The sequence below is a fragment of the Apteryx rowi genome, unplaced genomic scaffold (genome assembly GCF_003343035.1).
Source record: "Apteryx rowi isolate R43461 unplaced genomic scaffold, aptRow1 scaffold_3, whole genome shotgun sequence".
NCBI lineage: Eukaryota > Metazoa > Chordata > Aves > Apterygiformes > Apterygidae > Apteryx > Apteryx rowi.
Window position 1 is genome coordinate 107,512 of NW_020449418.1, and position 72,089 is coordinate 179,600.

The window sequence follows — 72,089 nt, forward strand, 5'->3', positions numbered from 1 at the left end:
TATATTTTAAACAAAGTTGTAGTTGTGTGGATAGTTAATTGAAAAACCCTATCCAGAAAGTATCATAAGCTGTCAGCTTGTATTTTGTTCTACGCTCCATAAAATTCCTTGCTTTTATTAGCAACTGGAATAGAAAGGATATTTATAGGATTTGAGAAGACACCAGGTCAGTAGGAATTGCAACTGTGTATGGGGACAGGATTAAGAAATAAGTTGACAAATTGGAGAAATGGTGCAAAATCAGTAAGAGTGCTTTGTACTTCACCCACTATTCATAGCAACTTCTAGGTTGAGTGGTATTGTTATGAAATGATCCTCTGAGGTCCCTTCTGGCTATGAATTTTGACAATATTGTTGCTTCTGTTAATGGTCAGTCCATGTCCTCAGCCTCCAATACCCAACTGGCAGTCCATACCTGTGTGATGGACTTCCCACACCTAGAAACCTGTCTCTTGTCTGCAGAAGTACGAGGCAATAGTTATAAATCTGCAGTGATTTTTGTAATCACGCTCATTCCTAAGCAACAACTTGCCTCAGGGTTTATATTGTTTTTACCACAAATAAAGACATGGATTGAGCAAATCCTTCTCACTCACTTCACTTATGAACGTGGTTCATTTTGCCTGAAGTTTTTCCTCAAGGTGCAGAGCTACATATTTGAGTTGCTGACATTTTGAAAATAAGTGGTCATTTCCCCCTTCTTATCAGTACAAGTAGCATGAGAGAAATTGGCTAGAAATAGAGAAAATAGACAATTTATAGGAATGTATTATGAATGCATAATAAGGAAACTCACAAGGATAGGATCTCCATATGGTACATACCTTACACATGTCTGACAGCCAGTTTTCTTCTCCTTTGTCTATAAATCCATGTGTAATAAATCTGGTTATCCTGCTTGCATTAAAATTTGATTGCTCGATTGTTGAGGCATCAATTGCAGAGATCTCCTGTTGTGGATATTGAATTATTAAATATTTAAATCTGTTTTTTGTAAAGAGCTTATTAAAATTGTGATGGAACTAGAAAACACTTGTTGTTATTGAAGACCAGAACTGCGTTCATTTGTATAGGCATTTAAATATTATGTAACACTAAGCTTATCTGCAAGTATTCACATGACTTAAGGTTTGCATTTCCATTCAAACCAAGGCAAGCTTTGTCACATATCTTGGGGCAACCAGGAATTTACTTTTAATATGTTTTCCTCATATGTGGAAACATTTACTCAACAACTTTATAGATGTGCAGTTTCCTAGTACTTCTCAGTGGTCTTACAGAAAAGTGGGTGTGTGTTGCTTCATGAGGGCTGGTGGAGAATTTCTTTGCTGTAGCAAAAGAGCTGTCAGTGAGAATTCTGCCCCACAGACTTTTCCAAGAAGCTGGAAAAGGTTGTCTCTTGAATAAACTGGAGCGATGGCCATTTCTAACATTTTCCAGGAACACTGTTAGCTTGAGTCTGTGTTTATGTGTTCTTTTTGCATGTGATCTAAGAAGGTTTAAACCACAACAGTTCTTACTTGAAAGTTATCAGGATTTTCTCTTGTGTATAGGAGGAAGCGGGTGTCTATCTTTTCTGGATTCCAGGGTAACTTATAGACGGGTCTTTCCACAGTCCCAGACCATGGTATATCATCTGAGAAACATCCAAGCCGTTCATAGCAAACTTCTTTGCCTGTAGCGCACAGATCAGATCATTAACATGTGAATGAGCAAAGAAGTCAAGCAGTCTAGTAATAATACATAGCTTCTTCCCTCTAGCAGTCTCTTGGTCTGTTGAAACTCCTACAGTTAAAATAAGGCAAAGACCAACAGTTGGTCTCTCAGCTCTGTAAAGGCTGCAGTATACCCCAAGGAAAGTAGCCACCCTATTGCCTGTAAATAGAGAAGGTATTCAATGGAGTTTCTGTACCCTGCCTTGGGTATTTTTCCTCTGCTGTCTTTTGCCTAACACAAAGACAGCTGATCAATTTTTCCTAATACCGAGCCAAGATGTTGCAAATAATCAGCAGTAACCTGAAACTGTGCTGAGCAGCTGACTACATTGTACATGAGAAATTTTATACCAGCCAGTGCCTTCTGCTGAGTATGAAGCTATATGCCCATTGGGCTGTCCCCTCCTTGCATTTTCTGCCTTTCCAGCACTAAAGAAGAGTACAAAGAATTGTTTCCTTACACCTTGGTCCAATAGAGAAAACAAGTGCAATGGGTTTGCTTTGAGATAGAAAAAACTCATGCTTCTAATTGCATGGCCCTAGGGTGGGTTTTCCAGAGTGGAGAAGAGAGAGGACAACCCCTCCGCCCCTCCACCCCCAACACACACACACACACACACACACACACACACACACACACTCATCTCGCTGTTCTTGTTCGTGAATGAGTACAATGTAACCCCAGTCAGTTAGTGTAGAGACACTGTAGCGTAGAATACTATCATCTCATGAAATATAGCAATGTAGAAAGTCTGTATTAAAACTAAACCCACATTCTTACCTCTGGCTGTGCTGACCAGAAACAGAGCAAGTATCCAAATTCCAAGCATCTACAACAGTGAAAAAAGAAACAGCTAGGACTTGCTAACCTGCCTGATTGGCAAGCTAGCTTTGGTGTGCTGAATTTTTCTCGTGGTGAAAAGGACCCTTTGTCTTCTCTGCAACTTGTATCTGTGCCTGTTTCATGTGTGAGACGTGTATGAGTCAGTTTTATAATAGCTAGCTGCAGTGGTGATTGCGAGGCTGCAAAATCTATTAAAGGCTCATAGCCTAAGTCCAGAGTGACTTTTCTCCAGTCAGGGCTACACTGCTATTGGGATGCATTCGAGCTACTTTAAAAGTAGCATAAAGATGTCAATATGAGGGGCAGCCCCCCTTTGAACTGCTGTCTTAGGAAGGCATCTACCTGACAAAGTAATAAAAAAATGAACCCAACTACTTACAGTGCAGCCTTGAAACTCCATGCACTAGCTAACAAACTTTGCATGCACTTTTATAATATGCTTTATCCTTGGAAACATTCCCAGAAAGATAGGAAAATTTGTTTATTTCAGATTATAGTTTATAGTTAAGTTGGAGAACCTCTTTAACTGGTGATTGCTATAACAACTCCAAAATCCATGGACATAGATTTCTTGAACTGGTGTGCTGGAGTCCAGAATAGGATTGGAGATCTAAAAGTAGGGTAATTTGAGATAGTGGGTTCCCAAGAAGCAACATGTTGTTGATGGGACATTAGAAAGAATTATGTGGGTCGGGGTAGCAGTACATTTAGGGCATTGTTTTAGTAAGGATGCCTTTTTCTTTTAGGAGTGTTGTGTGGTTGGGATATAGGGTCAACTAGGGATTTATTGGGGGACCACATAGGCTTTAAATTCCCTTTCCTACCCTCTCTCAAGTGAATTTGTTTGTGAAATGCTCCTATGCTTCTGGGTCCTTGGTGGCCATTTCCTGATATCAGCTCAGTTCAGAGAAGCCTTATCCCTTTAGGGAAATTTCTTTGTGGGACTGGTACATCTTTTCATAGTGAAAGAGGCTGATCTCCTGGTGTCCCTTTCATTTGCTCATTGAAATACTGGGATATAAAAGGTCAGTTGTCTGTCCCTTTGAACTCTTTCTATACTCCCCATGTAAACCAAGTTTTGAGAAGATCCTTGTCCTGAGAAAATCCTGAGTGATGACCTGAGAGCAAACATGCTGGAAATACACAGCAAGAAAATACAAAATTCCCCCAGCCATTGCAAAATGGCTGCTTTGCATCGTGAAGTTTTGTAACAGGACTGCAGAACTCAGTAGGCCATTCTATAAAAGACTTCAGCTAAAAGATGTAACACAGTTCTGTGCAAATGAACTATGTCTAGGAACCCCTTGGTCTTATTCATTCCTAGGAGAAGAGCATAAGTGGACTCAAGAAGAAAAGTGACCTCAGTTAACTCTGCATCTGAAAAGCTTTGTCAACCTAGCTATGCTTTTTGGCTATGGCCACATACCTTTACAGAGCTAATGTTTCCTAATCTCCACCTGTGCGAAGGACCAAATGGATATCAGCTGTGTACATATGTATCTCACTGCTATCATGCATAGTATTTTTTAAATAGTGGTAAAGATCTTTAATTTTTTTAAAACATCACTTTTGAGCTGAGTTGTCCCATCCTCAATTGAAGTAGCATTACAGTTTGAAAATAAGTCCATATCAATGGTTCAGGAGAATCTGCAGATGTCCTAATACAATGATGAGTTTTATTAAATACTTGTTCAAACTGAGGATGGAACAGCCTTTCCCATGTATTTTATGAGCTGGTGAAAAAGATTTGAGGTAGGTTTCTTCTGGAACATGGCGTAGTGCTTCCTGGCATTGTTAGCACTTCCTTTACCACCTGTAAAATCTCCAAGTTTATGATCGCACATCTTTCTTGCCTGATCCCCAGACTAGTGTTTAATTACATTTTTAATTTTGTACAGCCTTGGTTTATAGTAAACTTGGTACAGTTTACTATAGAGTATACAAGAATACTATGCTGGCTGTTGTTCTTTTTGTTAATTATTTTATTCAAATCTTTATACTCATTAGAAATATATTTTTAATACTGTATTTCTATTGATATCTATTGGAAGTTAATTTTTATACCCAAATGCTTGTTCATTATTTCTCAGACACAGGGAAGTGGGAAAAAGTAAAAGATTAACTCATTTTCCATTTTCTTCCTGCTCATTGACTTAGAGTTTGTTATTTATACTTGAAAGAATATCCAATGCCTCAGTCTCTCAGACCTTCAAGTGACTCACATATGTCATGCTTTGCAGAGCAGTAGCGTTCATTTTAATGTAAAATAGTCAATCCCAGTATTCATAAACCCTGGAGTTATTCAAAGTCTTTTTAGAAAACCATTTTAAACACACTTCTTAGGACTGGGTACTTTTCTGGAGGAAATGGTTTAGTCAAACCATTAGTTACTGTGCTGGATATAGAAATATCTGGATGAAATTGCATATTCTCTCTCTCTCTCTCTCTTTCTCTCTCCATAAATACATAAATAAATAAATACACACACACACACACACACACACACACACACATTTATATAAAATGTGTGTGTGTATATGCACACACACACACACACACATGTGTATATATATATATGTATATGTACACACACATTCAGGAGGTTGAACTAGGTGGTCTATGATTTCCATACATTTATCCATGAAACAATGAAATATAAAGAATGGATACTACACTTCACAAAATTACAGAATGGTTGAGGTTGGAAGGGTCCTATAGAGATCATCTAGACTGAGCCCCCTGCTCAAGCAGGGTCACCTAGACCAGGTTGCCCAGCACTTCATCCTGATGGTTTTTGATTATCTCCAAGGATGGAGACTCCACAACCTCTCTGGGCAGCCTGTTCCACTGGTCAGTCACCCTCACAGTAAAAGTTTTTTCTCGTATTCAAATGGAACTTTCTGTGTTTCAGTTTGTGCCCATTGCCTCTCTCCCTGTCACTGGTCACCACTGAAAACAGTTTGGTTCTGTCTTCTTTACACCCTCATTTCAGATATTTATACACATTCATAAGATCCCCCCTCAGTTTTCTCTTCTCCAGGCTGAACAGGCCCAGCTGTCTCAGCCTTTCCTCATATGAGAGATGCTCCAGTCCCTTAATCATTTTCATAGCCCTTCACTGGACTCGCTCCAGTAGGTCTATGTCTCTCCTTTATTGGGAAGCCTAGCACTGGACACAGTACTCCAGATGTGACCTCACCAGTGCTGAGTAGAGGGGAAGGATCATCTCCCTTGACCTGTTGACAACGCTCTTCCTAATCAGTCCAGGGTACCATTGGCCACCTTTGCCACATGGGCACATTGCCATCTTATGGTCAAGTTGGTGTCCACCAGAACCCATAGGTCCTTCTCTGCAAAGCTGCTCTCCAGCAGATTGCTCCCCTGAATGTACTGGTGCTGGGGTTATTCCTCCCTCGATGAAGGACCCTGCACTCACCTTTATTGAACTTTATGAGATTCCTCTCTGCCCAGCTCTCCAGCCTATCAAAGTCCCTCTGTATGGCAGCACAACAATCTGGTGTATCAGCCATCCTCCCAGTTTTGTATCATCAGCAAACTTGCTGAGAATATGCTCTGCCCCATCATCCAGGTCATTAATAAATAAGCTGAACAGTACTGGACCCAGTATTGACCCTTGGGGTACACCGCTACTTATTGGCCTCCAGCTAGGCTTTGTGCCACTGATCACAACCCTCTGAGCTCAGCTGTTCAGCAGTTTCCAGTCCCCCTCGCTGTCTGCTCATCCAGCCTGTACTTCATCAGCTTGCCTATGAGGGTGTTATGGGAGACAGTGTCAAAATCCTTACTGAAGTCAAGGTAGACAACATCCACTGCTCTCACCTTCTTCACTTATCTACCAAGCCAGTCATTTTGTCATAGAAGGCTATAAGGTTGATTACGTATGATTCCCCCTTTGTGAATCCATGCTGAATACCCCCAGTCACCTTCTTGTCCTTCATGTGCCTGGAAATGTTACCCAGGATTAGTTACTCCATCACCTTCCCAGGAAGTTAGGTGAGGCTGACTGGCCTGTAGTTCCCTGGATCCTCTTTCTTGCCATTTTTGAAAATTGGAGTGACATTTGCTTTCTTCTAGTCCTCAGGCACCTATCCCAATCACCATGACCTGTCAAAGGTGATTGGGGGTAGTCTTGCAATGACATAGGCCAGCTCCCTCAGCACTCGTGAGTGCATCCCATCAGGGCGCCTGAACTTGTCCAGTTTGCTTAGGTGATGGCTAATCTGATCCTCCTTCACCAAGGGAAAGTCTTTCTTTCTCCAAACTTTCCCCTGGTCTCCAGGACTAGGGATTTCTGAAGGCCGGTCTCACCAGTAAAGACTGAGGCAAAGAAAGCATTCAGTACCTCAGCCTTTTCTATCTATATCTCCTTTGTCTTCAGGGCCTCCATCCCATTTAGCAGTGTGACCGTATTTTCCCTAGTCTTCCTTTTACTACTGATGTACTTTCTTGTCTTTGATATCCCTCATCAGATTAAACTCCAAATGGGTTTTGGCTTTTCTAGCCCCATCCCTGCATGCTCCAATGATATCCCTATATTCCTCCCAGAATATTCCTCTCTCTGCAAGTGTGTTCTTCATGTGTGAAAGTCTAGACATGTGGATGGCTGCATAGTGGGTAAGCAGAGAGAAGGACTACTTGCATCAGTTTTAAAAAAAGTGTGGGTATATGAAGAGGTAGACCTGCTCCTTAGTATTTGCAAGGCTGGGATTTAAGTGAAGATGCACTGTGAGTTCCAGAAAAGGGAATTAATTTTTGAGTGTTGTGAGGTTCTTAAAATAGCCAAGTAGCTTCTGCTGTTACCATCTTTAGGGTTCACATTTTTTTTGGGGGGGGGAAGAGAAATAGAAAATTGTGTCTTTTTGTGTACCATTCTTGTTAGTCATGGCAAAAAATATGAATTGCAACTGGAAGAAGGTATAGAAAAAGGCTAGTAGAATAATCAGAGGAACTGAAGGCCTGTTTTACAGAAGGGAATAGAGTTGCTTCCATCATTATGAGTGTGATAAACTTGAAACAGTCACTTCACATGTAAAAAACATTGCCAAATGTGTTTGCACAGAATTGAAAAAACAAAGGAAGCTACAGCCAGTTTAAGAATGAGTTTTCCTTTAATAGCCACATGTACAAGCATTCCCGTAGAGAGGACTGATTGTTTACCCAGCTGCAGTATAGAGAACAGTTGTACCTAATGACTTCTAGCAAGGTGTAAGTAACTGGGGAGCTCCATATGTCACAGTTTCATGGCCACAAAAAGTTGATCTGGGAAGGAAAACAAGTTGAATCAATATTGTTCTTTTTTTTTAAACAAAAACAAAGAAAAGAGAAAATGTGTCAGCTGTTACCTTGAAGGTGGTCAGTTTGATCTATAAACCTATTTAAGCCTTCCTGAAAGCCTAATGTAGGGCATATTACAGTTTGCATAGTAGCAGTAACAATGTGAATTTCCTTCTTTTGGGGACAAGCTGTAAATTTTGGTTCTTGATACATGAATAAAATTCATTTGTAGATTCACAGAAATAGAGCTCTAGATAACCCATCAGGAGACCATCTTGTTAAGCTCCCTTTATTGAGACCAGCTGTTTAACTAGACTGTCCCTACCAAAGCTTTGCAGCTTTCTTTAGGAGTTCACAGTGAAGGGGATTTCATCAGCTTTTCTAAATAACCCATGCCAATATCTAATTATAAGAAAGTTTTCCTAATATCTAACCTGTATCTCATCTGTTGTAAAATACATCAATTAATTCTTGGCCTAAACTCGGTGGATATGTGGAACAGTTGACTGTGGCCCTCCACAGCTAGCTTATACATCAGTGAAGACTGTTTTTATGCCTCTCTTTAAACTTCTCTTTATTTGACTAAATAAACATTTCCTTCAGCTGCTCCACATACATCATGTTTTCTAAATCTTTCACTCTTGTTAGTTTCCTGGACTTCAATCTGTCTACGTCTTTCCTGAAGTATATTGTACAAACTTGAAAATGGCTCTCCTCCTGGTTACAGTCTTACCACAGTTAATTAATTAGAATAATTACTTCCTGGATCTTCTGTACAACACTCCTGGTAGTACACCTGAGAATGAGATTTGCTTTATCTTGAACAGCACTGTAGTGTTGGTTTGTACTCATTTTGTTGTGGCACCATATACTACCCAAATCATCTTCTGCTGTATTCCTTTCCAGACAGTTATTCCTTGTTTTGTATTTGAACATTTGATTTTCGGTGCAAAGTGTAATACTTTGTCATTGTCATTACTGAATTACTTTTCATTCATTGTTGATTCTAAACCATGTGTCCAATTTATCAAGACTGTTTTTTAGTCATGTGTTCCAGAGTTGCTGCACTCTTTTCCCATTCCTTCTGATACTGATGTTTTCTGTAAAAGGTATATACTTACCTATGTCCATCTCCTCCATGAATTATATTGACTGTATCTGCTCCCAGTCTTGACCAAAGTGGGGTGAATGGAGTTTTAATCCAGAGAAATTCAACTTTTTTAATAAGTTTAGGGTTAATTTCAACATCAAGGTATTTTGTATAAATTTGGTCTTGAGAGAGGACTCCACTGCAAATAGAATGAAGACAGCAATGCTAACTGAAATAACTTAGAGGTTACTAAGCTAAGTCATGTTCTCCAGAACACTTGGGTTGTTCACTTTGTTATGACAGAAATTTGCACTTTTACTATTATTTGCAGCAGCACAGGTCACTGAACCAGACCTCTGTTGTGTTATGCTCTGAACAGGAGAGGATGAAAAGAAACACAGAAACTTCTAATTTATATGTGGTAGGAGAATATCAGGAAACAATAAGGGTAACAGGTTTGTCATTGGGGTTCTGAGCTCCTCAGCAGCCTGAGAGTGTTGAGTTTTTATCACGGCAAGAGAACTTCAGGTAAGTTTTTTTTAGAGAAGACTGTAGAGAAGAGTTGTGAATTTCTGTGGGGTTTTGGTCTGTGCACACACAAAGAGGATCATGGGCGATACATGGAAATGCTTGTTTCAGAACAAGTAAAAAAGACAGTAGGAGTTGCTATTTTGATAGTAAACAAGAGATGATACGATAGGCTGTGAATGATTCATTGGTCAGACCTATATGTGCCATTTATATAGGAGTGATGTCTTTTAGTGTAGCGTAGGGAAGAAGGACCTATCTGCTTTGCAAATTTGATAAATTCAGATACAAGACTGCCTTGCATGAGATCATACAGCAAGTCACCAGCAGAGCACAGAGTCTTGTCAGCATGCAGAGTGAATACACTAATGAGTTTGGTGTTATGCTAGAGTGGGAGCAGTTGTGCTAACGTGTGTATGAAGCTGATGCGCACGGTAAGAGTTATGTGCATTCTAGAGGGGTAAGTCTTTTTTTAAGAGCAACTCAAAGAAACAGTGTCTATTCTGTCAAACTGGGCTACTAACTTATTGTTGAAGTCCCAGAACACATGAAAAGGAAGTGGCTTCCATTCTCATGCTGTAAGCATCCGTCAGCCCTCATAGGCCTTATCTATGTGACAACTTTTGTCCATATCTGATGTTAACTAGAATGACTGCAACAAAGAATATATGTTTGCACTGCTTAAATATGTGAAAGATGTGTAGATTAAGGACAGCAACATTAAATGCTATAGTGAAATATTAATTTAATTTAACTTACCTGGTAATTTGATATTCTTTTGTGTTTCCCTCTGTGTCATGGAAAACTAGGTTTATGTCCCCCCTTGTTCTCTTTACACCAGACAGTTTGATAAATACTCTTTGTCTCCAGCCTACATAAAAAAAAGAAAGTAAAACTAGATTGTCATTGATACATGAGATCTAAAAATGCCAGTAAATGGGAAGGTTCTTTTTTTCTAAAGGGGATTTGTTCATGTTAGCAAAGGAAAGACTCAGGGAGCTTGAATTCTGATGATTAATTCAGCACTTTTTCTCAACAATCTTAGCAGATGTTTATGGTAGCAACAAAAGTGTGTGGCTATAAATTATGTCAAAGCAATCACTTTTCAAACGTGTCTGGCTGTTACAGACCTTCTCCACTTACTAGTAAAAGGTGGGTCTGCTGCTGTATTTAAAAAATACTTTTGATTTATTCTCTTCAATTTAGCAGGAAATCTGTCAGCATAGTGTCCCATCATTGGGCATCCTTCCTGGGGACATGGGAAACAGTCCCCCTAGGAAAAATAAGAACATCAGTTAATGAGGAGTATTTTTTTCATCCCAACTCTGACAAAATTAAGGCTCAAGACACTGTTCCAATCTTGCAAAACTGTAGCAGTGCTTTGTATTGTTTTATCTTACCCAAGTGGGTGTGGAATGAGCAGATTCGATACCTGTGTGGATGATGATCTGAAACTCCCTGTTTCAGATATTTTTCAGCTGGAGTCTGGGACAAAATATAAGCCAAATATACCCTTCCAGTGAAAAAGAACCTGCCTGCATCCATGTTGCAACACAATATAAGGGGAAAAAAGTAGCATGTGTATTTTAAGCATCATTTATAGATGCATTTACTTATAGGCAAATTAGAGCATTTCATAGGTGCTCTAATCAGTGCCCACTGTAAATTAGAGAATGTTTAGGGCTTTTGGAAGCTTCACATGTCTCTTCTTACAGCCAGGAGTTACTAGGGTAGATATAGCTAATTTATATGGTCTTTGCATAAAGGTTTAGGGTGAGGATTGCATGGGGTTTAGGTTTTTTCCTATTCTGGTGGTATCATCCATGCTTCAAGATTCCTTCTCCAGAACACAGGGGAATAGGTGATGGAGCCACTGTATCCTGTGCCTCACTTCATACTTCTTGCTACCAGCCAGCACTGGTTCCATGGTGACTGAGTTGATTTCTTATCTCAGTTCTGCTGCTATTTGGATAATGTGAAAGCAGAACTATCATAGCATTCAAGTGCTCGTGTATATAGCATCATCTATCATGAATGCAGAGACCTTGATTATTTTCTTTACAGCTTGTCCATTCCTGAGCTGATATACTTACTGACTCAAAGGACTTGTACGTTTCACAGGGATACCCAATGAATCCGGTGGGATAGAGGATACTTTCAAAGTAAAACTCATGGCTGCGTGAGTGATGGCACCCTCCGATGACTGTAGCATCTGTTGGAACAAATTTTATGGGCATCTGTGAAATAATCTCCTGTTATCTTGTACAAGAGTTGTACTTGCCCCTCTATGAAAATAGCTAACCCAGAGTAAAACAGTAGCAGGGTCTTGTATTACATTTTTGTGTGAATTTACACATTTCTAGTTGCAGTAGAAGCCAGTGTTTTGACTTATCTGAAGAACTGTGTGCCAGTTTGCCCAAGATTTCAAGGGAGATGTGTTGGTCTGTTATCGGCTTTAGTCCCTTTTAAGAAGACAGCCATACATATATAATGTTACAGCAGGCGGCAAAGTGCAGTTTAAAAAGGCTTAATAGAACAAGGAGAATCCACCAGCCTTCTACTGACAATTCCAAACCCTGTGAAGAGAGAGAAGTCTCTAGTGGAGACTTCCCTGAAGACACTATGTGCTTTTGCCTAATTCATGCCTTGTGGGTGTTGGATACTCCTTGAAGTCTCTGCAAGAAACCAAACATGGTCATGTCATGCTGCAGGTCTAGTCATGATGCTGGTCTCTCTCCACCTAGAAAACTTCCTTTTGGGCTTTTTGGGGTGGTGGACTTGTGCACGCCCTCTTCCCTGCCTTTTTGTCTTCTGCACTTTGACTTTCAAATTCCAGAAGCAAAGCCTAGGCCTGTATTATATTTCTGATCATTCCTTTCTCTACAGTGTTCCCTGGGTAACACTGCTCTAAACTAGCCTTTATTGTTTCATATTTCCTTTTTTAACTTATGACTAAATAGGAAAAAAAACAGTTTTGTTTTGTTGTTTTTATTTCCCAAACTGATAGTTACTTTCACAGTTCATGTTTCAGAAAATATTTTGAATGTTGGAAATGTGTATTTACCTGCAATGAGAGCCTCAAAATCGCTTCGTTTCATCTGTGGAATTAAATCATTGCATCCAGGCATTACAGTTCCTCCATTTGGGTAAAAGTCAAGGTGACCAGTGGTGTTATACATTCCAAGCCCTGAGATACATATGTGATGAGGTTGGTGTTTTAAGATACCCCTCTGACATGCCCATCTCTGCAGATATTTGCTTGCACATGAACACTTACCTACAGCAGGTAAGTGGGCAGCATTACTGTGAATAACATCAACAAATCTTGCATCTGAAGGGTCCAGTCTCACCTCAGGAGGAGTACCTTCAAAAAAAGGCCCAGCAGGGTCCAAACCTAAACAAAAACATTTATTGATTGGGGGAGGGATGGAAAAGTTAAACATACTAATATATGTCTTTTTCCAACTTACAATGTCAGGCATAAATAATGCACTAGATATGTTGAAAAATAATGTGAATTCTAAGATGGACTGAATCAAATGTGCTGTAATATGGTTTTGTGAACCTTCCTGCAAACTCATTCCAACAGAAGCAAAACATTTTCCAACAGAATCTAAAATGGCATCGTATTACTATGAAGGATAGATTTTGTTACCGGTGATCTCATTAGTGGTCTGACAAGTGTTATGAATAGGAAAACTAAGGATTCTTGATGTGTTGCTTTGCCTTAGTGTAGTGTTTAATGCAGTTCGGTGAATGACAGTGAAGTTACAAATATATTAACAGAGTCCTTTAGAGGACTCTCTTAGTCCTTAGAGTTAAAGGACTTTAAGGAGTTTTAACCTAACATGAGATGGAAGATATAATAGTTACCCCTGTTTTTGAGAAGCATAGAGTTTGCCTACTCTCATGCAAGGTGCCTGCAGGAGAGTCTGTAATTTAATTCCAGTCTCTTAGCCTAGTGGTCTACAACTGTATGACTTTCTGTCATTAATACCAATAACGAATCATACTGTACACTAAAGTAATTAATGGTAATGCATCTGGAGAAGAAACATGAAAAAAATAACGGAAGTGGATCTGTACGTTGTTGACTCATCTTTTTGCCAGCATGCACCCACAAGCCATAACCGATCCTATTTAAAAAAGTATATTATAGGAGAAACTTAAGTTACTGCTTTTCAGCTGGACTGTATTCATGAGGAACAGTGAAGAAAAAAAAATGATAACATTAATTAGTAGAGCTCAGATTATCCGTTGCTTGAAGCATGCAGATTCTTTGTAATTTTTCTAGTTCCCACTGTTGTTCTTTTGATAATACTACTACTAAAGTAATACTGATAACAATATTACATCGTATTTTCAGCTAACAGTTGAAAAGATACATGCTGAATAACTGCAGTGGCTTTTTAATTAGAGGTTATTTTGTGTACTCATTATAAAAGTCAGGAGGAATGCACCAGGACATTTAGAGGAAGAATGCAAATAACTGGCTAGAGTAAGTTCACAGCCATGGTGCAAGTGCCATACTGCTATTGGAAATGATTAAAATGCTGTCATTGCAATCAGTCTGGCCGGGCCAGTTGGGAGTGTTGCAACTTTCTTTCCTTTAGAAACATAGTATCCTATATGTGCCTCTCAGTGAGTAGCCTACCTGTTATTCGTCTGATGCCTTGGGTTCTTCTTCCTGCTTCTCCTGCAGTATGCGCACCAAGACTGTGGCCAATTAAATGGATTTCAGAAGGGGAGTACTTGAAGATTTTCTAATTATTAAGGGCAGGGGGAAAGGGAAGGGGAGGGAGAGAGACAAGAACACAGTTTTTTAAATATCAAGCAAAGGTGGTGTCTTACATTGAGGGCTGTTGGGAACATGTAGTCTGTCTTCCTGCATACCCAACACTGCGTGAATTGCTTGAACTAATTATTGTCTAAATTACACTAAGATTCGATAGAAGAAGATCCAGTCTTGAATTTTAAATGCCTAGTCATGTGACGGATTCACCACCACAATCTTGGCATACGGTTACTGTGTTTAATTACCTGTGGTGTCAAAATATGAACTTTCTTTCACATTTGGATTAACTCCTAATTTCAATTTCCATAAATACGAACTTGTTTTATCTTCATCACCTCTATTAAGGAGTCCTTTCTTTATTGCACATCTGTTCTCCATGTGTGTACTTAGAGACTGTAATCATATCACCCCATAAAATTTTCACTGAGAAGCTTAGTTGCGGTGACATTCATTCTTCTCTTTGCCGAACATCACCTGTACAAAACCTGTACTTCTAGATATTACACAAGCTTTGAAGATGGAAATGGAAATTAATCAGCATGTAGGCTGCATGCAGGGGATACATTTCATTCAGGGACTTGCTGGGGTTTGTAACAATCATAGACAACAAGGATTAACTGCTAATTGCAAGAGGTTTTCACTAAGTTTTTTTGTAATGCATGTGCCAAAAGAAAAGCTGATTTGTAGTATGTGCCTATGACAGATTCCTCTGAATAGACTTTTTACTGCAGTACTTCCCTTTACAGTGCAGCTTTACTTTTCTAGAAAGCATAGGCAAAAATAAGATTTGATCAAAGTAAATCTCTGTTGTCTGTGAGTAATCCTTACAAGCCTGTTAGGAAAAAATAGATTTAGTGATCCATCTGTGAGAGCCAGAGGTGAAGAATTCATAGTGCAAAGTCCTGTTTCAAAGAATTCCTCCGAGTAGGATGGAAACATTTATTGTGTACCTGCACTTAAGCAATGGAGGACCTATCACAATTCAATTAAATGCAAGGGGTTAATATTTGACTGTGAAGCATGTCTGCTAAGGATTTTTAATTTGGATACAAAGGATATGACTTGGCTCAGGTAAAATTTTATGTCAAAACTCAGATTTTGGACCGGATGAATGTAGAAGAGAAAACAGTTATATGAGTTGTTTTACATGAATTATAGTACTCCAAAAGTTTGTAAAATGGGGAAAAGAAAAGAAAGTCTAAGAATCATTTATGCAGCAATGTCACTTTTGTAGCATTTTTGTAATGGAAGAAAGATAGGCCTAGACGGCAAACAGTGCAGTGAACAGTGCAGTGCAGAGATATTAAGTGAAAAGCGGCAGATGGAGAGATCCCATGCCCATCTTCAAGTGACCTAGGGTTTTTATACAAAGAGAAAGATACAGAAACAAATGCATGAGGCCAGATATGAGAGGTTCTAGGTAGCAAGTATAGAGTATATTTTACAGGATCCTGGGAAAGTGTTTCCCTGATATTCAGCTGTTTGCAAGGCTAGTACTTTGCCTTGTGGGCTCTGAAATATCTTTTGCAAGACTTTTAAAGATGAGTGCCTACTGATTGGCATCAAGTCCGTAGACAAGTAGAGGGTCTTATTTTCAGAAGTTCTAAGCATTAGCAAGTCTTTTTGAAGTCAGCGGGAAATGCTGGTGCTCTTGAACTTTGGAATAAGAAATTTTGTGTTATGTATGTAAATGTGAAACCTTGCCTTCAGTAACATGAAGTTCACAAATAGAAGGCAACAGGATAGTTTATTTTGCCTGTAGACAACAAAGCTGGCATTATCAAGTGAACCTCTGTGGTGCTTTCAGTTCCTGTTAATTTCAGCTGATGCTAAATTGAGATGCTAATTTACTTCTAGCACAAGTTTATAGCGCTAGCAAAACTTTTCTAAGCACTTAAGTCATATGACATGCCTCATCTCCATTGAATGCCTTTTTGCCTATATCATCATATGGAAATGTTGTCACCTACTGGTCTTTAATAAATTGGAACCTCTTTCAACTGCTTTAGCTTAATTTGTGTCTTCTGTGGCTGTGTGAAGTCCTCACAGAGTTAATAATTATTACAATTAGCTGTGTCTCAACTACGTCCATGGTACAACACTTCCTGAAGCACTGGTTGACCATACTGGACAAGGTTAAAAAAGCAGTGGTATCATAACCCAACTATAACCACTTGTGAATTGTAGGTTGTAAAGCTGTGTCTTTTACCTGTAGAGTTTTTATGAAATAAGCAACCTCAGCCCCAATCACACGGATGTTATTCACTGCAGTGACGTAGGTGCCTTTTGCACCCTCTTTCCAATCAACAGCAATGCAGTTCATATTTTCCACTTCCAGTAACAGCTGATATGGAAACACATAAAGCAAAGTATTTAAAGAAACATAAAATAGCAAATAGAGATGCAACTTAAATCAGAATAAACAATTACATTGTAATTTCTTCATGGAATTTCTCATTCTTTACAAACAGAACATTTCACTATAGCCTGTACCATACTGAAACAAGAATCTCCTCACAAAACAGAATATAGCAAGTTATTCATCCAAAAAGTCTCAAATTTTAAAGACAACAATCACGCTATTTTAGTTTTTAAACCATTTGTATACATATTTGAAATAAATTGGAAAGACTGAGAAAGTCATATTAGACTGGAAAGGCTCCGAGCAAAGTAGAAAGTTTTTATTTTAGCAAAGAAAGCTAATGTACTGGTAACTCCTGTATTGTCACAGTCTTACAGAGATCACTGATTTTTCCACCAGAAGAATCATATATTAAGGTCTGTTGTTGTGGCTTTCTGTTACTAAGGCTTACTTAAGGTTTGAGGAAGAAGAAGGAGTGGAAACAAAAATTAACACAGGGTAAACAGCTGAAATGTAAATGACAAGGGAAACAGAAGCTTAAAGTGATAATGCATTGAGTCCTGGACTGCCTTCTCTCTCTTTTATGCATACCACAACAATAGTTTGTAGTGTGGAGAGGCAGTTAGATTTGCTGTTTCTTTTCAGCTGGAAAATTTTGAAATTTAAGATTTTAGATTAAAAGTTCTCGTAGATTTTTGAACAAAAATAGTTCTGCTGATCTGTGACTTTGTGTTCTGTGGTGATTTTTTTCTAGTCTGTCCCTTTCCCTGCCAATGTGAAAGAAGGAGAAACTACAAAAGGTTTTGTTTATTTTTCAGAGTCAAGACTAACATAGTAAACTCTGTTGTCCAGAGTGCAGCAGCTCTATATTGTGGTAGCATCCCCATTTCAGTTTTAGAATCTTTATTTCATTGCACTCTGGAATGAAACAAAAAGCCTAAAAAAATCAGTTTTGGGGAGAACTGAATAGTGCTGAAACTTAATAGTGTTTAGAGATAGAAACTTGAACTTTACAATTCAGGAAGGTCTTTTGGCTGAAGGATGTTTTAGTCATTCCTAACGAAAGACAAGTAATTGGCCTGTCTAATCTGATGTTCTGACACCAGCCTGGAGGTTGGAGACATCTATCTTCATTTTGTTGCTTTGATCTAATTCACGGTTTGGGAACAAAAACTCTCCAGAGAAGCACATTGTCAGAGATGACCAAGAAGCCTTGACTATGCACCACCTTCCATAAAGGAAGCATTTTGACTTGGGTGAAATTTATTTCTTGGTTGGTATCTTCTGTCAATACTTTCTGGTGAATTGCAAAATGGAAGGTGAACATTAGTGTCTAAGTGATAATGTCTGAATGCAGCTACAGCTGCTGATGGAAATCAAAGGATACTCTCTCATACCAAGCACATTTCTACAACCCAGCCTTTTTTTCCAGTGCTGCCAAATCCATGAATGATGAAGGAGGTTTTCCTACGTGAGGAAAAATACGAGTTTTGGATGGTTGAGGAGTTTATCGCTGAGATCACCTGTGCGAGGAAAACAAAAACAAAAGTTGGATCTTTTATCTATTCCTCCTTTTAAAGAAGGTAGCAAAATACCATGTCATCAAGGTTGTCCCCTCTGTAGGACTTATTGACCATTCAAAGGAGTTCTAAGTCTTTAATTTTTGGAAGCTGGTTACCTCAGTGTCCCACCCTTCTCAGTTTCGACACAGCTTCCAAAGAAGTTGTGCCTCCATGTAGTTTCTGCTGCCCCTATCTATACCCTTATGCAGCATATGAAGCAGCCTAAAGGAGCTACAGTGTCATATGATATGTACTGGCCTGAACTGGATGAGCTCCTCTGGAGAGCAGTTCACTAACTCCATACCTCCTTGCTTCTGCCCTTTTACTGACCTGATCTTTCACTTTGATGTGCTGCTCTGCATCTAAGAAATGGCTTTTGTCTGCACCAGTGATGTTTCTACAGGTGTTTTTGTTATTAGCTACTCCAGAAAGGCTGAAAGGATTTCATACTATATGCAATAGTGGTAAACCTGATTTTGGTCCACCACACATTGCTGCAAACTGTTTAATTATATTACTTCCTTTTGCTCTGAGAAGGATCTCTGACCATCTGTATTGTTTTCAGATAGATATAGGGGCTGTGATGCAAGCTCAGGGAGTTTGGGTGTGGAAGGGCTGTGCCCTAAGACTGTAGATAGATTTAAGTTTAATAGCTGGGAAGTAGTGCAAGGTATATTTTGTCTTATTTTATCAACAACAGAAATGCCTGAGTAACCTACTGGTGAGTGTAGATTGTATACTCACTTGTCCTTGCTCTGCAGATAAAAAAAAAAATTATTACTAGTATAACTTTTCATCCTTAGAGAACCTGAGCTTGATTCTTAGCGTAGCAATCAGGATTGTTACAAGCTGTGATGTCTGCAATGACAGTGATGTCATCATAGTTCACACCAGTGGAATCCTAAATGTTTCTGTACAGCACAGATGACACACGCAAAGGATTTAGCAGCTTCATGTGCATTTGCTAAATTGATGTGGTCCCAATCCTGGAGTCTTATAAGTTCCTAGGCATTGCTCTACTCAGTATTACAAGGAATAAGCAACTTGAGTGTTTCTGTCTTATTTGCAGAATGGAGAAAGGCAGGTAAGAATGTAAAAATCGCTCAGATTTCAAGAAGGAATGCAGGTTTTGAAATTGTACCAAAATTGTTCTGCTTCAGACTTGCTTTTATTTTTTTAAAGTCACAATATGTCTTTGGCTCAATTTCTCCTTGTGTCAGCAATCAGCATTTGCTCCCCTATCTGGATACCCAGAAGGCTGGTTAGTTGAACAAGCCCTTGACATTCCTGAGAGAGCTAAATGCATGCAAAAGTTACTGCTCCATAACCCACATGCTGGAAAAGGAAAATGCTAGGAACAGTGTTGTGTCTTACAGTTACTTCACAATTTTTTTTTTCATGCTTTACCCCAAATGGCTTCAAAGTTCATTCATTACCTTTGAACTGTCTTCTTATTCTGACTTGTTTGCCTATGATGAGTGATGTAGACTTTTTAACAAGTTTACAAACATATGTAGGTTTAGTCTATTCTTGATGTTAAAATAAATATCACCTGTGAGTTATTTCCCGTTTCTCTTGTGTAGAGAGAAAAGCTGATGTTCATATGTTCTGGAGAGTCAGGCAAACCTGTCAGAAGTCTCCCTGGTATCCCAGCCCAGGGTGGGTCATCTGAAAAACAGCCAAGCCTGTTGTAGCAAATTTCTTTACCTAGAGTATACAAAACAACTTGTTAGTATTTTGGAATCTCTTACAGCTAGATAGTGTATTTGAGACTGCAACAGTCTGAGAAGCAAAAAACCTAAGGATTTAATTTTATTATTAATTTTGAAACTCAGATTCATTTTTTTTTTTGTTTATGGATATTGCCTGAAGCAGGTAACAAAATGAAAGCTAAATGATTTGAGGTTAAACCAAGAAAAGACCAGGACATTCTTTTGACAGCATTTTCTAGACTTATAAATATATATATTTTATATACTTTTAAGAAGTGCTTATTAGACTTGTTTCTGCATGCTTCCTGCTCCAAGGCCATGTGTTTCTAGGGATGAAGGATATTTATGCAGTAACCTTCTATTGTGAATGATATTATCATTTATTTTAAGATACTACAAAACGGGTCTTTTACTCACTTATGCCCAACTTTTCATTTCTAGCACTGTTTGTCACGCTAACCATTCTGTTACTGAACTGTTCCTTATAAACAGCAGTCACATGTAAAGACAGCTCGTGCACTGTCTTGATAGACTAAGGGCATACAACTGTAAAATTCTCCTCCATGAATTTTCAACACAATGTTATATCTCCTGTATTCTTAATAAAGAAATTTAAATGGAGTAGAGCCTTTAGCCTTAGTTCTATACACAGTAATGGGCATTGTCATACAACAATACACAAATCATACTACAACTTCGACGTAAAGGAAAATACTAGTCATTGTATCATATATACGTTATTTATTTTGTCTTTATTCAACTTCTAGTGATAGTTTTTATAGATATTGTATATCTCACCTGTTACTGGGCCAAGGAGATAAAATGCAATAATACACATTCCAATCACCTAAAGCAAATTGAATATACAGGTTAAGCATTTTAGTTAGAGTGATTTATTCTTTTTAAAAGGGTATAATACAAGGGAAAATGCAAAGTCCTGCACCTGGCAGGGAATAACCCCATGCACCAGTATAAGCTTGGGGCCGAGCAGGTAGACAGCAGCTTTGTGAAAAGACACCTGGACATCCTGGTGGACAATGCACCCTTGTGGCAAGGACAGTCAATGGCATACTAAGCTACATTAAAAGGAGTGTTACCAGCAAGTCGAAGGAGGTGACCCTTCTTCTCTACTCGGTTTTGCTGTGCTTTCTTTTTCCTACACAACCAATGATGGATAAAAGTTGCTGAGGGAGTTAAATGGATCACAAAGTTCTATTTTGCCAGCCACGAGGAGACAGATAAGAGGTGTGGTAGAGCAAAGACATGATATGAATACCTTTGTAGAAGCTTGCATACTTGGTAGCTTCTTCAGGCAGTTTGTGCTGCTCTTACCCAGTGCTCCTTGCATTTTTGCACCTTCATAACTCCCTCTCTATCCAAATTCCTTTCCTATACATGTTCCTCATTTGACTTTCCCATGGCAGGTGTTCCATGTATTTCACCATTCTCCTACCTTTCTGTTTGCCTCATTCATTGTTCTCAATTTCCTCTTTTTCTAGGTGTTTCATATGGCATCTCCCCCCCCCCCTCATTTTACACATTCTGCTTTTCTTGTAGAGGAATAATTTTGATCCGTCTCCCCTAGCCACTGAAACAGATCATGAAAAGTAATTAAGAAAAAAATGTTAAATTTAGTAGGTTTAAATTTGCTATGTGGGAAACTGTCTCCAATGGGTAGTTTTAGAGATTTGACAACTTGAGAAAACTGGAAAGCCTGTCCTCTAAAAGTCATTGATGCTACCAAATGCTCTCAGAGACAAAAAAGAAACAATTGGGACTTTCACAGAATATGTCCTTGAACCCTGTGTGTGGAATACCAGGCAGGAGATATTTGTGGTCCTTCTATTTGCTTTTTTTCTGTGGAAGTTGGATTACTTGGCTGTAATTACTTGATTTCTTAGCCAAACCAAACAGGATAATTCTGAGTGCAGGCAGCATGGCTCTGAGCACTCCCTAATCAGCTCTGGTAGTCCCTAAAGTCCCTTGTGTGGGTAATAGTTCATTGGTCATGTGGTAGGGCAGAGGAGCAAGCCTGAATATCTAAGCAGTGAATAGAAGTTGCAAAGAGCAGAACTGAGAGGAAGCATCAGATTTCTTTTGAAGTACAATTCTATGGCCAACACTAGTATAGCCAATGGTGAAGTCAAGAGAGAAGAAAACTAGCCACTTGGGAAGAATGGAAAGCAGAGAGGAAAGCTGGCAGTTAGTAAGAGAGAGAAGGATCAGGAGTCATTCTAAGCAGCTGGTGACAAACAAGAATGGAGAGGTCCTAACCGTTAGAAAAAAGGAGGACCTCTGTTCAGCTGGAGTACCTGCCAATGAGTATCCATCATCATGCTAAGAACCTGATGATGGTGCAGAAAAATCTCAGAAGACATGGCTTGTTGAAAGAATTGGAGAGCTCAGCGGGATATGTTTATGGATGGCTGTTCAGTTTGGCCGATAAAATAATCAAGTATTTAACCAAGAGATCTCATATTCATGATGGACAATCTGTGTTGAGAACACTATAGCAGGAGGGACAGTGTAATTTCTTTTCAGACCCCAAACCTTAGAGACAGCTCTAAAATAGTAGGCTTATAATAAAAATGGATGAAGATTCACAGCTTATGGTCTATAGTCTGTGCAGTACCTCTTCTCAGAGCATCTTATAAAATCATTACTGATTTTGTAAAGTGTGGGAGATTGTTGCTGAACAAGAGTGTTCAGTGACTTCTTTTCAGATGTTTTTCATTAGAATACAGAAAGTGGAAATGAACAGTAGCTAGATAAGTAATGGAGGATGCAAAAGACTTTTTGTGGAACGTTGATCTATCTTTTTGTTAAGAGAGGTGTGTAGTTTGAATAGAAGCCAATTTTCTAGGGGGTAGGTTTTCTGTATCAGTCTGTTAACCTAATGACAAAAAGGAGAGTGCAAAGAGGTTAAGAAATTACATCTTTATGAAAAGAGTTGAGGCAGCATGCAATTTTATGAGGGGAAATTCTTTCTCTGAGCATTTAAGATGCTTAGTGCTTAACAAGAGGAACTGGAATGACTTGTTTGTGAGTTTAAACTCAGTCTAGCTGGTATTGCTGGCAAGAAGTTTCCTGAATGCTAAACTCAGTTGTTATACTGAGAATGAAATGGACAGAGGATATGCACTTCTGAGCCAAAATCAGCACTACCTATTTCCAACAACAGCAACGGAAAAAGATTGTGAATGTTCATAGACTGATATCCTAATCTTTGAAACATACGTTGTACATACATAGTTGTCCTTCACAATAGGCCATCAAGGCCCCTTTTGGGCAGCATTGCTTAACTTATGATGCATGGGCTGCTAGTAGATGGTTTGTGAGATATGAGAAAGTCTGCACAGCGATTGTCAACGGTATAATTTAAGTCTCACATGTACCCAAACACCTTCTCAGGATATATGCACAAACATGCACATACAGAATATTCAAGAGAAGCAAGACCAAGTGTCAGGATTTTTAGTTATCACCACCTTTTTTTTTTTTTTAAAAAAAAAAAAAAAAAACAACTGCAGTGAGATTATTATTTGAAACAAAACATTTAATTTACCTAAATGCTAAGTATTTTACTCACCATTCTCTTATCACCCAGTCTCCTTCACTGGTGAGCAGTAACAGGATACAAGATGGCCACTGGATTTTTTTTTTTTTAAATACAGATTTGTTAACTCTGTGATTAAAAAAATAAAGATAGAAAAGATAGAGGTAAAACACTTTTAGGGCATACAAGGGGAGGAAAAAGGGGAATACTGATAATTAGTAGCTATAAATCACATAATTTTTGTAAGGAAAGCAGCAAGGCCACTGGAAATATTTATGGCCAGTAGAATTAAGATGTGAGTTAAGAAGGAATTTTTCATGTATGGAAGAAGTAGAAAGACACAATGGTTTTGGCCCATTTTTAAATAAAATTGGGCAAAGGACTATGATGCAGCTTAAGAGAGAGGTTTATTCTTTTCTTTTGCTCTATGTTTAGCAAAAGCCAGCTGACGTTGTTCATGCCAGAAAAAAAAGAAGTGTTGATGGCGATACCTTGTTAAGACAATAATTCTAGATCGGCTGTGGAAAAGCTGAGAGAACTAAATGTTCCAAAATCAGTGTATTTTGGTAACTCATAACTGACAGTCTTAAAGCTGTCAAAAAAAAAAAAATCTGTTGACAATTTTTCATTAAGTTATTGATTATCAAGAAAGTTCCAAAGACAAGTGATTCAAGGAAATTTAATATGCTAACATTAAAAAAAAAAAAAAAGTGACCTGTGGATGAATGAGCTAATCTGAGGCAAAATAGTGGAACTTTTCACAGGATACTCAATTGTGAAAGAAAGATTGTGAAAAATGCAAAACAAAGTTGTGTAACTGAGTTCAGTTACATGACATGACGAACCAACATGACACTTTTATGAGATCAGCATTCTGAGTCTCATGATACCTCGATTTCAATAAGATGCTCTACTACTTGAGATTTTGTTAAGAAATTAAAAATTGTATACATGCACTATTACACACATTAAGTAGATAAAAAAAATTGAATGCACACATTAAGTAGATTAAAAATTGAGTAATTATTACATTTCAAAATATAATGGCAAAGAACTAGAAGGCAGCTCCTGGATTTGCAAATATAGTTCTTGCTGCTGTGCACAACTGTGTCAAGTCATGATCAAACTGCAATCACGTTGCTTAGCTGTGTTTTTTGACCCTACAGTTAGTTACTCACTACTCATGGTGAATCATCACTGAGTGTGGTTTCAGAGGAATCAGTTCTTGGCATTGCACTGTATGCCAACATTCAACATTGGTATTGCTGGACATCAGCTCATGACTGAAAAAGTTACTGACAACCAGATTAAGGGATTAGTAAAAAAAGAGGACCGGTCATGGATTTTGGATTGTTTTGTGTATTTAGGATTGTTCAGGAAAGTAAATGAAGTCACACTGCAGATCATACACAAAGAACGGAGGTAAACATTTGAGGCAGCAGTAACTGAAAAGGCCTTTGAAGTCTTGCTAATTTATTATTAGCATCTTCTGAAGAGACAGGGTGGTCAAAAGGATTTATAAAGTCTTTGTATCCATACAGATTGGGGGTACTATTTATAGTATATATATTTTATCCAGTATACAGGTTTCATTGGTGCTGCACTCACAATTCAAGAATGATTTTGAGAAATTGGAAAAGGTTGAGATAAAGTCTTCTTGGATGATCATAAGAACGGAAAAAAGGGGAATGCAGAACAAGAACTGAAGAAAAGACTGCTTGGCCTAAGAGAACAATGTCTCATAGTGTAAATGATTGTTCCCCAGAGACATAGCCTGAGACCAGAAGTAGCAATGATTGAACAAGAACAAGCCATGGAAAAATTCTGTCAGATATTAGGTCACAGTTTCTAATGTATTGTCCTAAAATAGCCATCCAATGGAAGTCATAGGGGCAAAAACATAGCTAGTTTTAAGGCGGAGTTTGATCATGTTTTAATGTGAGAGTGAGAAGCAGCAAGGACTAGGACTGATGATCTAGAGGGTGCCTTCCACTTTTTCATTTTATGTTTCAAAGAACTGAGAGACCAAACAGAAGGTTAAAGTGTGACTTCTGCAGTGTATACCAATGTGGGGAACAACTTTGTTCATAGTAGTGTCTTCAAAGCAAGCAGAGGTAAAACAAGAACAGCACATTCTGCAATAACAGTCTGCAGTGCTTGCTCATTTTCATCTGCAGACAGAACTAAGCATGGCACCTTCTGTCCCTTCAGTCATATGCTGTCTTTGCAATTTTCTGGTCTGTTTTTTTTCCCCATCCTGCACTGATTTTAAGTTCTTTATCTTCTTTCAAGCCTTTTTAATTTTCACCCTTTAGGTTTCTGTTTTTCATCTTTTCCTGCCCTACCGCTCCAGCCATACTTCCCTTATTTCCTGCTCTGGCATTGTGCTTACACCTAGAACATTTTGGTCAGTTTGTCTTTGCAGTGTTTTATTTTTCTCTTTCATATTTTTTAAGTTCTTTCCTCCTTATAGTTTGGCATAGTGCTCAGTTAATTATGAAAGGCAACACAAAGGAGAACAGGCCATCCAGACTTCAGCGTACAAGTTTGGATATGGAAGATACAAGTTAAATTTCCTCTTCTCCCAGACGCGTCTTGTATGACTTTGAGCTTCAGAAGTATTTAGATAATGCTTGCTAATTTCACACCTGAGCCTTGTAACCCATTACCCAAATGGGCAAAAGAAACTGAAGTTAAAAACGTTACAACAGTCTCTATAGGTCTTACAAAGTGGATCGTGTAAGCATTTTTCCCATATGCAAATACCTAAAAGTACTTTTTTTTTTGTTTTATTTGAACATAAAAGTTTTGTAGAGATGGTCCTGTCCATTCTTTACAAGCATACAAAGAATACCATCTTTTCCAGGCACAGTCACTGTTCAGTAGCTCAGACATAGTATGAGTATTTGTCCAGACCATCAAATGCTGAAGGCCGGTGTGCACAGTACAGGACAATGTGCTGGTGATACAGTGAACTAATTCTGGTGAGCAGAGTAATTCGTATAGTTACTAAAAGACCTCATTTCATCTCCAACTCCTCCTAAGCCCTCAGATACGGTTGTAAATTGCCCATAGTGGGGTTCTGATTCCAGATGAAAGCTCTTGGGCACAACTTCAATACAAGCAAGTAATAATAAGTAAAAGAGCATCATGGCATTAGCCAGTCTCCTCTTCTGTGAGCTCACCGGGCTTTAGGTACAGTTAAATTCGCCAGGAGGTAACTGATCTTCAATGAATAGCTCTGAAACTCACAAACTTAGCATTAGGCAAATCTCTCAGTGGAGTAGAGATGTCCAGAACCTCCTGTAGATTTCCTTCCTCCAGATCACCTGACATGGCAGCAGTAAGCAAGAAAGGACAGAGTTCACATGCACTGTCCAGTCTGGCAGTAGCAGAGTTTTCTGAGTATCTACTGACCTTTTAAACTAAATATGAGACAATGGACTAAGGCATTAACCTGGCATAATGACTCAGAATGCTGATGCAAATTTTTTTCTTGAGGTGTTTAATGTGGGAAGTAGACCAACATAAAAGCAATAAGAATGCAAAGTTGTACGTATATTTGCTTATCATTAGAGACTGCAGTAAAATTTGGGTTTTCAAGATGTTTGTGTCTGTCACTTAGAAATAGTGTACAATCCAGTGAAATTTCAGGACAGCAATAAAGAAGACCATTAGATATTGGGTCCTTGGCTTCCCACTTCAGGGCATTGTGCACTATCTGTTTTGATTTCCTAAATAATAGGGATCTCACCTTGTCCCTACACTGGTATCAGACTTAAAATTTACAGAGACAATTACAATTATTTGTTCTGAGTACCAACATCAAAAAAAGCATGATACAGTTTTGGGAGGTGGCTATGCCAGTTCAGTGCTACCTAAGAAGCCTTCAACTGATGGGCAGCCATTATCTGGCTATTTGTCTGTCTTTCCAGAACGGCCCTCACCATTCCTCTTAGTGATTAGGCTATTGCTAAATTTAATCAACTCTCAGCCCAACACCATTTGCCTTCCACCATTTCTGAAGTGCAGAATACCCTGTCTTGATGACTAGTCCAGGTTTCTTTCTCGCTATGTGGTAGTCAACTAAAACTCCTCTTATTTGCCACATTCTTCCATATCAGAGAACTGTAATTCTTCCCCACTTCCATTCTCTCTTTATTTCTTCCTTTTTGACTTCAACTATGCTCTCATGTATTTTCCCCTTGAAAAAAAAGGAAAAAAAAACAAAAACAGATTTTACCTACAATTATCATCATTTTGATCTTCCTTTGAAAAATGTAGATAGATATTCTCTGTCAAACCACCTTCACCCCACTGAATCCACGCCCTTTTCCTAGCTGCATTACATTATCACTGTCCAGGAATTATCATCTCCTACTGGAATTTTCCAGAACTGAGATGCTACAAGTCTTGTAGCCTCTGTCAGAGTCTCCTCAGGATCATTCTGTGTACTTCTTGTTGCTTTTTGCCTGTTGCCTTAGACCATACCATTGAGCCTGTCTTTTATTAAGCAGGAAACCTTACAGGCCTCCAACCTAAACAGCAGTTAGCAAGCACAGTTATCCAAGAATCCTTTGATATTTCAGTCACTTACCACTCTGAATGTAGAACGTGTTGTTGCTTTGTAACCTCTGTTCAGATGGCTTCCTGTCAAGTCCTGGTTGTTACCTGCTCTTTTCAGTTGGAATCAATCCCACAACAGTGGGTGTGGACCTGCCCACATGGTATCTAATTACAGGCTTAGTATGAGTGATTGAGAATCTTTGTAAGAATGATAGTATTATTGCTGGATATAAAAATGTTGCTTTTTTTGTCTTTTCAGCTCTCTCATAATTTCTAATTTCACCTCATAAAGTTTTGCTATGGATTTAATTAAAAACAAGATGAGCCCATTTCATTCCTAGGAGGGGTTATAGCGGGTAACATTCATACCAATCAACTTGAAATACTTAAATAAGTTAGCCATTTATTGTAAGCTCCTGTCATAGTGAGTGAAGTGAGCCTTTTCTGCAGGGCAGTTCAGAATAGGAGCATAATTTCACTGCTCTATGTCACCCACTTGAAGTGACCAGCTAGCTGATTAAGTTATCTGTCTAATGTCAGGTGATGTGAATACCTTAATGCACATACCCTGTGAAACATACCCTTATATGTTTTGGTATAATCAAGCCTGTTTATTTATTTATTTGCAGAGAGTAGGCTAGATTCTTTTAAAAGCAGGGAAGTAGGAAAAATTTTGGTACAAATTAAGGGGAACATAGGTACCTAAGTTCAAAAGTGTGACCCACAGAAAACTTAACTACTCACATAAGCATTTGAGAGTTTATGGGCACCTGTGCTTTTGCTGATAAAGTTACATATGTTCTGTCCACCCAATACCATTTTGACTAATCTATGTCCTCTTAGGCCATGTAGGATTCACAAATTAGGTATCTTTTTTCCTGACTTTCTCAGTGGTTTGTGAGTTCTGAACATAAATGGCACCCATTGACAATACTGAGTTCACCTTAGAGCAGAGACACCACAGCCACTTTCATTCAAAAATGTGTGCAGAAGAGAAGGAAAGGATGATGATAATCATGTTGTAGCTTAGTGACTAGAGGCCTTGTCCATCATGCAATCCTAAATTCTTTCACCTGCTCTGGAGATTGAGCATGAGCTCAGTCTAAGGAACATGTCACAACTCAGGTCATTCAGTTCCTGGGCAAGACCTCAACCTACATGACCTACACTGCTATCTACAAGATGGTTGTTGCCATGATCATCTATTCAGGCAACTGTGTTAGAGTGACAGTCATCCTTACTCAAAGGAATGATTCAAGTGCCTAAGGGCAGGAAGTAACTTGGGATGAATCTGAAGCTCATATGAGAAGCCAGCTTGTAGTCTTGAGACAGGTGCAGAGTCTGAGAGAAGATAAAATTTCAGAAATAACACCAAATATATGTTTTTCCATATGCTGGGTAGGACATAACCCACCTAGCATGCTAGCCATTGTACAAACTCGGTCCTGAGTGTCTGTCACTCCTTATTGTATGTGGAGCCTGTTTTACAGCTTGGATCTGGGTTTGGGTCTTATTTGTTGGTAAAGCAGTGCGAGTCAGTGCTATATACAATGCTAATCATTATGAAGAAGTCTCAGAGGAATCTGGAGGAAGCGGGTGATGTGGTCAGTGACTGGATCTCATATTTAAATATTGCTCATGCTGAAGTCAAGTGTGCAACTTCAAATAAGACAAAACAGATCTAGTTAGTAAGAAATGATCGCAGTGTAGTCTATGTTCACTGACAGGAAGATGGAAATCAGGCAGCACTTACAGGACTTGTAGCTCATCAGACTGATGTAGCTCATTAGCTAAGTCGGGGAAGGAATGAGTTTGGGGAGCCATGGGAAAGAGATAAAGAATGTCATGTGCCAGATCTGACAAAATATTGGCATGTAAGTTATATAGAAAGCAGTTAGTGAATCTGCCGCCTCTATTAATGATGAAGCATCTTCAGAAATTGCTGAACACCTTCCTGTGAAAATCAGACCCATCTGAAATGTTTGCTAGGTAAGCAGGATTGCTGGAGATGCTCAAATATTTTATTGTAATTTCCACAGAGTTAGCACTTTGTGCGTGACTGCTGTGTGTCACAGAGCACCCCACAATAGTAGTTATGAACTACTTGAAATAGTTCACTACTGTAAGAAATACATACAGTATTACTGTACCTCCTAGGACAAATATATGCTACTAGCTGAGAACAGGATTTGGCAAGAGTTTACGTTCACCATCTTATTTAGTTTGCTTTTTCATCTGCTCTGTATTTTGAGAAACGGCAATCTGGTAAATGTGGGGGACAATATACATTTTCAACACCAAGTTTCACTGTCAGTGTATTTCAGAGGGAGTACACAGTGGTGCAGATTAAATTATTGCAGCTCAGGATGGCAAACTTGTAGAATTTTGGAGGTTTAGCATGTGTTAGGAATGGCCAATTGTTCCTTGTTCTAGTTTCCTGGCCTAAGGAACTGTAGGTTTTTATGGATGTTAAGAAAAGGTTGGATTTTGTAGTCACCTCCAACAGTATGTAAGTGGACACATCCAGATGGTTTTATAAACGTCAGCCTGAAAATTATCAAGGACATAAATGCATTCTGACAGTAGTGGCCTTCACATTAATAGGAAAAAGAGGAGCAAAACACTCACTGAGAATCATGTTCTCCAAAGGAAACTCAGCAACTGTGTTTCAAGTGCAGCAACGTATAAATTACCAAGGCTTTCATAGAAAGATAATACAATAAAATACATTTTAAAAGCAACATTTTACTCTCCCATTTCAATTCTAAATTGAAAACAGTTAATGAATTCCTTAGCTTGGATGGAGGTCATATGGAAGTAGGTTTGTCTATTGCATCCCCTAGAGAATTGTTGGTATGTGTAGACAAAGACCACTCACCTTCTTGGAGTATCTTATATTTAGTCCCTGAGTGGCAAAGCCATGAATAACAGACTTTCTTGATATTTCTATTGTCTAACTCTGATGTGTGTATTCTGGTCAAGTGAACAAATCTTGTACTGAATGGAGACAAAACCAATTTGCTTTAGTGCATCCTTTTCACTATTGCACAGCAGCAATAACAGGAATATTTTGGAAATGACGGATATTTATGACCTTCATTAATACATGCTGTCCACTAATTAAATCAATCAAAGCAAGGAAAGATAATGTTAACTTCAGTTTTTGTGAACTGAAGACCTATAGAGAGTAGTATCATGTTAAGAAAATAACAGTAGGGGAGACTTTTACAGCCGGTGATGAAAGTAACCATGCATAGAGAAGGTATAATCCATAGGGAGAGCCAATCCTTCTTTACAAGTAATAGAGTTAAACAGAAGAGGGTAAAGTCCTTTTTTCCGGATGCTCTACCTCCTAGTAATACTTAATAATAAACATCTTATTTGAAGGTAATAGCAGGATTAAAAGGGAATGGCTAAAGAATGACGGAACTGCTTAGAGTACAGATCAGTGGCTCAGAACAAAGTTAGCTATCTAGGATTCTGGACAACTCCCACAATAGGTCCCAAGCTTTCCTAGTGTAAAAAAAGAAAAATTATAGGATGAAAAGGGGATTGATGCCAATGTCAGTCTGTTTTTTTAAACATTGCTTATGCTTCCGGTGTTGTAAGACATCTTGCCCCATCCAATCTTGTGGTAGTTGGGAGGAGAGAGGTGTGTTTTGTGTAACATAGCAATGTAGGTGTGTTCTGTTTGTGTGAAGGTTGGTGATGATACATATTCTTTCCAGAGGTTTTGAGTTCCTTGATACTTAAAGATAAAAAACAGATTCTTGGCTCTCCTCAATTCTGGAAATATGCCACAAGAAATATATCTGGGCATACTATCAACTTATGCTTCCTAAGTATTGGAATCAGCATAACTTAAAGCAGCCTGGAGACTGTCTGAATTTACAGAGTCCCTGATACTTTGTTAGCACAAGTGAAGAATAAGAGAGCCATGAGTTTTGAAGAGAGTCCATGGAGATAAACTTGTCGATAGGTCAATGAGCAATTATTTACCCTCTCAGTGGCAACCTGAACCCCAGTCAGCTTTGATTACGGAAGAAGAGCTCAAAGTGTCTGAGATGCACATTCAAAACTTCTCATTTTCGCTTCTGTTCTAGGAGAATGCCAAATGTAACTGTCAGAACCTAGGGTTATACAGAATAGCCTGGCTGGGTCAAAGTGTCGGCAAAACTGTCCCAAAGAACAGATTTAATTTTTTCTTCTACCTAACAGGCACATGTTTTGGGATTGGAACCTATTGTAGGAAAAATCAGTAATTTTAACTGAGGGAAGAGAGTGGGGGAATTTAAAGTAAACAATTTCACTATAAAAATATCCAGTAGGAATTGTAAGAGAGGAGAGCGAGATCATGCACCAGTAAGAAAACTGACTGGGGAAACGGACTTGCTCCCAGGCCATGTGGCTGCATATATCTTATGGGTAAGTTAGTAACTGATATGTTACAACTATCAGTTTAGACATTATCTGAAAAAAGAAAAGAGATCTCAGATCTGCCAGTATGTCCTTTCAGGCCATGAGTTCTTAGGCACTGAGCCACTGTAATCATTCACTCTCTTCTAGTACGTCAAGAATAGAGACTCTAACCTAAATTAAGTGGAGAGAGAGAGATCAGAAAAACTAATCAAACTGCAGCTGTGTAGAAGAGAATTAATTTTTCTTTTGTTGGGGAAACAGAAGCTGGAGAGAGAAATGAAAGCTGATGACAAGTCTTGTGGGAGCAAGTGAAATAGAGATCCTGGAGATTATCTAGAGAAAAAATAAGTCTGATGCATTTTATCCTGGAGAAAATTATGGAATATCCCATGAATGAGGAAAGATTCTGGCATGTGACTGGGCTATAAAATGATACAATAAGAAAGGAGAGAGTATTAAAGGCAGAGTGAATGCCCTGAGAAGGCTTTCTGTATAAGAGCCTTGATTGTGAAGCTTCATCTCTAACTGAGATGAAAGACCGAAAGAACTTCTTGAATGAATTGATGCAATAGGTTTATTTCATGCAAATCTGTAGTTCATTTACAAGGATTTTAGCAATATAGTCTGGGATATTAGAGTAGCGTGAAGTATCTGAATAGTCACTGAAATAAATAGATAGGATGAAAAGTGAGAAGAAAGATGACTTGGTCTCCACTTGGTAGTTCTGTTTAATTGACTTAAATTTTTCTTATGTACTTGGTTCTGAGTTCACAAATATTTATGAGAGGCACTTTTTGATAGACTGTGCTTTTAGGAATGAAGAAAGTCTGCTGTGCCATGCAATATAGTATTTATTCCTGATAATGGAGAATTCTCATAAATGGCTCTTGCTTTCTCAGCAGCATATCTGTATATACCACTTTCTGAAAAACGCCCTGTATCTCCTAAAATTATTTTTCTGATCTTACATATAAAGTGAAAACAGATGATGTAGGTGGAGCAGACAGTATTTTGAATTATTTATTATTGCTGTTCCTTTTTTCGATAGATCTAAAAGTTTTGGGTTTTTTGGTTTTACCTTACCCCACTCCCAGAAGAGTGTCATGGGAGAGAAAACACACTAAGACAGAATGATTTTATTATTAATTTACCTCTGGCATAATTTTTGCAGCAAAAAAGTGCTGAAGTGTTGAATGAAATTTATATTGTAGTTTTGAAGCACTCATAGTGTTAAAGAATATTTACATAATTTGAAAGACTGAAGGAAAATCAAAGTATGTCCTTAAAAACCCTAGACAAAAAAGCACATCTGCAAAAAAAAAAATCTACCATTCAACATGGCAGCAAATCATACCAAATAATACATATCACTTGACATTTTAAAGATGTAATTTAAGTTGTTATAAAAAGCTGGCTTACCTTGCCATGAAGATATGAAAGTATTACCTGTTCCAGTCTTTAATAAAGAAAGATTGTCTTGTGAAATATCAGACTCTTGCATTTTCTGGACTGGCTCCAATAGTATGAAGTGATGGCACCAAAAGTTTAAATACCAAGTTACAATTTTAAGTTTTAAATATGAAAAAGAACACAAGGAAAGAGGACTAAATGCTGCCAACAGTACACACTTCCTTTCAATGTTTGTTTATCTTAGTTCAGGAGAGTAAAGCTTTTCTAAGTTATATATAGCGCTATTAGCAAGAAAGTGTAGTAATTCAGTGTGGATGATTACTATACCAAAGATGGAAAATTAACTCAAGAAACAGTATATAATAAAATTGCAAAGTGGGACAGGGAAAGGAGAAGAAAGTAATGCAATATTTTATTTTTAGGTGAACTGATCATGTGAGAAAATGTATATTTTTAAGCAATCTAATCAGCTGGAGTTCATTTATAGTAGATTTCATCAACCCATGTGTGCCATTACATTTCATCAGAATGCTGTTGAAATCAATGATTTAAAATAAAAAAAAAATGAACACTTTTATTTTTAAAAGGGAGAATATAATTTATCCATTCAAAAAATGACCAAATTAATTTTTAGAATTGCAAGAATGGCAGAATCAAGTATGGAGGAAGAAATGAGAAGGCATTGTGCTTTATAAAAGTCTTGTATTCAACAGGGCATTGTTTCCTTCTTGTGAGAAGCAATGGCTAGCATTATACTAGTCACACTGATTTCTCATGTCATGAAATCAGATGATCCAATCCAGTTCCTGGCCCTGCGGCACACTTTTTTTTGTGACCCGAGGAAAATACTTAGATTTCTTTTGCTTCCTTTCCTGTGTGTAAGGAAAGGATAATAAGTCTTCCTTTTCCCCTCCCTTAGTCTGCTTTATTTGTGCAGGTCTGGGGCAGAGAGCTATGCCTCACTCATGAAGGATGTTCACAATAGTGTAATTACTAACTGGAGATATTTCCCAATGAGGCAGAAGTACTCCTGGGGGTTTGCTCTGTACTTCACTAGGGGGGTACAGAAGAGGGGAGTCCCTTCCCTTTCCTGCACCAAACTAGAAACTATCCAAAGATCCAAGAAGGAGGTCTTGCCTAAGTAGTACTCCTAGGGGTAGAGGAGAATGAGTTCCCTGCTTGTGATGGTTTCTGGATTCTACTTTGTACCTGGGCGGAGATGGTAAGTGTACTGAGGAACGTGTCTGAGAAGATGGCCTGCTGATTTGTCAACTTTGCCGCAAACCTCCTAAGCAAGCTGCTCTGGTAGACTTCACAAGAGGTGACTGAACTCTGATATCTCAAAATTATTGCTGCCTAATTTTAAACACACCTGTTCATCATTCATGTTTGGCCTTGTGTAACTGATCTCATTAACACCTTCTGCTAAACCTCACTGGAAGTATTCTGGAATGGCTAGTTGCTAGGATGAGTTGAATAGAGTTGCCAAACATGATTCATACATAGGATTTCTGTACCCAAATGATAAACCTGTGGTTAGTACTGAAAGAGAAACAGCCTTAACTTGGTTTATTTTGGCTAATGCTGTTAAGTAATTCTGGGTACTTTGATTTTGTTAAATAGTACAACCAAAATACTCCCAAATTTGGGGGGGGGGGAATGTTATAGGTAATACAAACAATGCAGGTCAGGCCTGACTTCAGTATGATCAGAATTCTTGCGAGAAAGAGGTTTGTGCCACAGAATGTGGTGTAATATGTTCTTTATGCAGGGAAAATAACCATGATCCTAAATATTGTTCTAAGTTAGTGTCCCTAAAAATTGTAGGATATGTCTTAAAAAAATTTCTGGCTTCAGAAAGGCAAGCTACAGGTGAAAAGTCCAGGTTCATTGATAAAGAGAAAATAATTATTTGGAAGGCTGCCAGGAAATTTAAAAGCCTGAATCATGCAACATCATTTTGATAAAGAAAGTACCTGTTTCAGTTTTAGGGAAAGAGTCCCTGCTTACCCAATGTTCAGCAGAGCTGCATAGATTTGGCCAATGAGTTGTTCCCAAAGAAAAAGGCAGCAATCAAATATTCTGCTGTGCATTAAGCTGTCCTGCTTGACACATGGTGAACTTTGATGGTAGTTTCTCATGGTACACCATTCAACTGGGTACACAGTCCCTGTTCCTGAACACCGTTCTGGATATGCTGCTAAAATGTTGGTTTAAATGTGTTCTTCAAGAAACAAGAACACAAATAAGGCAATGCCTTTCAAGCTCTGAATATTTTTATATTTAAAATTATTCTTCAGATACCTGATATACAATCAGATGCTCCAGAAAGCATGAAAGTGCCTGCTTAGTTATTCAGGAAAAGGACACTATTAAAGAATATGGCTGTATATAATCCTTTTTATTTTATCTTTTTCCTTGAAGCTTCCATGATAATTAAGTATATTTCAAGGAGAATTGCCTGGGACTCTTTTTTCCTGTTTTAGTATTTTCCCCATTTATTCTGAAATACAATCAAACTGCATGAGAGTATTACTAGTAAAATACTCGCTAGGTGTCATTGCAGCTGGAACTTCACAGAAGCATATCTCCTTCTTATAGATAAAAGCCGAAAACATTAATTTGGAAATAAAAATTTTTGTAGAGGACTGAGCAAATTATTAATATCTGTTGAAGGAGCCTTGTTAATGGTTTGCCACTGACTGAAAAAATAGTTTCCTCTAGGCTGTGAACGTTACCACGGTGGACAAACAGTGTTCTCACTGAAGTCTTAGCAAGGTGTGAGAGTTTGCCATATGCTTGACTGCACAGTTCCATGGCCACAAAATGTAGACCTGGCAATGAAAGAAAAGTTTAAGCAAATCTTTTTCAGCACAATGTGACATTTTCATAGCAGCAGCCCCAGATAACAAATATAAAACCTATTTTTATTTCATGTTAGGCCAAAGGATGGGTTCTAATAGCCTAAAAATATAAATATGTGTATGTATTATCAAGGAATTTTTTATACTAGTTAGTATATAATTATTCAAATCTAAGATATGTTTACTTTTATGTACACACTGCATTAGCATTCTTGTTTGGACAAGGAGTGTGCTTTTGAAGAGAATCTCTCAGCTCCCACTTACCACCCTTTGGTTTACATGACAGAGTAGTCTCGGAATATACTTATAATACTAATATCCTCCAGGTGCTAGTGGGTGTCCAGCCCGTGGGATCAGATTATAGACAGCCTAAGGTACCCTGCCAAAACATGTATAATGTTTCACTTTGCAGAGCTGCTTCTAATGTGCTGTGCTACTTGATAATGTGGATGTAGCCTGAGTGTATGAAGTTCCAGTTCAGGAGAGCAGGTCAAACTTTTCTTACCAGTGCAGGGTTACCCGCCACTCACAATTTCAGATCTGGTATGTACTGTTCTTTGGGAAAGTCTGGCTGCAATGTTGAGTTGGTGGGAGTAACTGTAGTCAATCAAACATCCAGGTACTCCCATGAAATGTGGATTAGACTCCTATTTTCATTACTTAAACGCATGTCCTTTAAGGAACATGTTACCATGCAAAGGTGTTTGCCTTTTTTTCTTTTTTTTTCTTTCCAGAGCCATAGAACAAAACACAATGAGATTGTGTACTCACACATTTCCATTTTCCCCAGATATTATAGTGACTTCTTCAGCTCCCATACAGCCTCTACGTAAATGACCTGGTTGCTTTTTCCAGAGAAACTCAACTTCTGAAATGTTCCCAGAAATTTCTGTATCAATATAATTCAAATATGTGTTGCCTGGTTTGAAAGTTCCCCTGCCAAAGGAAAAGCACAAAAGTGGTGCTCTGTGTACTTTAAAAATGAGGGAAAAAGTTGCTATATAAAACAGTTTAGGCAAAAAGGGAGATGAGGTGTGGGATGCCATGAGAGTAGAAGTTCTGAACACCATTGTTATAATTTTGTTACATTATTTCAGAATCCCACGCAGATCCAAGCCCTTCAGCTCAGGCAGTACAGGATCACCTGCTAAATCCAGAAACATCAAGTTCTGTCCTCTCTGCTGACTTGTCATTGAAGTCATGTTACAAAGTGATAATGTCTTTGGATCTTAGATTTTCATATGTAAAATACATCAAATATTTATTTGGACAACATTGTAATAGGAACAGCTCTCCTGGATCAGACAAAACTTCCCTCTAGTCCAGTGTCCTTCCTCAAAGGCTGGGTTAAAGCAAAGGTGTAGGGAAGACTATGAGACTAGATCATGCCTATAGAACTCTTTCCCCAAATGCTTTTGCTTCCTCCAACAACCTGTGGATCAGGAATTTCTTGAACCAGAGATGGTCTCTGTGTATTTTTCAATCTGATGAATTTCTCTTCTGTGAACTTGTCCAGTCTCTTCTTGAGCCCATGTAAACTTTTAACACTTGCAGTTTCCTGGGGCAAGAGGTTCCACAGCTTAGCTGGCTGTTGTGTGAAAAAACAGCTCCTTCTGTGTGCTTTGAAAACACAGGAAGCATTGCCAAAGCACTTGCCAGATTCATTCCTGAAATCTTAGTAAGCAGTGAAATACATCTTTCTCCTTGAAACTGCAAACTCAGAAACTAGCTGGAGGCTGGATGGAAATGTAGTAGCAGTAGTAACCTGCACTTACATGATATAGTACAGTAGTAATAACCTGCACTTAATGTGGTGTAGATCAACCAAAAGTCTTGAAATACTCAACAGACAAGTAATTGAACTTTACAACAGTCCTGTCATGTAGGCAAGTAATGTAATCCTTATTTGACAGATAAACAGTCTGAGTGATAGTGATAAATAGGCAGACCAGGCATTCAACATTCGAATATGCATAAGAGAGACATTGGATTAAAACTTGACAGCAGCTCCCCCTTTGACCTCAGTGGGACTAAATAGGTTATGAAAACTTGTAGATTTGTAATAATGTCAAATATGAAATGATATCCAAATTGAGTGGTCATGGGAAAATTCTAATGGGAGTATAAAGAAGAAAAGGAAGCCAACTAACATCTTCTGGGTACTGCTAACAGTGTTTAGGTTAGAGAAAGAGCATATGAATAGTATAATTCCTAACAAATCAGTGCTGGCTACTCTGTGTTCTCACAGCCTTTGCCATGGACTATGCAAGATTTAAACATCTAGAGCATTTTTAATTGTCTTTTCTCTGTCAAATTTAAGGGAAGATTGAAAAATATATGTATCATGCCCTTTTCACTTAATCATTTTTGTATGGATTAGGAAGGAATGTCTTGTTGATGTTTTGACTGATTTCTTCCTTCAAATCAGTGTTGCAATCTTTGCACACAGTCACTGAAGCATTGAGGTTGTGTTGAGGCTACCTCATCTCTCCCAGCATGATTGATCCTGAATACTAGGAAGGAGTTCTGAGGACTGATTGTCATTTTTTCCCCTTTGCCTGAAATCTGTGGGCCAGTTGCCAGCCAGGAAAATTGCGTAAGGCAACATAGTGTCTGTAGTAGTCTTACTTTACTGAGTAGAGGAAACATCATTCCTGCTATGTAGGGACGTTATTCTGGGTCCCACTTCAGAAATGAGCTTTCAGCCTATCAATCCAATGTCTAGGCATGTTAGTACCTAAGGAGCAGATAGCTAATCAGAAGGGATCTACAAAAGCATGCAGGTGAGTTAGTTGTTTAACTTTCTGTACCTTTCAGGGTGATAACACTAGATTAGTTAGTACAGTCTTCACCTGTGTTGACAACTGGTTTATTCTAGTTTACATTTTTGGAAAATGAGAACTATTTTTAGATAAAACAAAGTCCAAAAGTTCTCCCAGTGTTTCTGCTTGGTATCAGCTATGAAGGAAATTGAAAAATAAAATTGGCATCCCTGCCTTCTGTGCAATCTGTGCTCATTACCGTTGAATGCATATTACAGTGTGAAATTAACACAGAAATTACCTGTAGTTGTATCACTGTGTTTGCAACCAAATGTACTTCTGGTATAGACCAGTGAGAGGGCAATGTTTAAACACAGGAAAGGTTGGTTTTACAATATTTAGACTGTGCTCTTGACAACAATCAATTTACTAGTTTTGAGTTCACATTTACTGAGAAAGGCCAGGCTAAGTGGACAGGAATTCCAGACCTCAGCACAGTTCTTAAGCAGGGTGCAACTTTCTTACTTGCTGTTTCATATTCCCTAGAGGAGGGGTCAGTGGTCTTAAATGATTGTACATCATATAGCTCTTCTTCTGTCTTCTCGGGGAAGATCACCAAATGACATGTTTGAGTCCAGAAGGAGTCTGCTGTCAGGCCACCTCTTTGATCTTGCCCTCTATGCTATGCTAAGTGTCATCCTCAGAAAAGAAAATGCAGAGCAAGAAAGATCAGCAAGCATATTTTGACCACAGCATGAGGAACTTTGATCACTGATCAGCTACTTTTACTTCCAGTATAAGTCATAGGTAAGGTCAAACAGAACATGATGAGACATGTAAAAATAGCCATGTATGCATTCAATATAATAATGTTGTTAGAGTCATTTTTTTCAACTGTCATGTTAAACTTACTTGTCGATTGTATATTTTCTCCTGATCCCATTAGTTCCGGTCAAGGCTACGTCTATATTTCCCTTCATGGTTTCTGTTGCAGATACTCTGACACATATCTCTTTTCGCCAGCCTTTCAAAGCAAAGTGAAATAGATTGTGGTTATGCGGAGATTTCTTTCCTAATGGTAGAATGTTTCATATGTTTCAATGTTTTTCAGGGGAAGGAGAGGATCGTACAAATGTGCTCGTGAGCAAACAAAATGTCACTCTTTCTATTAAGGCAAATGTTAATTCTACAGGGTTTTCCGATAATACTCATTACCTTGACACTGGTCTAAATCACAGATCCAACCTTTGCTGGTCTGCTGGCTATGCTGAGAATTAAATCTGCGATGGTCAATACTGTTAATTTCATAATTTCTTACACTTATGAGTGATTTGGAGGGTCTCATGGGTAGCATATTAGCTCTGAATTATGAAGGGATGTCCACTGGCCTACTGTGTTGTTAAAGGTGTATTAAACAAAATTGGCAACGTTCCCAGAATGGTCCTGATATACAGTGTTTAAGGTTTTTTTTATACCTGTTCACTGCTCAGAAGATCCAGTCTTCTGACATGCCTTTCCAAACCAGAAGCAGGACCTAATATGCAATAGTAAATATTATTTTCAAATAACCGGGTTTGGAAAGGTTTTACACTGGCTTTAATTTGGGCTATTAAAAGGAGAATCTCTTCACCCACTTCAAAAAGTTATATTTGTTTTCAGGTTATAATTTATATAAGCTCAACAGTTTTTAGATACTGAAATTAGTGTGTTCATTCAGACTGAGGAAATGGTTAATTTCTCTGCATTCAAATTCATTTTGTTTTCATTTTTGTTCTTCTCAAGATGTGACATAATTTTTTTCTTAATTTTGCTTTTGTATTCTAGTGTTTAGTGAATAAGGTCCTCAAAGACCTTGCCTCATTTATGGCCCTTGCAGTTCATCATCTTTGACGGATAATAGCTTGTTTATGAATTTTCTCATTTCCCAGTTCTGTGGCTGCTTCTACATTAATCACAGATTAAAACTATCCTTCCTTATTACTTCCTGCCATTATGACTTGATGAGCTTTGCAAAAATACCCTGAAATCATCTAGTTTTATACATTTTTTCAGTGACAGTAATGTAACTTTTTGCTTTGAAATTTTGTGCTTTCAGCATAACCTCCTCCCACCTATAGCGTTACAGAATTTTCAGTCATCACCTCATTAACAAAATTTAGCAGAGCTTTTAACTCAGAAGAGGTCCCCATCAGTTGATCTGTTTCTATAATTATCTCAGCATTTCCTGGATAATGTTGGTAATGCATATTCCTAACACACGTGAAACTCCAGATTTTATGCTGAACTCCACTCACTAACTGTTGCGGATTTCTGTAGGCGAGTGAGGTATTTGTTCGTATAGAATTCATTGTCACTTTAGAAATGAGCATCATTTGCAACACCCAAAATGAGCACTTACGAGCATATGGAGGGAGGGGCCCTGTATTTAAAAAAACTTTTTGCTGCTCTTTCCCCGTTTTATGTGAAAACTTATCGGCATAATGACCCATCAGTGGGCATCCTTCCTTGGGACATGGGAAGCAGGCTCCCTGGAGGAATAAAAGGCTGTTACAAAAGGTTATCTATTTTAATCCTAATTCTCAAAGTATCAACAATTAGGGTATTTCACCATTTTTACCGGCTAAAATGTACATTTTTGAAAAGGTGTTTCTGAGTTCAGGTCATATATTCAGTGTTTATTGGTGTGGTGGAAAAAGGAGCTGAGATGGTCAGTCTGCTTAATTCAGTAAGTTGAAAATCAGAAAAATCATGTTGAAAACCTGACTTAATTCCTTGTGTTGCGGCAGAGGCTATGAGTAAATACCCTGATGCATACTGTGCATTACTTCCTATTCTGTAAAATACAGGTGGTATATTCCTCTTTCATAGGGCCCATTGAAAGGTTAAGTTTGTTAATTATTATAGGGTGGGTAACCATATCAAGTTTAGGAATATTTAAGCTTGTGGTCTCATTTTGGAATGTGTTTTGTCTACTTTTCAGCCTTTCTACCCATGCAGAACTTCAATGAAATTAATCTACCTGTAGACTGAACATTGGGATCAAGACCTTGTTTCCATTAAAAAAAGGAAAGGAAAAAAGTGTAAATCTTCAGAGCAAGTGATTTTATTTCAGTTGAAAAAAAACAGCTTTGCTTTTCAGATGGTTGAATTTTGATATTTGGGAGGTACTGTTTTAAGAAGTGGTATCTGTGAATCTTTGGCTATTTGGGAATTAGATGAATAAAAGGCTAAATGGTCATCGTCACCTATCTATTCTGCAATTGACAAAATCTTTTTCCTCTCATCAGTAAATTGCACAGAGTTCTGGTTTTCATTCAAGTCCTGAGTTACATCAAACTTTCAAGTTATGTGGCAACATTGCTGCAAGGAATAACAACATTTCAGCAGTGTTGTAACCATTCCTTTTGAAAGTAGATGGAAATGAATGTCAAGTATTTCCTCATCATCTAGTCCTCAATTGCACTGCCAGAATCTGTCCACTAAAAACCCAGTTATATCGGGCAAGAAATGCCAGGAAGTTCTATTGTCTTCTTTCTTGTGGTACCTACGGGTTGTTATGTACATGTAAGCATTGCTATGCTGTATAAATATTTGCATCCCCTCGTCTAAATACTGTGGTTGTATATTGTTTGCACAAACGTTTAAACACTTACGAAATCCAGAGGCTGTGCTCTGTGACAGTTCTTGATGATGGGTTCCACAAGGATAATGAGGCACTGGTTTAAAAGGACTTCCTTTAGCCAGAATGTCCCTTACTGCTGAACTACACAAACGTGAGCCCGGCCATCACCTCTCATATTTGCCTCTTAACTCTTCATCTCTTTCTTTGTACCTCTTTTTGGTGTGTATACTTACTGTCCTCATGTTCTCCTGGATCTTTTTTAGTTTTGCTGTGTTTCCGTTTTGCCCTGTGTTGGGCTATGATCTGGATAGGGATAGTCAGTGGGTCTGTATAGCCATCCTGTATCACATGATCTGGAGCGCAGAAGCTGTTCCAGGAAGTTTTAATCGAGAAGGGCTATAACCTTCTTAGTCCCCCTCAGATCAATATGTACCTGATACTTACTGATACAAAATCTCGGTATGTTTCACACTGATACCCAACAAATCCATTTGGAGTGATAATACTTTCAGCATAATACTGGAGGCTTCTTTTATGTCCACATCCAACAGACCTATATTCTGGGGAAAAGCCCAGGTAAGAAAGATTAAAGCTATACGGTAGCCATGCAGTCCACACCAAAAAAAACACATATGGGTCTTTTTTGCTCAAAGCATTTGTTTATACAGTGAAGTCTCAGATTAAAAAATAGTAATAATTAAAAAGACTTTTAAAGTGTAAACTATTTGATTTATGGTAAAAAGTGTGCTTGTAGCTACATACACATTTTAGATGGGAGAGAACTAGGCTCAAATCTGCTCAAGTGTTTTGCTGTGCTCATACAGAAGCTCAAAGGGTAGAGATGCAGAACTCATGCAGCCTCCAGTCCTACTATGTGTACTTCACTGCCTTTAGTTTAGCATGAGAACAGAGGAGGACTTTGCAGAATTTCCCTTTGATATTTTAAAGACTGGAATAATTCATAGGTACAGCATTTGCAAAGCATATAGTAGTTGCCATGAAGTAGTTGTCATTTGCTTAGCATTATCACAACATGGTATTTTGTAAAACCATAATTTCCACTCATTTCTAGAATTAAAGATAATGGTAGTAATTGTTGTAACTTCAGTGGCTTTCACCATTTTTAAGCTCTAGAAAATCTGCAGTCATTTGACATCGGTGATGTTGTGAAATGCTCTAAATAGAAAGATGTTTGGCAGTTTGTCCTTGATTTTGTCAGAATTATTTGAAACAAGTACATTTTCCCTTCAGAGTGAAATTTATAAGCACTCAGTGCTGGGAAGAAGAAAGTGGGGACTCTATTTACAGGTACTTTGCTACAGCTATTGTCTTCAGTGTCTCTGAAGACTCTCTTTTATCAAAGCACAATGTACTGAACTTAGACTGTATAAAAATAGGCTCTATTTTGCTTTAGTGTGGAAAAGGAGCCTCATCCAATTAGAGAGTGAAGTCCTGGAGGCACTGAAGTAATTGCGAGCTGGCACAGACTATAGTGAAATCAGGATTTCATCTACCGTCAATATTTATGCAACTTAAATGAAGACTGGTGGATATTGACCAGTTGATACATATTGTTCTTTACATAAGAAGGAAAAAAAATTTTTTTGAAAGGTATTTATGTCTCCATTTCTTGAAAATGGTATGGATCATCAAGGCTTCTTGGGTATGTTTACTTTATAGTTTCTTCTTCTAATCTAACTCAGAAGGGTCTGTGTTTTTAACTTTAAAAATCTCAGCTCTCATGATTGGCTTACCTTGTGCTAGTGCCAAAGTCACTTAACATCTATATAATGGGGTCATAATCCTCCTTTTCCTACTATATCAAAAGCCATAGAGAGAAATTACTAAGTAGCATTTCTAAAGCACTTTATACATAAAAGCACTACATAAATGTAAATATTACCAGACAGAAGAAATAAGCACAAAGTAAGGTTTAAATGAGAGGCAGGAGTTAAGGCTGTCTCTATTTTTAGGAACTGCATGAACACTCCCCTCCATCTGCTCCTGTTCAATAGAGCTGGGCTTTTATTTAACTGCAAAACATTGCAAGCAGCCTTATGAAATGACTATGGAAAATTTTTAATTTTTGCTGAGAATTGAAACATTTCTTTTGTGGTCAAAGTTGAAAGTGTTTTGGTTCCAAATGATTTTGTATCAATAATCTACAGTTTCCATGGGAATCCCTCACAAGCTATCCAAATAAAAATATTTCAGATTAGTATATCTTGATTTTTTGATAAAATACGAAGCTTTTATTCCAAAAAGGAACACATTTTTGAAGGGGAAGAAAGGGAAAAGCTCTTCAGTGTTTGAGGAAGATTGGACAAGTTAGGAGATTTCACGAAGGCATTAAAAAAACACTTTTATATCACTGCATGATTCCATTATACCAGTCATTCCCATGTTAGTAAGTTGACATCTCATGATTTCATACACACAGTATCTGAAATTAGCACTAAGCATTGAATATATTCACCTGAACAAAACATAGGCCCAGCAGAGCAGTCTTTCAGGCTGCTTTGTTACTAAGTTCTCAAACCACTTCTAAAATAACTTTAGCAAAGCAAAAGATGGGTCATTTTTGAAAGCTAACTACTTAACTATGGGTAGGAATTTCAAAACATTTTGCTGTGAATAACAGATATTCTTATTTCTGTAGGTTAGGACCAGAAGACAGGATTTTGTGGATCTATTGTACTGGATCCCATGATAATTATAATTAACTGTTCAGCATTCTTTGAAGAACGTGAGGAACTATCAATGCAGTTTATTATCAGTTTATTATCAGTTTATTATCTTCTATATTTTTGACCTTGTGCAGTTCTCTCTGAAGACACTAAAGCTGTTAATGGTATGGATGTCTATGTCTAGCCCCAGTTACATTGAGACTGATGTCTTCCTAGGGAGAAGGGAAATTCAGATTTAAAATACTAATTTGGGGATTATACTTGAATGAAATTCTACCAGTCCTTCATGTATGGAATTCCCACTGAAGTCAGTCAGTTAGCACAGTGGAAGACTCTTAGAAACAGATTGTGATAAGCAAGTCTGTATGCTTTAACTGAAGTTCTCATCTGTATACAAGGAAATTGGAGGGTATTTCACAGGCAGCTTTAAATATTTCATATTTGATCATTTCTCCCTACTCCAAGTCTGTATATAAGTAATATTTAGATCCAACAGGCTTTATCTTAGCCTAGCCTTTATTTCAAACTGTAGCTTGTAATGAGGCGTTACTCCTTTAAAATATATTTACCTCTCATAAGGTCATTGATATTCCGAGCTGCAGGAGGTGCACGAAGTTCCTTGCACCCTGGCATTGTCTTCCCACCGTTTGGGTAAAAATCCAGGTGGCCACAAGTCTGAAGAATTCCTGGAGCTGAAATATGTAAAATGTTTCAAGGCTGATCACTTTCTGAAAGGCCATGGCAAACTTCAGTGTAGATGTTGTTTCCTATGCAAAACTTACCAAAGTCAAAGAACAGATGACCAGCATGGGTGTGAATTATATCAACAAATTTTGCATCTGAAGGATCCAGCCTAACCATTGTTGGTGTATACTGGAAAAGAGGCCCAGCTGGATCCAAACCTAAATAAAATGGAGATGTGGCTGATTGTGTAAACAACATGGTATGTGTATCTCATCACATTCGATGTGCATACAGTATATGTCATTGCATTTCTACTGATACTCCATGTATAAAATCCATTTAGTGCTCCCAAAGTAGTGCTGATGTGGATGTATGAAAGCCAGCAAAACATGCAGGATTTTAATAGAAGGTGACTGAAAGCCTTGCAGCATATTAGAAGACCGATGGGAAAATGTTTGGCTTATTTTGGGGGAAAAATGTCAGAAGAAGTGTGGGGGTTTTGCACATTAGTGAAAGATATGTAGCATAGAATTTTTATTTGGTCAAAAATCTATTTTTAGTTGCAAAAAAGTTTGGTTGAAAATTTTAGTCTCTGCTGTTTCAGTGGACTCTTTTGGGGATCAAAGCAGTAGAATTCAGATCCTGCTTCCCTAAATTACTTATTTCACTTCTTACTGGGTATACGGCTCAGTCAAAGTAATATACATACAGACAGAAGAACTGACTGTAGGAGAAAGGGAAGTAGAAAATACTGAGACATTAAAAAAGTGATTTGTGAATGTATTATGATGCTGCATCTCTCTGCATAGCTATGCAGCTAATGACTGTCTTCTTTTTGAGGGTGTCCAGGGCTATTTATTGTCTCATCTTGACATACCAGATATAGGTTTTTAATTTTTCATTTCAGATTTCCAATCTTCTGAACTGCTGAAAAGTCATGATAGAGTGGATTAAAAAAAAAAAAAGTTGATAATAAGGTGCTACGGTTTTATAAATCTTTTACTCCACATGTAATACAGTATTTTGCTCTCGCTCTTTAATATCACTGAAAATCATAAGTAGTGTGCTCTCTGAGATTTGTTGTGACCTATGCAAAGTGACCTATATTTAGGCACAGAAGGGACAATGAAGCTACTCTGACTCTGTTCCAGTCTAGCTTTTCTGAGGGCCATGAATGGTGACAGGTAAGATGTGTGGCATGTGATAGGACATGGCTTCATTTATGTGTGGTCATGCCAGCCATATACTGCTACATATGACAACCCCTGCATAGTGCAGTTTGTATTGTGGGTTTATTAGGCAGAAGTGATTCTTCAGCTCTTTTACATTGAGAGTATTAAGCTTTATCAATTGAAAGAGCTTCAGTACCTGTTATTCTTCCAATGCCAGGTTTCCTTCTCCCTGCCTCCCCTGCAGCATGTGCTCCAAGACTATGGCCAATTAAATGAATCTTGGCAGGAGAGTAGCCATAGTCTTTCTGTGAAGATATATGGAAAGGAAAAAAAAAGCATGCTAAATTGGCAATACAAGCCTGAGGCGCTGTACCAAGGCCTCATGCTCTACTAGGCCTTGACTGGACTGTCACTGAGTCCTATGTGTCCTGGGTCAGAGCAGGTGATGGAGGGGAGCGAAACTTTCCTGGGTGGAAAGTTATTACCATGGGAGGGTGGCTCTGTACCCATGTGTGGAAGTGGAGAAGTAGTTCACTGCTCATCCCTTCCTGTCTGGCGTTATCCCTCCAGAAGGGTGTAACATCTGTCAGGAATAGGTCCTTACCCCTCAGCAAGATGGAAAGGAAATAAAAGTGAATTCCTGCATGTAGTTTCCCAAAATTGTACTGACCAAAGGGCTACTGTAAGACATGGTGGTATTAGTTCACCTCAGTATCATTAAAAAACAGTATTGCGCCTATCAGAGTGGAAGCAGGTGAATGATCCCACTGCCTCTTCATACCCAGCCAGCTTCCCTCAGTACTGAGCCTGGCTCTCTGGCCTGGACTGTGGTCTATGCTGGAAAAGTTTTCAGATTTTGTCTGTGGCATACCCTCTGTGTGAATAAAGTTCCCGTCAGACTAAGGAGAGATGTTAGTCTTTCCCTTCCACCACGCAGGTAATGCAGAATGCGAAGGGTTGTGCAGCGAGTGCTGCTGGCAGTGCTGCGCTCAGCTGTGCTTCCATGGGGGAAGCCTGACACCAGGCGGCTGCAGGAGAATCGCTTCCCTCTGCCCTGCTCCAGCTTTAGCAGCAGGTCTGCAGGTGAGACCCACAGAGGGATGTTTTAATCAAATTGGCCCTCTATGACATTGCTTTCTTTGCAGTGCAGATTTTGTTAGATAGTCTCTAATCTGTGTCTTACCCCGTAAAAGCCCGCCATGAGCAAAACTTTCAGAAACTATGACCTGTTAGCCTTTAGCGACATGCTTATCTGTGGTCTGACACTGAGGTAGGTACTTTAGGTCCTGCAGGATTAGAGAGCTTTCATAATGTTATCAGCTGTGGTATTCAGTACCTCTGCGCTTTCTGACTATTTTGCACCAAGTGTAAAAGTGCCACCTTTATACATCCTTTGTCAAACAGACTATACACTAGTGTTCATGTCCCACGGATACTTTTACCTCAAGGAGGTTCACAAAATATATCAGCTCAGCCCCCACAATGCGGACGTTGTTAACTGCTTCAGTGTACAAGCCACTAGAACCACCTCTCCAGTCAGTCAAGATGCAGTTCACATCTTCAACATGAAACATGAACTGGTGGGTATGAAAACAGGAAAAGAGAAGAAAACATGCATGAATTACAACTGTTCTAGGTCATATACAAATAATTCATTTTGCTATAACAGAGGGTCTCGCTTAAGTTATGACAGGTTTGATTTTTGTATCCCACTTGTAGAACTGACAGACTGCTTCTGTCAGATGTCTCTTTTGAGCTCCACTCCTGCTCTTCTGCTCCCTTCTCTGGGCACTGGTTTTACAGAACCTTATGGAGCAACTCATAGGTAATAGTCTGCAAGTCTATTGAGTAGACTGTTATGGAGTAGTCTGTGGAGTAGTTAGCCTTGTCAGTGAGGTTGAACACAAGTGGTGAGCAGTGGGGATAAACTGAGGATAGGTGTATATAACATGAACAGGATTTGGTCAGTGATTATTTCTGAAGGAAAATTATAGTGATTCTAAGGTGATTTTTTTTAGTGGTGTGTTTTTCTAGTAGTCTCCTAGAAACTCAAACCTTGCCTCATTTTCTTTTTCAAAAAGTAGCAATGTAAAATGATGCCATATACAACTGCTTTGTCTGTTTATGTGACTAGTAAAGATACATCTTTAGTATATTTATTCCTACTAATACTGTAGAGTCAACACAAGGGGGCAGAATGGAGGTAGTGATTTGGACACATATTAAGACATGCAATAGCTTGTTTCAGTTCTGTTTTCCATCCAAGATACCTTGGTTGACTTTAGGGAATCAGCTTCTCTTAATCCCAGTACCACAGTTAGAAAAAGAGGATAGTACCTCCAGCTTTTATTCTCCAACCTTTATTCTCCAAAAATTATATGCTTGGGTCATCTGAAAAGATCCACATATTTGTGTTGATGTGGTTGAATTGTTCAGCCCCCAAATATATACTTTCAAAATAAAATATTCAATTTAGCCACTTATGGCAGGAAATATTTTGATTTTTCATTTTGAAACAATTTCATTTCTGAAATGTACCTGAATAAAGTGTAACCAATTGCCTGAACAAAGCATTTGTTTTTATTATATCAAATACCTTAGTCTGAAATGTTTAGTTTGACCTTTTCTTGAGGTTGGAAAAGTGACTTTTGTCTTTATTTTTGTGAATGAATTGAAAAAATCAATTAATTATAGCTTTCACTGTAAAGATGAATTCAGCAAAGGGCATTTAGCAGAAGGCTGAAGTACACTGTACTTGTACCTAAGACAGGATGGCAGCCATCTGAAACTGAACTTGCTTCTGAGTTTTTTTCTTCCTATATCCCCAGAATTAACAGGAAAACAGAGGTGTAAATTTTAGCTGGGAATTATAAGCCAATTAATGGAGGTGGAAGGAGATCTGAAATTTCAAATATAATTGGAATGACTGTCAAATAATAGTCACACCATACCCTGCACATATCTGTTATCCAGGAGAAGTCTGCTCCAGCAAGATGGCCGTGTATAATGAAACGAGTTTTCCTGTGTATTTGAAAATTTGAAGCTTTGATAGTTGAAGGATTTGTAGCAGAAATCTTCTGTGTCAAAACAAAACAAAACAAAACAAAACAAAACAAAACAAAACAATGTGAATGCTCTGTACCAGTGAATGTTTTTATACAGGGACAGAGTAGTGTAGTTCTGGACTCTGAAGAGATGGGTCTTGTTCCTGACTCTTAAATTGCTTGGCTGGTGATATCAGTTAATCATTTCAACACATGATTCACTTCCTCTGTTTATTGATTGAACTGATGATACTGGCATTCTTTGCACAATACTTTGAGATTTGCTGGTACGACATACCACATAAGTATGAGGATTTATCAAAATTAGCCACAAAAATACAAAAATAGTATCTACAGCTTACTGTGCAGGTGACTTTGAATGTTTCTTTCTTTTTCTTTCCCATTTTGCTTTCTTTTTCTTTGAAAACAAGACCTTTATCTCTAAGCTTATTTATATTTTATGTTAAAGATAGTTCAAACAGCATGAAAAAAAACTAGACTTATAGGATCAGAGACTGTAGGTATTATTGGATCTACTGAGAGGAACAACAGTATTATTTTCTTTAAAAAATTCTGAATGCCGTCTTGTTTTAAAACTTAGGCTCATATTTACTTTTTGTTATGGTTTGGTGAGCAAAAACAATTCAGTATGCCGAAAGGAAATATAATGTACTAATTAACACATGTCTCACCTACAGTGGAAGTTTGATTAAAATTAAAGGACACAACAAACATCATAGGCTGTCTCTGTAAGAGATGTTGGGCTGATTATGACTTTTTCTGAGGTGACTCATAAAAAGGAGAAATCATTTAAAATCTCCACTGTTTCTGCCTGCCATTTATATATGTATAAAAAAAAAACTTTGAAGCCTTTTACATATATCATAAGCAAACAACAACAAATCACAAACCCCTCATTTTCCATATCATTAAATCACTTTATTTTTCCTTGCTCTTTTTCCAAGTAAAACTCACACTCTCTGATGGGTTGTTTCTGTCACCAAAGTAATCTACAGTTCCACAAAACCCCTTGTGCTGTGGATGAGCTCAGTCTAGACACCTCCAACATCTCAAGAAGGTCAGGTATGCATTCTGATGTAAGCTTTTTCCCGTGCTTGCTGGTCTTCAAAGGAAAAGACTGAGACACTGCTCATGTCTTTCGATATATTCTCATTTACTCCCGCCTACACAGCGCTGCACACTCCTTTCAGTTACTCCTTTGTTGCTCTGTCACAGTCCATAGCCTCCTCTCACTGCCACTAATTTGCAGGTGTTGCAGATACCCTCTCCCTTTTTTCTTCCATGTAGCTCCAGTCTGCTGTCTCTACACCACTTCAGCAGAGCTGGCTCTGGAGATACACCCCAATTGCACTTCGGCTTGCCTTACTGCCTGATGCATCTCCATGAGGAGCTAACCTGGCTCAGATCTCTGCAAGAGAAACCTCCAGGCCCTCTCTATGCTATATCTTACCATAGCTTTTTCCTTGGCTTTTTAGTCTCCATTTTCTTTCAGCCCCATTCTTGAAAAAAAAGTTTAATGTTTGTGTCTTTTCTTTCTCTATCCACCCCCCTTTCATTCTCTTTTTTGGATTATTATTTCCTTCCTTTTCCACACATGGTTTCATTCTCTCCTGTGTTTTTCCTTTAGGATCTGCTTTTCCTTTCTAAGCTTTCTTTAATTTTTCCTCCCATTTTCCATTCCTTCTCTGTTGAACATTATTACTTTCTCTTCTAATCTTCCCTTTTATTACCTATCTGCTATTAGGGCTCACTGTTGTTCAGCACATAAGCAGAGCTTCTGAGAGCAACCATATGTAGGTCAGAGGACCTAGTGATCCTGTGTACGAACTACAATCTTGAGTCCTGGGTCTTGGCCTGAAATATGTTTTTAGGCTGGAGACACAGAAGAGCCAAAACTGACCTTTCCTGTTCAGTGTCTTCCCTACCTCTAGCACTATAGTGATATGAGTGAAATGGAATTGGAGCCATTTGCTTATTGTAGAGAAGTATATAAAATGTATCCAAAATACCTCAGAAGACTTGTGTTAGAAGGCTATAATTAATATGTTGTAAATATACCTGGTCTGTAAGATAGCTGAAATGAAGAAAAATGAGATAAAAAGAACTTGGCATGCACTGTTCATCGAGTGTATAAGATAGACTTGAAGCCTTTCTTGGGAGACTTGTGAGCAAAAATATCGAAGAAAAAAACCAAGCTGTATTATTTCTTGAATGCATACTGTACTATCAGTGTTTAAAATAAAGCAGTTTCTTACTTGATATTTCATGATGTTATCTCTAGTGTAAAGGAGGAAATTGGTATTCACAGCTTCTGGAGGGCTAGGCAAGCCTGCCAGTTGTCTTTCTGGGATCCCAGACCAAGGTGGATTATCTGTAAAGCATCCAAGCCTTTTGTAGCAAACTTGCCCTCCTGGGGAACACAGAGAAAAATGTTAGTGCTTTGGAAATTAATGTAGCTTAGGCTGCCACCACTCTACAAGGAAGTTTTAAATTAGCTGATTCAAATTAGAATGGCACCTACATTCAGTTTTTAAAGGGGTTCAGCTGGGCTTTTGTGGCTGCCCCAAACAATCCAAGTCAATGGAAAGGAAATGAAAACTAAACTGTGAATGTACAAGGCATGAGGTAGCATCCCACTGAATATAGCAGGGGCCTGGATTTGAAGACCCCTGTTCCTGATAGACTGTAGAGGTCTTCTGGTGAACAGAGAAGAATGCAAGATTTATTTTGTAAAACATATCGTTAATGCAGCTGTTGGAAAAAGACAGTGAAGTCTTGACCCTGTATGTATCCTGAAAACAAATCAACTTTTTGCTGTAGGCTCAGAACAGTCCCTCAGATTAGAGCTAATGTTTCTGGAATTATCTAAATTGTTATTTCTCATGCAACAATTCATGAAGGAGTAGAAAGAAACCAAAGCATTAAAATACATACCTCTGGTGTCTCTACATCTCACATTAAACATCTCCCTTATCCTTTTATTATCATAAGATTTTAGTCGAAGCAATAAAGTGGAATTTTAGTGGAAACCTAGAGACTAGGGAAGTGTGGTCTGTGCCTGACAGACCAGTTTCCCAGTGTCTACTGTGGCTTTAATACAATAGTGATGCAAATATGGCATATGGGTGTTGCCATTAAAATGTCTTCTTTACCCACCATTATAACACTGCAGTTGTGAAACTCAACATCATTTTTATTGCTGTTAAAAAAGTACTGAAAATGATGAGAAACTGTTGTGATCAGGTGGTCATTTTTAATACAACTGGCCATGGCTTACGTTATTCATAACTCAGGGGTAGTGTGATATATACTAGAAACACATCTAGGCAAAGGGAAGACTTAATTATGGAGCTTTAGTTTAAGACTCCACAGGTGATTCAGTTATTTTCAAAGGGCCTTTCCACTGATGCCAGTGAACTCTTGGACTGTGGCTGTTTCCCGCTGTTATCTCTGTGTGTCTGTCTCTATTGATCTGTTCTTTCCTATCTGTGAAGCCAGAACCACTTTCTTGTTCTCTGTGTAGCGCTGTGAAGAGTAAGCGTCTAGTCTGGCACTACAAAAGTTGTAGCTAACATGAATGTTTAGCAGCAATATTTTTTGGGGTGTGGATGGGGAGAACAGTTCTGGGAGAATTTTAGTGCCAAATCCTATATAGCAATACCTTGCTAGTTCCCATTCTGTTCGCTACGTACAGAAACCTTTACAGAAGCAAAGAGTAGTAGGTTAAATGTGACAAACACATTTCAGAACTCATTAATCATAATGAAGAAATCCTTTCCAAAGCATGTCCATTTTCTAAAATATAGTTATTCTGGCATAAGCTATGCACAACAACTTTTACTGTTCATAGTCATCTGTCTTTATATGTGTCTTACCTCGGGCTGCATCAAGAAGAGAAAGAGTAGTAATCCATACTGCAAACATCTAAAGCAAATAGGAACACAATTCAAATTTAATTAAAAATAGAATATGGAATTTAGCTAAGAGTTGCCTCGATCCATTAAAAAAAAATGTCTTATTGGTCATAGCATAATTCAGACATTTTATGAGTTAAATACTAAAGAATCAATATTTCCTTAAAGATTTCAAGAAAATACCTTTGGAATTCTTTTTGTTTGCAATGGAGATTTTGAGTATGTAGGATATCCTCTGGGCATCTCTTAAAGATTGTCTTCCTTGCCTTGACACACAGCAGCTTTTTTTTTTCTTTAGCACTGCAATTTATAGGCAAACAAATGAGATTTTAGTGAACTGCAACAGCATTTTTTTTGCAGAATTGAAGTTTCTTTTACTAATTGATAAAAAAGTTACTCAGATTTGCTGTTCAGTGATTGTACTTGAAAGAACCAAGGAACACACTTAATTTATATTTCTAAATCATATGGATAATCAAGAAAACTCATTTTGATCTTCATTGTCAGCCATGTGTGTTTATCAGCCCTGATCGGCTTGATCACTTAATCACCAGCTAATATGTTAACATTGGAATTAATGGAACCACTCATGTACTTCGAGGTAAATGTGCTGAGATGTTTCATTAGGTCTGAATCCTAATCAATAGTTGAGCTTGTTCAGATGCCTGCTGTGATGCAACTTAGTTTTTACCATACTATACAAATTAACAAATGCAATATTCCAAATGCTTTTCCAGGGTAAGTATGTAGGTCAAATTCAAGGCTATGTTACCAGCTTATAGAGATACTGATTTTAAGACATTTCATGCATTCTTGAACGTATTAAATTTGAGTTTTGGATTGATCTAAACCCACAAAATATGGATTTGTATCTGCGGATTTGCTATTATATTTCAAATTTAAAACAAGAAATTAAGTAAATTTAATCAGCTTTCTAGAACACAGACTTAATATACACTTTCTTAGTTTATGAGTTCTTTGGTGGGTGGGCTTTAGAATTGGGAGCAAAATATACTAATATATTTTCATCAGTTGTGCAGTACAATTTTGTTATATAGAGAAATTTTGTGTAAATTGTGGACCAGTCTTTGGCTCTCAGCTGTATACCTCAATTTCACTGACTGCAGTAGAACTGGTACACAAACAACAAAGGGCCAAAATTAGTCTTGTATTCCCAAAACCCTGGACAAAAATAGTGTACTGTAATCAAAAATGTTTATTTTAGTTTTAATAATACCAGAAAAAGGCCACTGAGAGATCCTAGGCAAGGAAATAATTTGATTTGAAACAAAGATTAGAAAATGGCAAATTTTAGCAGAGGAAGGAGAACAGGTATAATAACATGAAATCTACCTATTGTCCTCTCATTCATTCTCTGCTGCGAAAGAAGTAAGGAATGTCTTCTAAGTGTAGTCTTATTACTAGTAAATTTATCATTAAACTAAAGGAAAGATGAAAAATCAATCAGATGCCATTAGTCAGTGACATAAGATAAATGCAGTTTGGTTTTAAGACCTGGTTATCAAACATTATGCTTAGGTAGATGTGCAGAACATAACATGGGGAAGAGAAAAAAGGACACACTTACTCTGCCGTAGAAGCTGATAGAACATTCTTAGAAAATTCCAATATCAGGCCTCGATTCTCTAATAAGTCCTGCACAGGCACAATCCTGCACCCCCACCACAATCCCCTGAAGTCCATAATGTGCTGTTTGGAGCAAAGAGTTCATCCATGTGGAACTCACTACAGGTTCAAATACGTCCTGCTTCCAGCTCATCATCTCAAGCCACTCATGCCTTATCATGATGCACCTTATCTGAGTTCCTTAGATGTTCTTGGTCCTACGTATCTCACTTTACCTTGGCAAGGCTCCAAGTATGTCCTCTCAGTCCACCTCTCAGTTGATTGTGGCAGCCCTGGAAGCTTTGCAGAAGCCCTTTCAGGAGTTTGGCATGAAGCAGAAGGACAGTGTGCCTGCCCTCTGGAGCCAAAAAGGCACTCTGCTTGCAGCCACTGCTCGGTTAAGAGGTTCCCAACAGCATCTGATTTTCTTGGCTAGTGCCAAAAGAGGTCTCATTGTGCTAGGAATGCTTCATCTAAGATGACATAAACCAGTTCAAACCAGTTTTTGTAGGACTCCACCTATTTAATCTTTAATTCAAAGTTTTAAATAGGATGTTATTGTCATTCATCACTAAAAAGTACTGGGAAGTGTGATGTAAACACTGAACAAACACACAGCCTTTCAAGTTTAGGAACAGGGCTCTTATTATCCGCTGGGTTGTTTAAGTATTGTACTGAGTTTGGATTCAAGTGACTTGCTCAGCATCACAGAGGAAGACTAGCACAGCTCCTACTCCAGAGTCTTAATAGCAAAAACATCCTTCCTTGAGCTGACTCTTATCTCAAATAATTTACAGTTTAAAGCAAAATTTTCAAATATGTATTTGACAGCTAAGTCTGTTACTACAACATGAATAAGGTATTGTGGGGCCAGCTAGCATGTACGTTTGCAATATTTGAGCTGTAATCACCAGTAAATATGAAAGACCTTACTGCTCTTTCATTAATGTGTTAACTGCTTGAATTGTCTCCTGTTTAATGCTTGTTAGGAACATGCACATGGGCCACTAAGTTCACAGCATGGCCTATTCCACAGTAGTTTGTTCATGGATCCATGTCCCTTGTGAGTTACACTATAGATCCTTCTGCAGTCACTTGCACTGAGTTGAGATTGTGCTATTTGGGACCCAGGACTGAAAATGTTGACAATTTTTTTATGTGAAATAATAGAAAAGGCAAAAAAATATGGCAAGGATGAAAAATTGTAAAAAAAATAAATTATACAATCTGTCATTTGTTGCATGTTCATCTTGTAGTTTTTTCTTTGAAAAAATGGCATAAATATTTTTAAACGGGAGAATAGTGCCTTGGGCAGATTGTCACTACATACCATTGTCATGGATCATCAAAATTAAACTATTAATTGCAGTAATTTTAGTTTTAAGTGTATTGATAATAATGTTATTTCACATAGTACTATATTGTTGTCATACTACTATGCTAACACTTCTGATCAGGCTTTCCTAGAAATCTTTTTTCCTATATTTAAACACAAAATGAGTAACTTGGATCTCAGCATTTTAATGTTAAAACCTTTAAGTATGTTGGGCACCACCTAAGACAAGGGTGTACAGGGGAGACTCCCTTTGGGTAATCCCTTCCAGGGCTTGATGACTCTTTTCTCATATCCAGCACATACAAGTATGGAACTGGTTTAAAGTGATTCTTAAGAGTGTGAGATACAAAAAAGTTTCCAGCCTTTTTTGCTTAGCTACTCTAGAAAGATTAATCACTTCAGGTACAGATTGAAGAAACAAATGGATCTTCCATTCCTGTGCTCTGTAACTCTAGCAAAAAATTGAAAAGGAAGGTTGTTCTGTAGCTCATGTTTTTCATGTCTTTATACCTAAGTTACTCTGGAAAACTGTTGAATTATTCATATTCAAATTAATATGAGTTGTCTTCTGCTCGCATAACTAAAGACTGCTGTTAGGGTGTCAATTGGTCAGTTAACAAGTCATCAGTAGAATACAGCAAGCAAATATCCTGACCAGGTTTTTGGAAGAAATGGTTAAAAGAAGCACAAAAATATCTACTTCCAAGTTATCCTAAGTCATCTTGGGCAAAACTGGATTCAGGGATAGTTACAGGTGCTTGGATCTGTGATACAGTACCAAATTCAAAGGGAGTGGATGCTTGTGTGTTTATATCTCTAAGCACTTACAGACGAACTCAGAAAGGCTCATTCATTAGACTTCTAAGGGCCCCACAGAAAATTAAGATCTAATCTACATTGTGTCTTTCTGATTTAATTCTATTATATATAGTATTGGACCAAAACCTCATTTCATTCTGTCCTCAAAACTTCTTCCCACTTCAGAAGCAGAGTTTATTGCAGAAGCAGATCACTCAAACCATTAAATTATTCTGATTGATTCAATAAATTATTCTCATTAATTCAAATTCACAGACTTTACCTATAAGTATTCTGGTGCATATGCTCTCTGGGAAGCTCAAGAGATCAGAATTATCCATTGCATTGAGAAACCTGGCATTATCATTCCCAGTCTACATCATGAACCCTACCTCAACCATTTGCTGCAACATGGGCTTCAACAGCAGTCTATCTGTGAAGATTTTAGATCACTTACAAGATTTAGTGACTTTGTCAAGTTAAAATTAGGATGATAAGGTGTTGAAAGGCTTTAGATTTTACCTGTGATGAGAGGATCACTGTCTCGTGTCCTAGATGCAAAGATGTGTATTATACAGTCCTTATAAATAATTATTTCAGCCAGTACCAGGCATTGGTCAAAGCTTAACTTCTATTGACTTTTCTTAGAGCCTATGAAGTGATTATTTAGAGAAATTCTTCCTGCCTTTTAGCAATAAGTGAGACACCACAGCTCTCTTCCAGTGCTTAAAACAAGGTTACTGGGGGAGCAGTGTGGCATCTTCATTTTTGTAACAAATTAGTCAGAGGATTTACGCCAGCTGGCAAGCATGAAATAGATTTTCTATGCTAGTTTACTAATACCAGAAAAGCTCATAGCTCACCAACACTGTTAGATATCAGCACTTCCATGCCAGCTTCTTATAGAAAACTTTTCCCTTTAATTAGGTTAACTTCTTTAGTGTTATTTGGGACCTGTGTAGGAAGGAGCAAGCCACAAAGTGCTGACTCTCAACCCTTTAAAAATTTTGGAGCATTTCTCTTCCATGAACTTGTCCAAGCTTTTCTGGAACTCATGTGCACTTTTAGTATACACAGCATCCTGTATCAAGCAGTTGTACATTGTAATTATGCGACTGTGAGAAGAATCTCCTTTTTTTTGTTTTGAACTGTGCGACTGCTAGCTTCATTTCATGCCACCTGCTAGTGGTGTGGAAGAGACAATGAACAAGACTTTTTCTATTTGCCTTCTCCATATCATAGTTTTATAGACCTCATTGATGCCCTCGTCTCTTTTCCAGGCTCACTTTTATTTTTCTCTCATATTCCAGAGTAGGTGAGAAATGATTGTTTGTTCCATTATGCAACAGTAGGCCTTTTGCCTTCTAGTACCAAAACCAGTAAGAAAAGTTCCTGCTGTCCTGAAGTCTTAAGATGCACATGTGTTTTCTTAAGGGGAGAAGTGGCCAAAGGTGGAGGAAGGTTCTTTCTGCACCTCAAGTACTGCTTTCTGAAGTCCTGCCTAAAAGCTCCCTTCTGTAGCAACATCTGTAAGAGGGAAACTGGTGTGAAGTGCAGTGCATATAATACGTTATCATTAAAAAATGGGACTAAGAGGGATGATTTATTAACCTTTTTGTGCAAGGCTGTTTATGCTATTTTATCTCTTTGCTCTTTATTTGTAATTACACTTACTTTTCCTGTCTTAACTTGGATAGTAAACTTTCTGGTCAGGGACCTACCTACCTACCTCTGCATGTTGTGAGGTGTGTAATTCACTTTTGGGCAGTCTGAATCATTTTATTAGTAGTAGCAGTGATGTAAGAGTCATCTTTTTCAACATGCCTGTTTTAAGACAGGAAGTAGCACTGAAGTAGCACTCCTGAATAAAACACTTAAATACCAGCATGTATTTTTCTTTTCTTGCCAGTCTTGCTTGTCTGTTGAAATAGATGTGAAGGGATTGCTATTCTCTTTCTCTTCCGTTCCTTCATTGTGACCCAGCTTCCAATACTGTTATTGATGTCAGTCCCAGTGGGATCACTCATAGAATAAAATACTTCTTAGTATGAGAAAGGGCACCAAATGTTAAGTTCCACCATTTAAAATAAAAGCTGTTGTGTGGCTTATACTTCTGATAGAAGCCTGCACTTTTTCCTTGTACTTCTTGAGGTGAGTATGGAGATACCATGAGACTTGAACCGTATTGATCCTGGCTGTATTTTGTCCCAGTAATTAAAATAGAGTGAAGAAGTTGTTTAAGAGCATTTGCTCCTATCTGTGCCCTCTATAGCAGTGAATGTTTTCAGGTATGTGACAGTGTCCCTAGTCATCCTTTATTTGTCACTCGACTCTGTTACTAGCCTTCCAGCCTGGTTAACTACATCCCTTACTCGCACTCCTGAAAAGCTGGGTGAGGAATGATTAACCTCCACAAGGAATATACAGCATTTCCATCAGCTTTGTCTGGCCTTTTACTGTCTAAACCAGGAGGTGCTCTCTAGCCTGGTCTGTCCTGGACATAATCTGGCATATATGGGTTTGTCTAAAACATCCTGTTACCACACTACAAAGTTATTTCATTCAGCGTGAGTTCAGAGCTCTTAGAAAACTTGGTAGTTGTATCCTGTCAAAGTAAGAGAGCAGAGATAGGCATTCTCTTTCAGTCCTAATATTGTTTAACTTTCATTTGGTAAGATTAAATAACATCAACTTCAAACTAGAAAAAAATGGGGAAAAAAATGCCATATTTGTGCAGAGCTTCAGTTTGATAAAATATCCCTCTCACTGAAACAGGTCAGGGAAGCAAAGAATTCATGAAAATAGTGATTTCAAGTTTGAGGCACTTTTGTTTTTTTCACATAATGGTGGTGCAATTGCTAATAACGATGTGATTAGTAACAGACTGTGGTTGCATGCAGCAATTGCTTGCCGTTTGTAAGAGTCTAGGCTACGTATTTGAAACACATATAGGGGGTCTGAGACATTGATTGGGTTGATAGAGTTAGACTGATTTACACCAGCTAAGATCAGAAACTTATGGTTTTATAAATGCAATAAATTTATTCTGCAGTTATGTCTTAGTTTGTGTCAGAGATAGAATTACAATTGAGATAGGTTTTTATCATTTATGTGATTAAACACCCTTGTGCTTTATGCACATTTTGAGGACAACATTGAATTTAGAAGTACAAATTAGGGCACTGAAGAATGTAATAAAAACAGGAAATTTAAAATCTCCTTTGATAAGGTACTTTAAGGCCTAAGGGCACTGTATAGATTAATCTAAATTTCAAGATATAAATTAGTTATCTACAGTGCAAAAATGATGAAAAAATAACTAAACTTTTGGACTTCTTCCTAAATAAATTGCCATTTTTTTCTTTCACTCAGCAGCCATCCGGCATGAAATTATCTAGTCTGTACTTTTCAGAGTTAGAGATTATTTTGAGAATAAATGGTTAAATACCATATAGTATGGATTTCACGGATTAATGGGAAAGCATGGAATAAAGATTATAAGCATAGCTGGTTTTGACAATCCTGTAGAAGGTTATGCTAAATGAATTGTAATTGATAATGATGAATTTTACTATATGGTTTCAGGATTACATGCTGTGGTGGGATAAAAGCTCTATGTGAAGGCCTTTGATTTTATATTGTTGACTTTTAAATTGTGTTAAAGTTGGTGGTTATTAGTAAAATAGGAAGACAGCCTTTGTGAGGTAACTGGGACAAATCTATCTGGTAGCATAATTGCTAGAATACTGCCTTTAGAAACACTATATGATTTTTTTTAAGTATTGCTCCTGTTTAAAATTAGAGATGTCACATTTTATATTAAACAGGTAACATCATTTTGCAAGATGGCTGAATTATTTTCTATATCCTGATAACATCTTTTTATCTTTTTTTTTGAAAAACTAGACACTAAAGGTGAAGACATAGTAAATTTCTTGTATTCAACACTCTCCCAGATTTCATGTGCGTTTCAATCTTAATCAGGTCTCTTAATATCCTTGTATCTCTCTTTGCCTGAACTATTAAATGAGGGCTGTAATTGCTGGAGCAGAATCCTCCTTGTTTAAAAAAGGATGATGAAATCAATTGAATGGTACTAATTTATGCCAGCTGTTAGCTGCTTCTAAATATCTATACCTAATAAAATAGTTAAGTGATTGCATATCAGTTTTTTATGTTATATTTAGCTTGGATTATGTCGGTTTGGTTGTTATTTTGCAGGCACTGGTTTTGTTCAGTTATACATCCCTTAACTTCAGTCAAGTACACAAGGTTTGCATGAAGGTGCTGTTATGTATATGACGCTATCTTTAGTTTCTTAAGTGTTTGTGGTGTGGCAACATGTGTAATGATTTAATAACTGTATTTTGTTTTGTGACTATCCTTAATGCTTGTAGCCTGCATTGTGGGTTTGTGTATGTCCCTGCTTTGTGTCTCATCTGGAATGGAAGTTCGAATGTGGAGCTGTTCATCTGAGATGCCTGATAATCTGCGGATTTCTTCCACAGAGGGACTCTTGGAGAGGCCTAGCAGAAGGAGTTCATGGACACGTCCCAAGGGCTGTTTTAGCATCTCAGACCTGCGTTGCCACTCCCTATACAACAGTGTTGACATACACAGGGGAGCAACTTCTACCATATTTAATTGCGATCCAGGACTATCTAAAAACAAGAAAGCTTCTTTATTCTGGGTTTGATACCATTGTTTCTTCAGTAGTTTTTTTTTTTAGAATATTTTGAGAATGCTGTCGGAATTTTAATAACTTCGAGGCCTCTCTCAGGTCTTAAATAAGGTCTTAATATCTTTGCCCTCTGCTATTTTTGGAAGATCTCTCAGCACTCATTTGAGAAGGGCCAGCAATTAAAGGATAGACTATGGGGAAAAGTAAGTAATTTGTAGCGTCTTCCTGAAATGGAGCACTGAAACAGCTGCAGGATGGCATACATGCCAACTGTCAATATCAAGCTCAATACGACTTCAAAAAAACTGAGCATCACCATTTATGTTGCAAGCCTTTTGGCTTTGAAGTTACAAACACATATATTTTTACAAAATTTGGAAAAAACAGGAGGTCCAGGGAAAATTCTTTAAATGTAATGCTGAAAAGGACTATTCTGAATGAGAGTTATAAAGCATGATCGCAAAGCAGAGTCATCTGAAGTCTAAGCAATGTAGGAGTGGAATGTTGCAATCAGGCCAGCATGCAATATATAAAGGCATTTCCACACCGATTAAATCTACTAAGCTTAATTGGAATATTTCACAATGTGAGTCCAACCCAGCCTCTTTTTGAAGTCCCTTGAATTGTTGCGATTGCTTTAAATAAGCAAGGGTAGAAGCCTGCATTTCAGTATTAACTTCAGTGTGATATATTTGTGATTTCTTTGAGGTGCAATGGAATATCTGAAAAATTATCAGATTTCAGTAATATTTCAGTGAGCTGTTACTGGGTGAGCTACATACTAAGCATGAAGAACTGGAGAGTTAAAACCTTTAGGACTGGTTTCTATGCAGGTTTCATGCTTCTGAAAACCGGTTGGGCTGTTTGTGAACACGCTCCTTGTAAATGATTGTAGTATACAGGCCTTGGGTTTTCATATAGCTCTGTTGTAGGATTATTTAATAGTTAAATCTTATTAAAAGAATTGACTATTTAGACAGCTTTCTAAACTACATTTGAAAAAATACGTGACAGAAGGATAAAATCTTCTATTGGCAAATAAAGGCTTATAGGCCGTTTACCCGCCCCTGTGTCATGACTGGACTTGATACGGATGCACTGTATAGTGAGGTTGTGTGTGCAGAGCAGGTCCTTGCTTCCTGGAAGGGCTGGTCTTATCAGATGTGTTCTACACCATGCACGTGTACATCCTTGTCTGCTCTCAGGAGAGAGGGTGCTGAGAGTGTGCTACAGACACACTAATCTTGGAGCGAAACTTGAGGAACACTGGTTTGAAAAATGCAGGTATATGCAAGGCAGGTGGCACTGATTATTTTTGTCATTTGTAGTATTATGTGATAAGCGACAGACATTAATGGCAGGTTGTATAAAACCATTGTCTGCTTTCTCTTGCTAGCAGTCAGACTACAGTTTGAGTTGGTTAAGGTTAATGTAAAACATCTCATGATCAAAGCTAGGATTATCAACAGTCACAAGAAGCAAGAACCAAATGATGCCTAGGCGGCAAGCAGAATAAGCCATTGTAATTTAGGAGTTTACTGCAGACTCCTTTAGTACCACTGGCACCACTTGGACAAATTAGCTCAGCTGCAGTGTTTCACTGCTGGGGTTAGTGCGCCAGGCACATAGTCTCAGAGTACTGGATTATACACGGGCAGACTCAGTATCCAGGTAAGGGGAAGGTTTGACTCTCTGAATGCTGAGCATTTGTTCGGGACCAGAATGTGCTGTCAGCCAGGCAAGTCCAGTTTGTGAAGCCAGCAGTTTTCAAAGTCATCCTGGCTACCAGTGACATGAACAGCAGTCAGAGCCTGTGTCAGATCTCATCAAAAATGAGGGATCTCCAGACAGACCACTCCATCGTCCTTGGCTGCAGGAGGACTGATGCCAGGGATCTCATTGCCCTCACTGGCTGGCCCTAGAAGACAGAGCATTTGGTCAAGAAATCAAAGGGAATTCATTGCTGGCAGTTTCATGAGTTCTAAGAAAACCAGCTCTTTTGTTTCCTTTAAACTTCCTGCTAGCCTTGCAAAACACACTTCGAAGGGGTTGTTTTTCATGGCCTTCATATAGCTGTTATCACTTCTTAAAGTACTGGTCCTCTCTGTGCAAAAAGCATAAAATTTATCAAGTGGGGTAAACTGACACTTTAAAAAAAAATCTGCAATTTTTTACACAAAATGAAGGCAATAAGGATGTTAAAGGCCTGTTTAGTGTAGCACTGTTGTTCTACTAACTACAAGTGCATTCCATGGCATGAAATCTTAAGTATAGTGGAAATGACACTTTTTAAGTTCTTGGTTTTGCATTTATAGATTTGCTCTGCTGCACCTTATTTTCAACCAAGATTTCATCTTTGAAACTTTTCTTATATCCTGGAGTAATATTACAAACTCCTGAAATTTAATCAGTTGAATTATTATTTCCGTAGCACTATGTAGATGCCTGGCTTTTAACATAATTACTGGATTCTGCCCTGAATACCTTAGCCTTTATGGATAGGATATTGCCTGGGCATACTCTTCTGTGTCATTGAAACCAAGTTTCTTATTGGAAAAAAGAGAGAAGTGCCCTGAGACAATTATAAAATCTGTAGACAATGGGAGAGTGTTAAGTATGTATTTTCAAGGCTTACATAATTCCCCTCTCCATTACGTAAATGCTGACTACAGGGTCTTGGTTGCGAAACTAGGCAAATATAGCAGCCTCAGTTTGTGAGGAGCACATGCAAGACTGTGGTTCACAATTACCGCCCCCCCCAAAAAAAAAAAGGAAAAGAAAAAAGCCATGGCATGTGTGAGACGGTTGGTATTCTATTTGTTATTCTAAGGTATGTTTTATTCTAAGATGAATTTCCCAGAACTGATTTCTTTCACTGATGAAACATTCCCCACCCTATAGTCTGCATTAGCTCAAAGCTCCAAACCTGGGACACAGTGGCAGTCCATGGGGTTCGGTGTTTGTGAAATGTGATTGCCATGGAGGTGTCATTTTATTAATACTGGCACTTTCAGATCAATTCACTAGCTGCCTAAAGGAAAAAATACTTAATATTGTCTACTTAAGAATAATTTTCAAGTAGTTTTATAATCAAAATATATTTTCAAGACAGCTGTTAATCCAGACAGTCATGAAATTGAGGGCAGTTTTGCTTGCACCTTTCAATTCTATTTTATAGTAGTGTCATTTCCAACATACTTATTGCCAGTTACTTGCACCACAGCAGCACCTAGAGGCTAATGCTGTACAGACTTGAAGTGGAAAGACTATGGTCCTGATGCAACAAACAGGTGAAATAAACAGGAGAGATGGAGGAAGTAGAGACAAACAGTGATAAATCAAGCAAAGTACGAGACAGCTAACAGCAGTCATTACTGCCTACCCCATTAGCAGTCAGGAGTTAATGGGGTTCTGTAGGTGAAACTGTGCTGCAGTGCCTCTTAGAAGGATTTAAAGGAATTAGAGATAACAACTAGCTTGGTATTTTTACTGTCTCATGACAGTTCTCCTGTGAAATTTATTCTAGTTTATACCTGTGCTCTTATATATGAAAAGTTAGAGCTGGCTGAATTTTTCCAGAATTGGAACTAAGCCTTAAATTAGATAAGTTATACATTCCCTCTCCCCATGACTGTTAATAAAACTGTCATGCCTAATTTTCCTGAAGAACTAACAGTGAGAAACTGTTTGTATGTTAACTCACTGCAAAACATACATACATCCCAGGAAACTACATTTCTGGTAGTGAAGCAAAGCCCTTTTGAGAATAAGACAGTTCCATTCAATGGCATGCACATTTTAGTGAAGCACCTTATTTGAAATAAAATAAAATAAAAAACAGGACTGTTGGCAAGTGGATAGTAATATTTGCACACAACCAAATATATTTAAATGTACAAATGGAAGTTGCATGTTGTCATTATAATTTGGGATATAAATATATATCAACACATTTGAGATTTTCAAAGTGGCATATGCAAGTATGTAGAAAATTACAGTTTATGTAATTTCAGTCCTCAAAGGGTTTGAAAAGCTCCATTTATGTGCGTTCAGTTCAACAGGAATAAACCAGACCCAGAGTAAAGACGACCTTCAAATATGTTTGATTTCTTCTTATTTTTGCTTGAAATTATATTTACTTGCTTATATTTGCTTCAATTTTGAGTATTTTCCAAAAAGTATTAGCACGAACCATTTGGTTTAAATAACTGTATTGAAGATGTAATTGGAGACAACTGTGTTGAAAGGATTTTGACTAATCTGTTGGTTAAGGTGGTTTCTCTGGAAACTTCAGAAGGATTCTTCTCACTGCAGTTGTTTCTTTTGGTGCTGCTTTGTTTGGTAAGTGTGAGTGAGAATACATACACATTGGACAAGTGTTTATTTTCAGTGGCAACATCTGACATAGTCATGGCCAGGAGCCAGAGTTACAGTTCTGAGTGTGAAAGAGAGATGGATGAGCTGATATTCATAGATATCTTCCAGTGATGGTCTTCAAGTTTGGTGTGTTGATAGGTTTCTTTACAGCTAGTTACCTAAGTGGGAAGTGAATTAATGTAACTCTTTCTCTACCTGCTTTCACAACTTTGTTATGCTCTTTGAGCTGCCCCAGTCACTGCTGAGCCGATAATGGCAGCCTTGATTTGTTTGTTCACCTCTTCCACAGCGCGCTGCCTCCTACGAAGCCACTCCTAGTCCTAGAACCTGAGCTTCATATCTGCTGTCATCACTATCTCCTTCCTACGTGTGTCACCTGCAAAACATTTCTCTCCTTTGTTTTATGTGTATCATAATGGTGTACTCAACCCTTCTCTGAGTAACTTTAGCCTCACTGCAGGAACATCGCTTATCAGTCTCCCTTCTTCCCACTTCGTGACGCAGTTGTGTTCCCTGCCTTACTGAAATGAGATTTTTAGCTCTTCTGTGAAGCCATGTCATCTCTCTGTGCCCTGAGTTATCAGTACACTTCCAGGTGCCATAAACCAATAAATATTAATGCTCTAAACTTATAGCTGATAATTTTTGTATGGAGATTATTGCTCTGCCTACCAGTTTAGAGTTTGTATTGTGTCCTTGTGGAGGACTCTAGCTGCCTGTATGCATGTAGGGTGTAGTACACAGATACTTGCTTTACAGTTGCTGAACCCCAACTGGAAATGATGCAGTGGAGTGGTGGAACTGAGTCATGAGGGAAGTAAACTGGAGCCATTTGGATGAGCATAAGGTTTTCAAAATCTAGTACATTTTTCTGAACTTGAAGTTGATGATCTGTAGTGGAGGAATTTGAAAAATCTGTTAGCATGAGCATCTTGAAGATGCCTAGAAAAACTGGTGCTGAGGATATAGATAAGTGAGACAAACAATAAAATAGCAAAGATCCCTAAAATAAGTGGGCAAATTGAGAAAACTCAAAATGGAAAAATCTTTTCAAAGGAGCAAAAGCAGGATTAAGGGATGGGAAAAAAAGGACTACATCCCATTTATTTTTGGCCTCTCATTTATTTAGTTTGTTAGTATTAAGGAAGCATTAAGATATATCTTACATATTTGGTTATAACTGTACACACACAAATACGAGAGACAAGGCTGAGTTGTCTTTTTTCTTTTTGAGAAGTTAACCGCTGAAAAAGCTCTCAGATTTCCTGTACTTTCTTCTGTGCCCAGCCGAGTAGCTTCTCCTAGGTGAAGTATTTCTGGTTAAAGAAAAGGCACTGCAGATTTTTTAATGGGCATCACAACTATTACAGTTAATCCTAGACCATTTTCTAATGAGGCACATGTTCATATATGGCATTTGAAGTCTTTATTGTTAATGGATTCCTCTGAATGATTAAGCTAGCTGATGTGCTTGCTGACCACAGTAATAGCTCCCTATTAAAAGAAGAAATGAAAACAGAATATAATTGGTCTTCTACCGCTACGCCCCATGTAAGCAGTACACTGCCTTTCATACTTTATCTGCATATTTTTCTCGCATGTGTTTAGTAATTTCAACGTAGTAATCATTTCCCCAGCATATTAATGCACACCTACCCTCCTGCTGAATTATGCAGCTGTGGCTGTATATGAATGAACAGTGCTTGGTTTGTATGGGCATCCTATCAAAATTTGTGGTGTGATTTGGAAAAGGAAAGTAGATTGTCTTGATCCCATGTGCTATGGTAGGTAAAACCACAGTAAATCTGTAAGATCATAGGTATTAGCATTCTGACCTTAACAAAGAGTAGTATGTATTAAACAGCAAGTGTTGCTCCTTCCTACTGTGTAACTATTACTGTGGTATCATTCCTCTTCTGTAGTGAAACAGTCCAGTTTTTTAAAAGATATGTCCAGTGGGCATCCTGAAATGACACAGAGATTTTTTAAAATAAAATATCTATTTCTTGTGAGTTGGAATTGTGTCACTGATATGTTTGATTCCTTTGGTGGTTTTTAGGCTTTCCTTGCATCTATTTCTAATCTCACAGTTAATACTGCGGGAGACACCATAAATGCTACTTTATTTCTTTATACTATAGTCAGTAGACAGATGGTTGGACATCCAGGATAGATGTGGGGCTGTGGACAGCTGCGTCCCTCTTCTTATGACTAGGAGCATATACACTGAGCAGTGCTGTTGGGAGAGCTGCAGCCTCCCCCTTTCCTTGGAGAACTCTGTCCTTCACTGAAGAGTCTACTCTGATATTTTCCCAAGGTTGCCTGTGGATTTCCTCCAGTATAGGCTTAGCAGGGGCAGGGGCCTAACCTTGTCTCTGCTGGCACTGCTCACATTCCTGGCTCAGGGCTGCAATTCCTTTCCAGTTCCCCAGGCTCAGATCTGGAGAGCCAGAAAAAAACTGAAGCCGCTTTATGGGATTATATCACAGCAGATGTAGGGTTAAACCTTTCCTCCAGCTGAAAACCAATGCTTTGCGCAAGCCCATAGACTCAGATCTTTCTCTCTCATGTAAGATCCTGTCCCTTTCCCCTTTTGCATTGGGACCGTGGCTACCTCTGGATTTTCTCATTCTGCAGTATCAGGCACTGGGACTAGAGATATCTACTCCTTTTCCCTTACCAGCAACGAAAAACTAGCTAGCTGAGGGGAAGATTGTTAAACTGTTCAAACATATCAGTGCAAAAATTGGCCTGTGAGCCCATTTACAAATAAATCATATTTACATAATCTGTTACATATTTCTGCTAGAAGTAAGGAAACCCTCTGTGGATTTGGATAATAGTCTCAGTATTCTGACTACTAGAATCAAGTTGATTTTCCATAAAATTAGATGCATATTTTTTACACAAATGGTTTTGTACTTGTCCATTTCACAACATTTAATTGTGTGCAAAAATGTATTTTCATATTTGCACGGGTAACTCGTGACAGGCCTGAACAAATTATAAATGTGGTTGTCTTGCTAAACTGTCTGAAAATCAGACACTTGTTTGGCTGCCTGAACACTTCGAACATATCTTCTGCATATTAATGCTTTATACATCTTATTTTATAAGTACTAGGGAATACATAATAGAAATGCCATTCAGACAACTGGAGAGAACATCCAAAATCATATGTGCTATAATGATCTACTTTCCATATTCACTGAATATGCATTGTCTCACTTCTATACCCAAACATCATCAAATCATTCAGTTTCTCTTTACCTTTCCCTGTTGAATTCATTGTTTGTCTCCTTCTTCAGTCTTTCCACCATCCTCCCTCTCTCTTCTTGTCTTCCCATTTGCATTTTCCCACTTCTCAACTCCATCCTTAGTTCCCTACATTCTTTCCTCCCATTTCCACCCCCTGAGCAATGTATTCTCCAGCCCTTCAAAAGGGGAAATTTGGGAGGAAAAAAAAATATATCGCCTTCCTCTCCTTGCTCTTCCAGATATCTAGTTTGGAAACTTTGAAAATGTGAGAAAAAAAAACAGTAGAACCTCCCCCCGCCTCCCCCCCCCCCCCCCGAATGAATAGTGAAAGACTGTTTAGGGTAAAGTGTAAAAAGTACCCTTACAATCACGTGATAGTTTTCCAGAATGTTTCCTGCTGCTAGTAAATAATTCAAATGAAATGTGTAACATAAAGCAATTACAGTTTGTAGGTATTGAAGGCCAAATGTACTGTTGGTCCTTAGTATAACTATGGAATAATGAATATACCTAAGAATTTATATTCATTTACAAAGGGCTTTTTTTTTAATATCAGAATCTGCATTTTGTCCCTATTTGCAAATTATTTTGGAGTTCCAGGTGGATATGATTATCATCTCTTTTTAAAGGAAGTCAGCCAAATTGATGCTTTCTATTAATATGTTTAATCTTCCAGCCCTATTTTAATGCTGTGTAAGTAAGGAAAATATACTCATAACTAACTTAGTGTGCAGCAGAACTCTGTCTCTAAAACTAGCTATATTTGTCTTTCTTCAAAAGTAAAAGAATTATACTTAATTCAAATATATGACATAATACAAATATATTAATAGCTGTTCTCTTTGTGGGATAGCTAAATTACACATAATACATTCCTCATTCTCAGAGAAGTAAATACCTTTTAGTTTCAGAGAGTAAGCAATATAGAGGATCTGTTTTTTTCTCTAAACATCCTCTTTTTTCTGTCTTCATAACTACCCCTGTGCTTTGCTGCTATAAATATATGCAAGCCGTTAGATAGACTTCATGCTAGTCAGTAGCCTGACAGTGCTAATGGCGTGATGGGTCATAAAAAAGCAGTAGTTTCTTGTGATTTTCTCAAGTACCACAGATTTAATACTCAGAAGTTTAATGGTATTTTCTGTGGCAGCATTCCAGTGACATGATTCTTCTCACTACTCGTGTGCCATGTTCGGGACATCATTGACCTGTGTAGGTGGCACTCTTCCATAACGAGTGTTATGAAATCTATAATCATTGCTGGAACAGCTATATTAATTTAACTTTATGTGCTACAGTTACAGCTATTACATATGACCACAGACTCTACAGCTGATTTCCAAAATAACAGCCCATGAGGATAATGAAGGAATATTGCTCTTTAGTTTC

General features: G+C 38.1%; 3 protein-coding genes across 4 annotated transcripts in view; all 3 read right to left on the reverse strand.

Moving 5' to 3' along the window:
* The window catches only part of LOC112967987 (inactive pancreatic lipase-related protein 1-like), a 15,959-nt gene extending 13,414 nt beyond the window's left edge, over window positions 1-2,545 (reverse strand). The window contains exons 1-3 of one of the 2 annotated variants that reach the window (XM_026069728.1): window positions 2,497-2,545; window positions 1,521-1,675; window positions 825-950 (exon numbers count right to left, since the gene is read on the reverse strand). In XM_026069728.1, the coding sequence (XP_025925513.1) occupies window positions 825-950; window positions 1,521-1,675; window positions 2,497-2,545 (330 nt within the window). Of the gene's footprint in view, window positions 1-824; window positions 951-1,511; window positions 1,676-2,496 lie in introns of both variants that reach the window. The other variant, XM_026069727.1, reaches the window with a different exon arrangement.
* Window positions 2,546-7,775: 5,230 nt separating this feature from the next.
* On the reverse strand, window positions 7,776-21,377 carry LOC112967936 (pancreatic lipase-related protein 2-like). Its single transcript, XM_026069661.1, has 13 exons — window positions 21,357-21,377; window positions 20,702-20,750; window positions 19,744-19,898; window positions 18,027-18,152; window positions 16,477-16,611; window positions 14,127-14,235; window positions 12,750-12,866; window positions 12,537-12,659; window positions 11,566-11,684; window positions 10,616-10,745; window positions 10,232-10,343; window positions 8,976-9,143; window positions 7,776-7,839 (listed from the first exon to the last, which is right to left on the reverse strand). Exons 1-13 carry the CDS (start codon window positions 21,375-21,377, stop codon window positions 7,776-7,778), a joined length of 1,428 nt encoding a protein of 475 aa, XP_025925446.1.
* Window positions 21,378-31,493: 10,116 nt separating this feature from the next.
* Window positions 31,494-54,867, reverse strand: LOC112967938 (inactive pancreatic lipase-related protein 1-like). Its single transcript, XM_026069662.1, has 13 exons — window positions 54,808-54,867; window positions 54,586-54,634; window positions 53,491-53,502; window positions 52,966-53,120; window positions 50,597-50,722; window positions 49,088-49,222; window positions 47,842-47,950; window positions 46,572-46,691; window positions 46,359-46,481; window positions 43,547-43,662; window positions 41,879-42,008; window positions 40,956-41,014; window positions 31,494-31,538 (listed from the first exon to the last, which is right to left on the reverse strand). Exons 1-13 carry the CDS (start codon window positions 54,865-54,867, stop codon window positions 31,494-31,496), a joined length of 1,239 nt encoding a protein of 412 aa, XP_025925447.1.
* Between the last annotated feature and the right edge of the window lie 17,222 nt (window positions 54,868-72,089).

What these genes read in the sequence shown, in the direction of transcription:
- LOC112967938 (XM_026069662.1), bottom strand. Translation starts at nt 54,867, where the DNA reads ATGCCCAGAGGATATCCTACATACTCAAAATCTCCATTGCAAACAAAA. An exon ending in AAACAAAAAGAATTCCAAAG is followed by an intron (nt 54,635 to 54,807) that starts GTATTTTCTTGA and finishes TATTTGCTTTAG; the next exon opens with ATGTTTGCAGTATGGATTAC. An exon ending in GGATAACAGATATGTGCAGG is followed by an intron (nt 49,223 to 50,596) that starts GTATGGTGTGAC and finishes CATACCCACCAG; the next exon opens with TTCATGTTTCATGTTGAAGA.
- LOC112967936 (XM_026069661.1), bottom strand. Translation starts at nt 21,377, where the DNA reads ATGAATGAGGCAAACAGAAAG. An exon ending in TCTCCTTGGCCCAGTAACAG is followed by an intron (nt 19,899 to 20,701) that starts GTGAGATATACA and finishes TGTATACTCTAG; the next exon opens with GTAAAGAAATTTGCTACAAC. An exon ending in AAACGGGAAATAACTCACAG is followed by an intron (nt 18,153 to 19,743) that starts GTGATATTTATT and finishes TTCCTCGCACAG; the next exon opens with GTGATCTCAGCGATAAACTC.